Source organism: Solanum dulcamara, chromosome 7 (assembly GCF_947179165.1).
Source record: "Solanum dulcamara chromosome 7, daSolDulc1.2, whole genome shotgun sequence".
Classification (NCBI taxonomy): Eukaryota; Viridiplantae; Streptophyta; class Magnoliopsida; order Solanales; family Solanaceae; genus Solanum; species Solanum dulcamara.
The window spans coordinates 43154578-43226666 of record NC_077243.1 but is presented as its reverse complement, the minus strand read 5'-3'; the positions used below and the strand labels follow the sequence as shown (position 1 = coordinate 43226666).

General features: G+C 36.4%; 1 protein-coding gene across 2 annotated transcripts; it reads right to left on the bottom strand.

The window, feature by feature from the left end:
• Positions 1 to 25536: 25536 nt before the first annotated feature.
• On the bottom strand, positions 25537 to 62696 carry LOC129894076 (ABC transporter B family member 26, chloroplastic). Of its 2 annotated transcripts, XR_008767613.1 has the most exons (19): positions 62100 to 62696; positions 61877 to 62004; positions 61733 to 61775; positions 61385 to 61429; positions 61166 to 61288; positions 60987 to 61090; positions 56526 to 56580; positions 56372 to 56442; positions 56132 to 56234; positions 37947 to 38157; positions 36635 to 36708; positions 33460 to 33516; positions 27717 to 27791; positions 27263 to 27337; positions 26903 to 27184; positions 26762 to 26826; positions 26631 to 26691; positions 26013 to 26169; positions 25537 to 25913 (listed from the first exon to the last, which is right to left on the bottom strand). XR_008767613.1 is itself a non-coding variant. In XM_055969585.1 (18 exons), exons 1-18 carry the CDS (start codon positions 62505 to 62507, stop codon positions 26089 to 26091), a joined length of 2061 nt encoding a protein of 686 aa, XP_055825560.1. In that variant the 5' UTR covers positions 62508 to 62696; the 3' UTR covers positions 25537 to 26088. The 2 variants fall into 2 exon arrangements, 1 of the variants encoding a protein (XP_055825560.1); XM_055969585.1 differs by having other exon boundaries at positions 25537 to 26169.
• Between the last annotated feature and the right edge of the window lie 9393 nt (positions 62697 to 72089).

The window sequence follows — 72089 nt, the reverse complement described above, 5'->3', positions numbered from 1 at the left end:
TGCAACCTCTTAGTCATGAATGTGGAGCTCTTCAAACCCATAATTAAGAACTTACACGGACATAATTTCCAAAGCTCTTGGTGCATTGTCACTCGGATAGGAAAAGTTGCTTCCAATGAGAGTTAAATTTTTTGGATGTGAAACTAAATCGATAAACCTTAAGAAAAACCCAAATTCCTTCTGATATGGGTGTGGTTGGATTATGGTAGAAGGTCACTCTTCAGCTCGCGTCCTAAGGATTTGATACTCCTCTTTAGACTATATCCCAGTTCGTTGCTAAGAAAAAGTTCACTGCATTCTTTTTGATGTCGTCTGCAACTGTGGTTTGTTTGAGAATTCCCCCTCTTAGATGCTCTCGACAAAGACTGAGACAAAACTTATTAGTATAAACTACAATTCAAATGTTGAGGCAGTGTCGTTACTGTGTCGGCATGTATTTGTCTCTTTGAATATTTGACGTTAACTTTCTTCAGTTTGATGTAAATCAAATAAAGCTTGTATTTCATATTTGCAATGTAATTCTATAATGTGCTCTTCCTATGATATCGAAGTAATAAATAGGTTGATGTAATATGTTGATAGTCCCCTTGATGTCGCCGTTGATGGTTCTCTTGATGTCATTCTTGTAATGAAAATAGTGATGACGACTCTGTCTCAATGAATAAAGTTAATGCTTCCTTGAGAAATTTAACCGATGTTGATTATCTCACAAGCCATGAAGATTTTTCGCAATGCATGAATTTTTCGCTATGCATGAATTTTTCTCTATGCATATTTTTTTACTGTGCATGAATTTTTTGCCATGCATGATTTTTTCTCTATGCATGAATTTTTTCTATGCATAAATTTTTATCTATGCATGAATTTTCGCTATGCATGAATTTTTCTCTATACATGAATATTTTGCTATGCATGAATTTTTCGCGATGCATGAAGATACAAATGATGCCTCTCCAATACCGAATGAAGATAATATTTCACTAAGCAACGAAAATGATCTTCTAGGTGGCGGTATCATCTCATTTGATAATACAATATGAATGGCCCTTAGGGTAAGAATATTATCATGTCTAATAATATGGTGCAGATAAATGTCCTTCATGTATCTTAATTGTTGAAAAAACAATAATATTTTTTTGAGGTTTTCATTTGTTCCATCTCTGAATACAATCTTGTATTCATTATGAACCTTTCCTTGCTAATAATTTGGTTGAAATAATGTTGCTCGTATTCCTAATTTCTTTGTATAAGAAGGACAAAAATATTTCTGCTTCCACAGAAAAATTGTTTACTTAAAATGAGCTAATCTATGTTGATCCTTCAATTGTCTGCTCCTTATATAGCTATTTTGATTAATTTCTCTAATCCCCTGCTTCTTTGATAGATAAGACACAATATTTTTATGTAAAATAATTGAAACAGAAAAAAGTTTTTAAGTAAAGTAGGCTTTCAAAAGTAATATTTAGAAAAAGTCACTACCAAGTTTCATGTCAGGTCAAGCTTAGAGAACGTCATTGGAGTTTGACATTTTGCAGTCTATCTGATAACTCGTTTGAAAGGTTTGCAGATTCCTTGAAGCTTGAAAATTTTGAAACTGTCTTCCCATAATCTGTGATAGTCAAGAAGTTTTATGATTGATCCTAAGGTCTGACAATATTGGCGATTCTCGAAGTTGACTTTGAATGTCTAATGATGCTAGGAATCATTTGAAGTTGGCTTCAAATTTATGATAATGTTGGGAATTATTTGAAGTTGATCTCGAACCTTTGATTATACTTGATGCAATTTTTAAGGTCGTCCTCAAAAGTTTTTGTCCCAGCTAAAGTATATTGGTGAATCTCAAATTATGACAGAAGATTTGCAAAAATTTTGAGATCCTTCTCAAAAAAACTTATCCCAGTTGCGATTTTCGATGTACCTTCAATCTTGACTTGCTGGAGAAAAATCTTCCTTTTGTGAATTTCTGAGTTCCTTCCAAACTTCTTCCCTAGTTTCTATTGTAAAGGGAAATATAAATCTTATGGGAGGTATGATCGAGCCATTGTGGTACCTATATATTCCGTTTAGGAAGGAATCAGGTCAAACGTAGTTTCTCTCTCGAGATGTAAATAAGAAATAGGAAATTTTTATAAGGATATGACTGAGGCCGACATAGGCCACCTATGTATCTCATTCTTGAAAATTTAGGTCAAACATAGTTCAAATACAAAAGGAATATTGAAAATAGATAAATGGGTGGCCGAAGCCGACATAGACCACCTACGTATCTCATTCTTGAGAATTCAGGTCAGACGTAGTTCATTACAAAGGGGGGTATTAAAAACAAACACGCATAAAAACAATTACAAGTGAATGATGCAATTATAGGAAAAGTAAAAGAAAACTCCAAATTTTCAAACGTACTATTTCTTGAGCATCTGATTTGATTGGTTTTGGCCATTCTTGGCCATCCATTTCTTATAATATTAGGGAACCTCCAGATAATACTTTGCGAACTATGTACGGTCCTTGCTAATTTGGTGTGAACTTTCCTTTATACTCATCTTGATGTGGAAAAATATGTTTGAGAATCAATTGACCAACTTCAAACATTCTTGGTCTCACTCATTTGTTGAAAGTATGAATCATCCTTTGTTGGTATAGTTGACCATGGAAAACAATGGCCATTCTCTTTGCATCAATCAAGGCAAAATGCTCAATTTGATGGCGAACCCAATCGACATTACTCAATTTAGCTTCTTGAATGATTCTTAACGAAGGTATTTCAACCTCGACAGGTATCACTATTTCCAATCCATTATACTAACAAGTATGGCGTTGCTCCAATTGATGTTCTGACAGTCGTATGATAACCCAACAAAGCATATGGTAGCATTTCATTCCAACCTCAGTGATTGTGAATTATTTTTCTTAAGATCTTTTTGATGTTCTTATTGGCTGCTTCTACGGCTCCATACACTTATGGACAATAACTAGTTGAGTTCCGATGAGTGATCTTGAATTGCTCACATATCTCTTTTATCAAATGATTATTGAGATTTTCTCCATTATTGGTAATGATGAATTTTGATATTCCAAACCTGCATATCAAATTATTACAGACGAAATCGGCTACTACCTTCTTCATTATAGATTTATACGAGGTTGCTTCCACCCATATGGTGAAGTAATCGATGGTGACTAATATAAATCTATGTCCATTGGAGGTAGCTGGCTCTATTGGACCAATGACATCCATACCCCAAGCTATAAATAGACAAGGAGAACTCATAGCATTGAGTTCGTGGGGAGGTAGTCAAATCAAATCACCATGCACTTGATATTTATGGCATTTTTGCACATACTTACAACAATCATGCTCCATAGTCATCCAAAAATAGCTAGCTCGAAGGATCTTCTTTGCCAAGGTAAGCCCATTCATATGAGTTCCACAAACTCTAGCGTGAATCAGTTTGAGAAGCTTCGTAACTTCAATGGCATCGACACATCTGAGAAGTCCCATATCTGGAGTCCTCCTATAAAGAATTTCCCCATTTTGAAAGAAATTGTTATCCATTCGACGTATTGCCTTCTTCTAATTGAATGTCGCATTTTCTGGATAAGTTTCGATTTCTAGATACTTCTTTATGTCAAAATACCAAGGCATTCCATATGGTTCCGCTACGACATAAAAATACTGAGAGGGTTGTTCTTTCAAATATATCTCCAAAGGGTCAATATAACTTGTATTCGGATATTTGATCATTGAGGAGATAGTAGCAAGAGTGTCAGCAATTCATTCTGCAACCTTGGAATATGCCTAAATTCGATCTTACAAAATCTTTTGCAAAACCTTTGTACCAACTGCACGTATTGTGTAATCTTTGAGTTCTTTATGACCTATTCAGCCTGAACCTGATGTATCAGCAAATCTGAATCTCCAATTACTAGCAACTCTTGAATGTCCTTATCAATACCCATATTTAGACCCATAATGCATGCTTCATACTCAGCCATATTATTTGTGCAACGAAATTGGAGTTTGGCCTCCATAGGATAATGTTGGCCAGATTATGATACTAGGACTTCTCCAATTCCATTTCCTTCATAATTTACTGCCCCATCAAAGAATACCCTCCAACCAGGGTATGCTTCAGAGATACCTTCTTCTACAAATAATACCTCTTCATTGGGGAAATAAGTTTTGAATGGTTCATACTATTCATCTACTAGATTCTCTGCGATATGATTGACTAAGGCTTGTGCTTTTGTCACCTTTTGGGTCACATACACAATATCAAACTCACTTAATAAAAATTCCATTTCGCCAACTTCCCGATCGGCATCGCTTTCTAAAATATATACTTCAATGGATCCATCTTGGAGATGAGATATGTAGTGTATGAAGACAAATAATGTTCAACTTTTGATCAATCCAAGTTAAAGCACAACACATTTTCTCCAAAAAAAATATAGCAGGACTCGTATGGAGTGAACTTCTTGCTCAAGTAGTAGATTGTTCGTTCCTTCCTTCCAGTCTCATCATGTTGAGCTATCACGCATCCAAATGCATTATCCGAGATAGAGAAATATAGCAACAATGGACTTCCTTCCCTTGGAGGAACTAACACTGGTGGATTAGACAAGTAACTTTTGATAGAATTAAAAGCGGTCTGACACTCTTTAGTCTATTTTGTCAGTGCATGTTTTTTCAGCAACATAAAGATAGGCTCAAAAATCATTGTGGACTGAGCTATGAATCGGCTAATGTAGTTCAATATTCCAAAGAATCTCATCGCATCTTTCTTGGTGTTTGGTGGAGGTAATACTTGAATTACCTTGATTTTAGTAGGATCAAGCTCGATACCCCTTTTACTAACTACAATCCCTAATAACTTACCGGCTAGTACTCCAAAAGCACATTTGGCTGGATATAATTTCAAGTTGTATTTGCGCAGACGATTGAAGAACTTTTTTAAGTGAGTCAGCTGATCAAAATACTCGAGGGATTTGATAATGACATCATCCATATACACTTCAACTTTCTTGAGAATCATATCATAAAAAATAGTCATCATGGCTCTCATATAAGTGGCATCAGTATTTTTGAGACCAAATGGCATCACTTGATAATGATACACACCCCACGGTGTTATGAAAGCTGTCTTTTCTGCATTTTCTTCATCCATTAAAATCAGGTGATAACCCATGTAGAAATTCATGAAAGATTGCACCTCATGCTTGGCATAATTATCAATGAGAAATGGATATTTTGCAATGAGAAGTTATCTTTAGGGCTAGCTTTTTCAGATCTCTATAATCAACACAAATTTTGATCTTGCCATCTTTTTTAGGCACCAGAACAATGTTGGCTAACCAAGTCGAATATTGTATCACTTCTACAACTCTAGATTGAATTTGCTTGGTAACCTCTTCTTTGATCCTCAAACTCAAATCTGGCTTAAAATTTCCAGTCTTTTGTTTTACTGGACTGCAATCCAAATTGATTGATAATTTATGACAAAATATGTCTATACTTAGCCCATACACATCATCATAATACCAAGCAAATATATAGATGTACTCTCTAAGTAAACTGATAAGTTCCTTCCTCTGAGCTTCTATTAAATGGATGTTAATTCTGGTTTCCTTGATACACTCATCATCCCCTAGATTCACAGCCTCAGTTTTTTTCTAGATTTGGATTATATTGATCATCAAATATTTTCAATTCCTCAGCAAGGTATTCGGGTTTCATAGTCTCTTTATCATAATCCTCAAACTCATCATCATCTATATTATTTTGTTCATTCAGCTTGTCACATGGCATGGTGTTGGTAGGTTTTAAATTATATTTACTGAAATCATAAACAAACATAGTTAGATAGTAAGAAATTTAAACAGATAAGAAAAAAATAAGTAAATATTCATAATAAATGAGGCTTTCATTTAAATCGAAAGAAATGCAAACTTTGGCCATGACCATGGGTCAATTTGCCTTTTTTAAAATATCAGGAGGGAACTGAAAGCATAACAAGATGAAAATAACATAAAGGGTAGGTCTCGGGCCTCCTCTAGACTATCACCGATTTAAAACCATGTAGAAGATATGTCTTTGTCTACCAAGACAAGCGAGGAACAAGGAGCGGTACAGATGTCCAATTTGATAATTGCTCCTTCAGCTCAGCATCACGGATGCCCAAGTCCCTATTTGTTCCTTAAAGATTGCATCAACTTCCTCAAAAGAGTCCCAGATTCCTTCCCCAAGACTACCATTATTGACATGTTCTCACACTGAAAACAACAAATACAAAGTGAGGTATCGACTTGGCTAACACCCAATCAACACTCCTGCTTGTCACCTCTGCCTAATCGTAATCTATGGGGATATATTCTAAACCATACTTCAATCTACTGTCAAGAATCTGGATAGGCTCGATGATTCCTTGGAAATAATTCCCAATCTGAAACCTGGCTCAAAACCACTTTGGAGAATGATAGTGGCTATTATTTTATAAATATAAGGCATAGGGGGCTGTGGGGCCAAATCATCACCAATGGCATTTACCAACTCCACCGTGTAGAAGTCACAACCTTTAGAGACCTCATCAATAATTGTCGTGTGCCCCTTGAAATGGCTTCCTTCCCATGAATGACCAATTCCTGGTCCCTCCAAATGAATTTTCATCAATTAGTCGAGGGTAGAAGGCACAGCCCCATCCATGTGGATCCACAGACTTCCCAAGAGTGGATTGTAACAAGTGTTGATGTCCATTACCTAAAACTCAACATTTAACTCAGTAAGGCCCACTTGAATCCCTAGATTCACTACTCCTAACGTGTCTCTTTGTCCACCCTTAAAAGCGCTCACATTGACTTGGTTTTGGTGAACCTTTCCCAAGTCAAAGTTTAATTTCTTGAGCATTAAAAGAGGGAAAATATTAAGGTCGGACCCATCATCAATCAAGACATGATTTATAATCTTATCTTGACTTTTAACGATGATATGGAGAGATTTATTGTGCATTGTTCCTTTAAAAGGAAACTCTTCGTCATAGAAACTAATGTAGTATCCTTAGATTACTTGACTAACCATTATTGCCAAATTATAATGATTCGCACCCACGAGTACATAGGTGTCATCCAAAGCTTTTATGAGGTCTTGCTTGTGTAGTTGTGCACTCATCAGTAAGGCCTACACAGATATTTGAGCCAGTGTTTTCTCCAGGTGCTTTACAATTTCATAATCCTTTAGTTGCATTTTTCTCCATAATTCTTCCGCATCAGCTTCGCTGATTGGCCTCTTTAGTTGATCTTTCTTGTGCCTCCCTAGGACCAATTCTTCCAGTGTATAACATCTACCACATTGATTCATACCCTGAGTGGCAGCTGTTTGGATCACAAACTTCTCTTGAGTAGGAATTTCAATTGGCACCAAGGAAATAGTCTTCGCAAGTGTCATAATCACAAACCCTTTTTTCTCTTTTATGCATAATGAAGCCACAGCTTTTTCGAGGTCATTTAGACCAAATGGGACTATCGCCTTTGTCGTACCCCACTCTTCCTCTGTATCTATCATGTTGATATTGACACATTCATGGTTTGGAAGAGGATTACTATAGACATTGGGTACGCCGATATGAAGAGTGACCACTTCCTGGTCAATCAAGTCCTGGATTTTATGCTTCAGATTGATACAATCCTTAGTGACATTCCCAAAACTATTGGAATGATATGCATATCTTTGATTAGGTTTGTAAAATTTAGAACTCGTGTCAACAGGTTTAGACACGATGGGATGAATCATGCTCGCATCTGTCAATCTTTCAAATAGCTTGGTTCGACTTTAAATAAGAGGAGTTGGCGGGTTTCTTTTCAAAATTTAGTTGAGGAAGGTCATAATTATTTTGTGGAGGTGGTGGTACTTAGTTGTAATTTGGACAATTTTGGTAGGGAACTTGATACCTTGGATATGAACTGGTTGGATAATTTGGTTCTAGAGCTTGGTTGTTCGGAGGGGTATTTTGGTAATATGGAGGTAGGCCTTGATAAACTGGTGGACGAGCTTGGTAATTTTCCTGGATGTTTGCACAGTTAGGGGTGGCATTTTGGTAGTGAGTAGACGGGGTTTGATAATATGGAGGTGGAGTTTGGTAAACAGGAGGAGGGATAGTTTGGTGATTTGGGAAAGGGATATTTTGGTGATATAGGGGTGGGGTTTAATAGCCAGCCTGGACATAACAAGTTGGGTATGAATTGTGCAAAGGTCGGAAATGACCTTTGTACGGTGAGGTCTTTCTAGAGGACTTTTTTCCCTCGGATGTGTAAGAAATAGAAGACACGCCTTCTCTCTTCTTCTTCAATAATCTTGAAGATCCAGGTGAGGCAGACACACGGATAATCTTTTTGATCTTAAGTCCATCTTCGATAGTCTCACCCATTTTGACTATCTCGATATAGTTTGCTACAACAAGAAATATCATTTTTTCATAATAATCTTTCTCCTGGATGTGTTTAAATACTACAATAATCTCTTGCTCAGACATAGGAGGACGAACTTGAGTGGCCTCTTTTATCCATCTATATGCATATTCACAATAGTTCTTAGTAGATTTCTTCTTAATCTTCTCTAGAGAGTAATGATCAGGAATGATGTCTACATTGTAGGTGAATCGCTTGATAAAATCTCTAGCCAACGCATTCCAGTAAGTCCATTGCTTCATTTCTTGAGACGTAAACCATTCCAGTGCCTCTCCATTCAAACTTTGGCTAAAAAGTTGTATTAACAGAGCTTCATTCCCTCCAACTTCTATGAGCTGGTCACAATAGGTCCGCACATACGTTAAAGGATTCCCTGTCCCTCTAAAAATATTGAATTTTGGCACTTCAAACTCTTTTGGGAGGTCCAGATTTAGATGGATGCACATATCCTCGTAATTCAACCCAGCCATCTCAAGAATACAGTGCAGCTCTTTCATGGGTTTTCTAATCTCTTCTTTCAAATTCTGTTTGGCTGCCTCTTCCTTTGTCCTCCACTCCCTCTCATATTCCTCATAGTTATCAACTTTGAAACATTTGGCATATGTCTCATTTAGGATTAGGATTTGGAATGTCTTTTGAGGTAAAGGAGGCACAACAGAGGGATTCTGGCTATTTTGAGGGGCTTGGTAATTTTGGAGAAATGTCTAAGGGTTAGTATGTTGGTTTTGGTAATGGGGAAGGTTTGAGTATTGTTAACATTTTATCTTCATGAGGGAGGAAAAGCTTGCGAGTTGGCATTTTGAGGAGAATGGAAGGTTAAAGGGTTGGTATTTTGAGGGTAAGGTAGCGCTTGGTATGAAGCAGAGTCATAATAGGGATTTAATGCAGTTAGATCAACAATGGAGGGATTTTAAATGGGATTTGAGGATGGGTTTTGAACTTGTTCCATACTTGAACTTGGAGGAGGGAAATAGAATGGAGGCCTTCCCTCACTAGGAGAATTGACAGCAAAAACTGGATTTGGTAAATCGTGCTTTCTCTGCATTTCAACCTTTAAATCTGGGATCTACTGCATTAGTTGCTTAATCAACTCATTGTGTTTAACGGCAGAGGGCTGAACGACGACAACCTCATTTAGACCAACCTCATCATTTTTTTCACCCATTGCTATTTTTATATTTTAAGAACTCTAAGCTGGGAAGGAATCTTTGGGATCTTATAATCTTGTGAAATAAGGATACCTGGATAGTTTATCAAAAAAATAAATTCTAAATACTTGTAAAATGAAAACAACTCAAAAACAAATATGTTAGTCTTTGTTCATGACAACTAATGCAAAATATTACACAGAGAGAAAATAAACACATAAGAGTCGCTTTGCTTGAGGAAAAGGTAACCTACAGGTATTGAGAAGTGGCCAAATAGACAGGAATTTTCCTATTGATTTTGGAGTTTAGTGTATTCAGGAATGCCGACTTGTGTTGAGTCAAGGTCTTCTAGCATCGTCCACTTTTATGATGTCCAATTTCGTAAAATTCTCTGTTCCTTTTTATAATCGAGGGGAAAAAAGCTTCTTAATGATAGTGTTCAGGCCTTGAAGGATTCCTACGTATCTCTCGAAGGATAAATTAGGCCCTACGTAGTTCTACTTTGTACAAAGGTTTGATTCTTCATTCATACTTCATTACAAGGAAAATGGGAAATAAGAAAACTTCTAGGAACATAAACAGTGCTTCTCTTGAGGCTTCTTTTTTAAACTTCTTAATTTCTTCTTTGTTCTCGACTTCAAAGACGATGAGGAGGGAACTCAAGATGAATTTTTCCCTCATCGATCAAATCCTCTAACTTGCAATGAAACTTGTGACATATCTTAATGTCATGACCTTTAGCATTGTGATAGAGACAGATTTTATTCTGTTAGCACCAAACTTCGAGGCCTTCCCGTTCTTTGTTTTCAGCAGAAACCAAGATTATGATAGATGCTCAGATATGATTCTACGAAAGATGTGAAGTCATAGAGACAAATTAAGATATCTTCTGTAATTGGCCTATCAGGTTCTACTAGGTCACAAATAAGAATAGTGTGGGGCCCATATATATGACTGATAGTCTTGCTATTGATCATTCCATGAATTATAGTCCTCAACTTCATGCACTCATCAGTAGTGTGACCTCTCTGATATTGATGATAAGCACACATATTATGCACGTTATCACGGTTAAACTTGGAACTTGTTTCTCTTATTGGCTGTAAAATCTTCATGACTCGCAGAATGTGATAAATAGAACTACAAGAAAAGAATTTGGAAACCCAATCATGATACCGATAAATAGCCTCAACGGTTATCTTATCTTCTTTCAGAGACGCGTCTTCTTCCTCTTCATATTTCCCAATCAATGAAATAAATGGAATATTATTTTCTCCTATGGTTTCTTCATCGGATTTCTATTCCAAACTTAGAGTGGATTACTTTTCAATCAACTCATTCATCATTTCAAGACTCTTGTTTCTTAGAGTAAAATCCATTATCTTATCCCCCTTGCTATTTCTTTTCCAGTTGCATCAATCTTTGCTTCAACCTCTTCAGTCTTAGCTATCACGATCTTTGTGTCTTGGTCTAGTATAGAGGAGCGTTCTTCAAGCATCTTGAGCATTCTATCGGCCGTAGTAATTTTCTCTTTCATGGCTTCAAACTCTGCCTCAACCTTGGAGGTCTTATCTAGTAAGGATTCTGTGGCTTGATCCGCTTCCTTGGCTTTCTTTTCAACTTCGAATATCTCATGAGTAACTTAGTACAACCTCATCCTCAATGTTTCCTCAGTTTTTTCAATCTGAACATTCTGTTTCTTTCCATCTTGATGACAAGTTCAACATTTCTTGATAAGAGAGAAAGGTTTTAGGAGTTTGTAATGGTGTTTGAATTTATCTGGGAGACTCAAGACTCAAAGAGTATTTGGATGGATTTTTGATAGTGACTTGACTTTTGTATTTATGGGGACTTTTAGAAAATTTTCGAAGAGGGGTGGGCTAAAATATCCTTATTCAAAGCAACATATTCACATAAAATAGTTATTTATCACATAAACAATTATATCGCATCCTAAACAAGTGGATTGCCCTTTTATGCCAAGGATAGGCCTAGCGGATTTGAAAGATGTATGTGTGACATTTAACAATTCCATTACCCCAATATAATTTCGCATAAATAATAAGGAGTTCCTTCCAAGAGGAAAACAAGTAAAATACAACCCAGGGGGTTTAGGGTATAAGAAAAATACATAAAGCAAAAGGTCCATGCAGGGGTCATTTCAAGAAAGTGCATGAAAATAAATTACATAAAAGCAAACTCATACAGGAGCGAATAATTGAAAATACATAAAATCAGGCCCACGTAGGGGCGAAACTGTTGAGGTGCTCTCGACGGTCCTTCATCTCCTTAGCTCTTCTTGATCTGTCCCATGGCGTGGCAAAGCGTGTCCTGGGCTATCAACCAATAACCATCATAACTGCGCCCTTTTTCTTCCAAAGTTTGATTTGGTGCTCTCCTTCCGCTCTTCCATCCAATTATCAAAATCTCTCAAACTACCTCTCAAGTTTTCTATTTCTTGGGTTAGACCTTCTATAGTATGTTTGTCCTCCTCTTTCTTTTGGATAAAAGCCTTTTGCATCTCCCGCACTTCACTCTTGACTTATTCCAATTATATCCTTGCTTCTGATTCTTTATCTTCAAGGCTACGATAAATGTTTGGAATTGAAAAATAAAGACCTTGTACGTCATTATTTAGCCACTTCTTGTATCCTTCCACATATCCGACGTTGAATTGATCTTCGGCAAGAGTATTTTCAACTAGTTTTGGGGGATTATTCCATTATTTTAATATACCCCTGCATTTGGGACTTTGTCGTCCCCATGGTCGAACACATAAATATTGGGATGCCATGTTGGAGGTATGACTTTCTTTCTCCCAAACTTCTTCCTCATAACCCGGATAAGTGCATATGGCGAATACCTTGGATGCCCAGAAGCGGAAAAAATAGATGTTTATGGCCTTATATCACGATTTCCCTTGAAATGAACCTACTAAATATCCATTGTATGTCACCTTCTCTTAAACCCAGAGAAAATTCGAGCCCATTCTGCCTTAGTTTTTCTCCTATCGAGATCCCCCAATATAGCCCATGGTTAAGACTCAAGAAAGGGTATTTATTATCTAGGATTGTGAGCTCTTGAGTTCCTTGTACCTTGAGTAAACGACTCATTATCCACCATCCATTGGAGGAGCATATTACATCCTTAAAAACAATGGCACCCATTCCTGCATCTTCCCAAGGTGCGGTACATGTCGGCTAAGATAGTGGGTGCAAGCGTGTAGTAATTTACCACTCCTTAACTAGTAAGTCTATGGAAGGTGGTATGACCAAACATGATAATTTGAGTGCTGATAGTAAGGCTCGGACCCTGAGAAAACATCATGGTTCTTGACAGTGCAATGGAAAATGGTAGAAGTCGTATTTCATCCCATTCGTTATGACTGGAAATCCTGATTAAAGGTTATGTAGAAATCGGTATACCCAAATCAATCGTATAGATCCTTGAAAGCAATACTTGATCCATGAACCCAATAGGCTCGATCATGTTTCAACTTGAGGTACCCTATAATATCTTTAGCGGTCGACTTATAGGGAATCAAAATATTCTCTTATTTTATGACTCATCTTTTTTATCATGTACTGACAGTATCTATAGCATCTCAAATTTCTTCAGTTGTCGGGGTGGTTTCTACTATCCCAGAATGGAATATCATTTTTTCATTATCCCAATATCCGTTGAGGGTTTTGATCAATTCGGGCCAAGCGTGCATTTCCAAGAGTGATGGCAATAGCCTCATATACCTAGCCTCATATACCAATGAAGTATCTCTGTATGGCCTCTTTTGAGATTGTTCCACAATATTTTAAGACACAGGGACGCTTTTATGACCATGTCGAATTTGAGAGAATGAGCCATACCTACAAAACAAAGTACCGTTAGCATCCCTGCCCCTATGGGTAACAATTGGGTTACCACACATACATCTTTCAAATATCACATAAGAATGATATGTCTTTAGGTCATGGACCTTAGACATGATTTTGCGGTTTACTAATGGACCTCCACCATGGGTTGCTCTCGTATTGTTATTGAGAAACAAGGATGGGTCGCTTCACCTATGCATAGACTACGATCAATTGAAAAAGGTGACCATTAAGAACAACTATCCAATCCCTAGGATAGATGATTTGCTTAACCAATTACAAGGGGAAAGTCATTTCTCAAAGGTTGATCTCCGGTCCGGCTACCAATCAATTAAGGGTAAGGGAGTATGACATTTCCTTTCAAACAAGATATGGCTACTTTGAATTTTTGGTTATGTAATTTGGATTGACAAATGCAATGGTGGTGTTTATGGATCTAATAAATAGGGTATTCAAATCCTATCTTGATACGTTTGTGTTTGTCTTCATTAAGAACATAAGAGTCATTTAAGAATTGTGCTTCAAACCTTGATGGATAGACAATCATTTGCCAAGTTTAGTAAGTGCGAATTTTGGTTGAAAAAAGTGGCTTTCTTTAGTTACATAGTGTTCGGAGAGGGAATCAAGGTTGATACTAAGAGGATGGAGGCGGTAAGAAATTGGCTTAGACCATTGTCTCCTTCAAACATTAGGAACTTTTTGGGTCTAGCCGGAGATTATAGAAGGTTCGTCGAAGGGTTCTCTTTCATTTTATCTCCTTTGACGAAATTAACCCAAAAGAAGGTAAAGTTCCTATAGAAAGATGAGTGTGAAAAGAGTTTCCAAACTTTAAAAGATCGACTTACCTCCACTCCTATTTTGACTCTATCAAAAAGATTAGAGGGGTTTGTTGTCTATTACGATGCTTTAAGGATTAGTTTGGGTTGTGTCTTGATGTAAAATGGCCAGGGTATAGCCTATGCTTCTAGGCAATTAAAGGTACACGAGTGTAACTACCCTACCCATGATCTTGAGTTAGCGGCCGTTGTGTTTTCTCTAAGTATTTAGAGGAATTACCTCTATGAGGTACATGTAGATGTATTTATCGATCACGAAAGTCTCCAATATGTATTCACCCAAAAGGACATCAACCTAAGGCAAAGGAGATATCTTGAACTCCTCAAAGATTATGACATGAGTGTGCATTATCATTCGAGTAAGGCCAATGTTGTTGTCGATGTGCTTAGTAGGGTGTACATGGGGAGTGTAGCTCATGTTGATGAAGGTAAGAGGGAGTTGGTAAGGGATGTTCACCGGTTGGCTAGATTGTGAATGAAATTGAGTGGTTTCGATGATGGTGGCGTGCTGGTTCAAAATGGGTCTGAATCATCTTTGGTGGTTGATGTTAAGTCAAAACAAGACCATGATCCACCACTGGTGGAGTTAAAGAAATTGGTGAAAGATAAGAAAGTAGAAATCTTTTCACAAGGGGGAGATGAGGTACTTCGTTACCAAGGTTGATCATGTGTTTCGGATATGGATGGCCTAACGGATTTGATATTGAAGGAGGCTCATGATTCTTCAATTCTATTCATCTGGGCTCGACCAAAATATACATAGATTTAAAAGAGATGTATTGGTGGAGTGGCACGAAAAGGGACATAGCAAGGTTCGTGGTCGAATACCCAAATTGTCCACAAGTCAAAGCCGAGCACCAAAGGCTAGGTGGCCTATCACAAGATATTAAAATTCCTAAATGGAAGTGGGAAGATGTGATCATAGACTTTGTAGTAGGATTTCCTCATACTCGAAAACATCATGACTCAATTTAGGTGGTTGTTGATAAGATGACGAAGTTGGCTCACTTTTTATCGATCAAGGCTTCTTATAGTATTGAGGATTATGCTAAGTAGTACATTTTGGAACTGTTAAGATTGTATGGTGTGTCGTTGTCAATTATTTTGGAATGTGGTACCCAATTCACTTCTCACTTTTGTAGGTCATTTCAAAAGGGATTTGGCACTAAGGAGAAGCTGAGTACCGCATTCCATCCTCAAACCGATGGACAATCTGAACAGACAATCCAAACTCTAGAGGATATGTTAACGGCTTGTGTGTTGGAGTTCAAAGGAAGTTGGAATGACCATCTACCACTTATTTAGTTCGTATACAACAATAGCTACCACTCAAGCATCGATATGACACAATTTGAGGCTTTGTATGGGAGGCAATGTAGGTCTCTGGTAGTTTGGTTCAAAGTGGCTGAGATGATTTTGTTAGGTCACAACTTGGTACTTGATGATTTGGAGAAGGTGAGGGTCATTAGAGAAAGGTTGAAAACGGCTGAAATTTGCCAAAAGTCTTATTCCAATACTAAGAGAATGGACCTTGAGTTTAGTGTTGATGATTGGATATACTTGAAGGTTTCACTCATGAAGGGTGTAGTTCGATTTGGTAAAAAGGGGAAGTTGAGCCCTAGGTATCTGGGGCCTAATAGAATCTTGAGATGTGTTGACAAAATTGCTTATGAGTTGGAGTTTCCATTGGAGATGGCTATGGTTCATCACGTAGTCCATGTATCTATGTTAAGAAAATGTGTAGGTGATCCAAGTTCCATTTTTCCTTTGGAAGTAGTGAATGTTGCAGAAAATTTGACCTACGAATAGGTCCCAATTCAAATTCTGGATCAGCAAGTAAAGATATTGAGTAACAAAGAAGTTACATCCGTTAAATTCCTTTCGAGGAATCATAAGATTAACGTTCTACATGGGAGGTGGAAGCGTATATGATGAAGCATACCCTCATCTCTTTCATTCTACTCAAGCCTAAGGTACTAAGTTGCTCATGCTCAAATTGTTTAAAATACCTACGTTTTAATTTTCCCTAAGTCTTTCGTATGCATGCATGTTTATGAAGTTCATTTTCAAGTCATGTTTTATGTTATGAAAATATCTTGATTTATGCATGTTATGTGTCATTGCATTCAAGTTTGATTGCTAGTCCTTGTTCCGTGACCTTCCTATACGAGTTGAATCTCATTCAAGGATGAGTGTTCCCAAGGTGGAGATATTGTAAGACCTCGTAAGTTGAAAAGTCAAAATGAAAGAAATATTTAAAGAAAATAGAATGGATCAGAGTCTACAACTCAGCCTACGAGTCATAGAAACCCCTACGAGTCGTGGGAGTGATGCTGATGATTGGAAATATGGTTAAGGCAGGAGGTAAGTCTATAAGTCAGTTGATGACTCGTAGAAGAAATTACGACTCATAGAAATGAGTCGTAGTTGCAGATCATGAGCTCTACATAGGGCATACCTCAGTATCTAATCTATGACTCAATAGGACGGGTCGTAGAAGAGATGACGACTCATAAAAGCAAGTCGTAAGAAAAGTTCAGAGGTCATTTCTCAAGATTTTCTCTGACCTTGCAGGACGAATCATTTCTACGACTCATCGACACCTCTATGACTCATAAGGACCCATTCGTAGGATCTGTCTGGCTCAGTTTAAACAGGGGTATTTTAGTCCTTTTCTATATTTTATCATGAAGTGTGGTCATTCTGGGACAAAATCCCCCCTATCTAATGACCCTAAGCTTTCCCAAACCCCTCATTCTCACAATAACTTCAATTCATAAATATCCTTCCCTCCCAAACGCTCTTGTCAAGGCTTTCTTCATCACCAAGCAGATTGTAGGGTTCCTCAAGATCAAGTTCCCCTTTCAATCTCAAGTCAAAATCTATCAAGGTATGTGGGTCTTTATCCATGGGTTCTTCCACCCATGGATCCCAAAACCCTTTCAACTAAATCTTTGATTATAAGAATTTCTCATAGGTTGTTCTAAATTTCTATTTAATAGCATGAGTCATGATTTAGCTAATCATTATAAGACTATTTGATGCAAAATGAGTTCAAATGCATGGATTGATGGTTTGAAAGTATTTTCTCTACTTAGCTCCTTAAAAGTTCATGAAATTCATGGCGGGTTGTTTAAAGCATGATTTTTATTTGATGAATTTCTTATTGTTTATACATGATTTCAATTACATACATGTTAGAAAGTTGAATTGACTTAAACCCACCTAGTTTTGCTCTATTTTCATTAAAGCAAGATTTGAAGGTTATGGACTTCAATTAAATATTTATGAAAGTTAATGATTATGATTAGGGGGTCTTTTGAATGAATGAACAAATGTTGGTGAGGGGCTTTCTCACTAACGTTAATGGATTCTTTTTGAAATAAGGACAATTATTGCGTACTATCACTAAAGGTTTTAAGGAGCTATTATACTGAATGATGATGTGATGTCTCAAAATATATGTATATTTATATTACTATGATATACTACTCCATGGGATTTGACTTAGCATCGAATGAGGCTTGAGGTGGGGTTCGATAAGGGAATCCTAGTAGCAACCTCTTGTTTCATTAATTGTGTGCCAACATAGAAGCCCTTGTAGGCTAGGCTAGTGGATCCATAAATGGACATCAAATGTTTAAAAGATGAATGTTGATGGAGTTCTACCTTGGCAAGTAGTCTCCCCTTCTAATTTAGGGGTTATGTTGGATTTCATATTATAGCTTACCTGGTCTCAATGTCGGTTATAGTCATCTTTCCACAAATAAATGTTTCAAATGCTATTTACTTGATTACTCATTCATACACTTATCGATGTACTTCACTTCATAATCATCTTAGTGTTTTCCATTATATTACATGCCTACATACTTAGTACATTCAAAGTACTAACGTATACTCTTTTTCCTACATGATATCACCATGTAGGGACCAGCATTCCTCCTCGTTCTCCTCCACATGGCTAGTCAAGATTGTTTGAAGGCTACTATTTTGTGAGTTCCCATGTTTTGAGAATAATATCTCTTTCTTTCTAGTTTATGTTATGTTGAGACCTTTAGACTTCTAGCATGGTACTTCATTTCTATTTTGATTGAGAGTGAGCTAGGGACATGTCTTAGCCCAGGCCAAGTCTAAGACTAGAGGTATTATTGGATAAATGTAAGACAAATCTTGACTATTGATGTTTTTACGATGTTTTCCATAGTCCAACTTTCCCCTTTTATTTCCGCTCGATATTTATTTGTTATTACCTATGAAAGTCTCAATGAATGCTAATAGTTTTGGATGAGGTATCTCCGGGTTCCTCATTTGTTGTGTCACGTCTAGGACCTAGGCTTGGGTCGTGACAAAAACATAATAGGATCTTATAAGACGTAGCATATACATATGTGGGATATTAACTTAGCTGATATTTAAGACCTTGTCATCTATAACATGGAATCCGATGTATCTCTCACACCGAGAAAAGAGAGGCTACTTGCCAAAGTAGAATCCGTATAAACATAAACATGAGTTATATGTGAATCCACTAAAGACACCTAGGGGGTACATGGTTTAGAACTAGGGGTTGCCACTAGGGCTCCCTCGTGGATCCCCACCACAAAATTCACTCGGTGTTAAGTCAATCCCAATGCAATACATGAAAACATAATTATTAGGAAGGCAAATAAACTATAATCCACATTTATAAAATAACATAATAAGAATAGCTCCATGAAAACCACGATCATAACATAACATGTGGACACTTACCTTTCTAAGCATCAAAATCATATTTTGTTTCATATTGTGAGAAAACCTTTCATAATTCATGGTTACTTGCTTGAAACATACTTGAAAACATAGCTCATAACTTTCATAATCATTCATAAATACTTGATCATAAATTCATAGTTTAAAACTTGAAATTCGTAGCATAATGCATAGGTCCTTGCAACACTTATTGAAAATATGTAATTGAAATCAAATCATGCACGAATAGATCATTAAAGTTAAATAAAAGCATAATTGTTTTGACCCAATGCAAATTGATCAAAACCCTAGAACCTTTGAATTGAAATTGAAAAAAAAAGGGAGAAATCTTTGGGACTCCATGGATGGAATAGGATCCATGGATGAATTCCCACATACCTTGATAATAAAATCCCAAAAGCAAGCTCTAAGCAAATGGAGAATTGACTTGATTTTGAAACCCTTACTCATTCTTAAGGGAGAAGACTTGAGAGAAAACCTTAAACTCTTTAGGTGAATTTGAAAGAATGAGAGGGAATGGGAGAATTTTGAAGGAATTGGGTACTTATAGGCTTAGTAAAACACCCAAAATGACATAGCTTAGGCATGGATAGAATAGGGAAATATCCAAAATGCCCTTCATTAAAAACTATCGAAGTGGACCTATGACTGTGACCTACGAGTCGTAGCTCCTTCGATAAGTCGTAGGAATGAGTTCGTAGAATCAGACCTTCAAAATATGATATTATAAGTATGGCCTACGACCAAAGTTTATGGGTCATAGGTCTTCTCGTAGAACATAGGTACACAAAAAAGTTGATATTGGAATTGTACATTGACTCTACGACTTGGGTTTGTGGATCACCGAATGAGATACAGGTCATTGAAACGGTTTTTCAAACACCCCAACAGTTAGCCAAAATTCCAAATCTCAGGACCCACGCTTCTAATCAAGTCTACAGGTCGTAGAACCCGTTCATCCTGCCAACTTTCCGAAAACCCAAAAGCCAAGACTCTGGTCTCTTTCTATGGGTAAACCCTACGGATAATAAAAACTTCTACTATCCGTAGGACCTCCTCGTAGGTTGTCCTTTTACGACTGCCTTCCTATGACTCGTAGATCAGCTCGTAGAAGCCTGCACCATATAAATATTTTCTGTAACTTTTCTTTGTTTGGCTTTCCAACTTTCGAGGTATTATATCTATCTTATTCAAATAAACTCTAATACCTTCCATAGATATAATGTGGCCTACGAACACCACAAATGCAAGTTAAAATTCACACTTTGAAAACTTAGCATATAACTCTCAGTCCTTACGAGTCTGGAGAATAATTTTGAGATGATTGGCATGCTCTTCCTCATTTTTGGAGTAGATCAAAATGTCGTTGATGAACACAATAACAAACATGTTCAGATATTGCTTAAACACTAGGCTCAGGTACATAAATGTTGAAGTAGTGTTAGTCAAACCAAAGGACATAATAAGGAACTCACAATGACCATAACGGGATCTGAAAGTTGTCCTCAGGATGTCACTTTCTCTCACTTTCAACTGATGATAGCCAAATTTGAGCTCTATCTTAGAGAAACAAGTGGCACCCTGAAGTTGGCCGAAAATGTCATCAATTCTGGGAAGAGGGTATTTATTCTGTATGGTGACCTTGCTCAACTGACGGTAGTCAATACACTTTCTAAAGGAACCATCTTTATTTTGCACGAATAGGGTGGGAGCACCCTATGGTGAGACACTCAGCTTGATGAATCCTTTATCTAAGAGATCTTTCAACTCAGTTGGGGCCATTATATATGGCAGAATAGAGATAAGATGATTATCAGGAAGGACATCTATCCCAAAGTCTATCTCTCTGTCGGGAGGGACTCTAGGTAGATCATCGAAAAAGACTTCAAGAAACTCATTCAAAACTTGAACTGACTAAAGGAATGGTGTCTTAACACTAGAGTCTCTAACTCGGAAAATATTATATATACATCCCTTGGCAACTAACTTTCTGTCCTTAAGGTACAAGACAAAACGACCCTTAGGCACTACTGGACTACTTTTCCACTCTAAGAATGGCTCATTAGGAAACTGGATCTTGACTATTCAGGTTCTACAATCAATTGAGGCATAACATACGTGAAGCTAATCGTGCCTAGAATAACATAAAAATCCACCATGTATAACTCGACTAAGTTAGCTATGATGTCTTTATGATAGACTGAGATGGTACAATCTCGATAGACTATCTTACGAAGAATAGACTACCAACTGGTGTAGATACACTGAAAGGTTCTAGAAGGCGTTTGAGATCAATCCCGAACTTAATGGATATATAAGGAGTCACAAAAGAAAAGTTTGCACCATGATCAAGTAAGGCATAAACATCAAGGGAAAATACATTAAGAATACCAGTGACGACGTCTAGCAAGTTATCCCGATCTTGGAGACTAGCCATAGCCTACAGGCGGTTTGAACCTCCACCTATTCTAAAAGTAGACCCCCTTTGGCAACCTTGTCGGATGGTGCTGCTGAAGAAGAATGGGCCTTACTTCCCTAATTACCTTTCTTCCACATCGGACATTCTCTAGAAAAGTGACACAATTTGGCACACTTATAACAACCATCAGTGCCAGCATGGCACTATCCCGAATGGGACTTACCACATTTATCACAAGATGAGAAACTCCTTTTGCCACGTTTCTTGTGAATGAGAAACCCTAAGCTCTAAAATTTTGAGACCTTTGATCATTTGTGCTCCTCAATATGGGCCCAGTGGCCGATGATGGTGCATGTCCAGATTACCTTTGCTGAAAAGATGGTCGATTTCCATTTCCAACCCTATATTTGTGGGACTCATGGTTTGATTCCTTAGCTCTCTTATTGTGAAACTCCTCCGTACCTTTCACCTTATCCTCCTCAACATGCTAGACATGAATCATTAGCATGGCTATATCCATACCCTTAATCAGCATAGCTGTCTTACCCTTCTTATTTGACAAACGAGAGAGTCCTAATATGTACAAGCTTATTCGGCTCCTTATATCAGCTACCATTTCTAGAGCATAGAAGGACAAGTAGGTGAACTTGAGACTGTACTCCTGCACACATTGAATCTTACTTCTAGTTAAAGAGCTCTCTTATTTTTCCTTCCCTTAACTCTTAGGGAAAGAAATGTCCTAAGAAGGCATTTTAAAACACAATCCAGCTTAAGATGGTGCATCATCTCCCTTAGTCTTCTTCCACTAGTCAAACCATAACCTCGCCACACCTTTGAGCTGATACGCAGCCAACTCAACACACTCTACATCAACAACATGCATAACCTAAAACACCTTTTAAAGCTCAACCACAATGTTCGTTGGATCCTCATTGAATCCAAACCCGATAAACTCTGGTGGATTCATTCTTAAAAACTCACAAATCCTTGAAATGTCTGGAGCATCCTGTCAGCCTTCCCCCATCGGTCAACCTATGATGCCATAGTCTGAGACAACACCTCGATGGCATTGTGAAACTCTGCATTAGTAACTTCAGCATGAGGTGGCTTCTCAACAGGTACAGCTGGACCCCTTGGTCTAATAGGAAGTTGCAGCTCTTGCTGGTTTTCATCCTGCATAGTCAGACGTCCTCCGTTCCTATTTTGCATCAGGCACCCGACCGCTTTTCTTGGAGGCATGATTTGTAACACGTGAACGTATGAATTAGGATAAGCTTTTATAGAGTTAAACTCTATCGCACGAACTAGAGTATGAAAGAAGTGATACAATTCCTAATGTCCTGATGCCTCCTCATTATAGATGTGGTGTGCTTCACACTAATAAGGAGGACTCTACTAGTCATGGCTTCATAGACATCTTAGACTCTTGAAGCTTGTTCTCTGATATCAAGTTTGTTTTGCCTCAAGATGTACCCTGGATGTAGACGACACTCAAAAACTATTATTTATCCCAAACGAACTCTTGGCCTGGCTAACTATGGAACAAGCAACTCAATATGACACACAAAAGCTTCAATAGATGAGCATTTAGACCTTTAAAGATAAGTTAAAACAATTGTCTAAAAATAATCCATATAAATATTGGAAAGTGTTTCAAAACATCTGAAAAGATAACATTAAATTGACCCTCTAACTGTGTCCATGAAGCCTCTACTAACTGATGATCGGTGCTGGAACAAGACCTCCGGCTACCTCAAAATCCTAATGACTACTAGTACACAAAATAATCATAATAACCGAAAAAATTCCCCCAGAGAAAGGAGGTCTTACCAAAGCTGATGAATGAGTGATCTCAATGATGCGCCTATTGATGATACTGAATACTTGTATCTGCATCATGCAAAGATGCAGCATCGAATGATGTCAATACATGAAAAGTATGATATGTAATATAGCTAAGTGAAACAAATAACTGAACTTAAAGGTTAAACATAACTCAACTAAACTGAAACATAAACATGAAGTTAAACCATTTAAACTCTACAATGAAATATGCAATAGAAACAAAACATTAAAATAAGATAACTTTTTTGAGAAGTTTCTCTAAGCGACAACCATCACTATGAGCCTCAAGATGATACAATGTCCGGCCCACATTGTCAGAGCCATCCTATACCTTGCCTAGATATAGGACAATAACTTTAACTTACGGATCCATCTAATAGGCCTTCAAAGAGGCAATGAGGAGTCGTTCGTATTATGGTACGATCTTATCTTACGTTGGCCACGTTGTTTATGAGGCTTCAAGTTATAAGAACTTTTACCCAAATTGGTGCTCAATACTAATCCCAAAAATAAGAAATATCAAATGCTCATATATCATCTATGTTGAGTTAATACTCAAAAGCCCTCTTTAGGGAAACAGATCTTAACTTTACTTTTCTATACTATATTGAGATGCTTTTCGAAAACCATTTATGCTCTTTTCAAAATAGTACCTCTTTCTTCACTGCAAAATGATACAACTAGAACCATTTGTACTCTTTAAAAATCCTTTTTAATGAGATTTTAAAAGTGTTCGTGAAGTCACTTTAATATCCAAAATCAATGCATGAAAATAATTGCACAAAAAGTTTTAAATCAAATTATCAACAATTAAGGTTCATGCGATCAAAGCATGAACAATGATTCCAAGAAATCCATAGCATATAATATCATAATTTCGATAAATAAGATAACTCAGAATTTAATATGTGAAACATAACTCAACTCGAAATTCATGGAACATTTTGATGGAATTCTAGACTTATATTTTTACCGACTGAATTTTAGATTTAGGGCGTGAGGACGAACTTAGTCCAACACTACGAGAAGCCTTACATTCCTGGAAGAACAATGTTCTTGACAAAACTTGAAGAACTTGATGAATGCTCTTGAAACCCTAGCTTTTCTCATCTTGAAACCTCGCTCTAAGTCTTAAGATTGATTATGAGAAGGGTCGAATGATACCGATATGGGACTTAATTTGGTCCCAAAATGTCCAGGATTTTAGTTGGGGAGGGGGGGTAAGGACGGAAATATCCTTCATTAAAAGTTGACAGGGTCGTCTACGGGTACCTCCTACGGCCCGTAGAAGCTTCTACAGGCCATAGGAGCCCTCTCGTAGAAGTTCACTTGAAGTATTGGAGCTCACTGGAATTTCAGAAGTTGGGTCTACGGGACCTTCTACGGTCTGTAGACCCTTCTATGGGTCATGCAAGGGAGTCGTAGAAAGCATACAGAGAGTCTCCTGAGGTTTGGGTCTACGAACCCTTGTACGAGTCGTAGATCCTTATACAAGTCATAGACCTTGATTGTGGAAAGGCACTGAGGTGAGTCTTCAGGACTTTGGTCTACAGAACCTTATACGGCCAGTAGACCACTTCTACGGGTTGTAGAAGCCCTTTGTCCTACACACTGAGTTCTAAGTCTCTAATCTTTTCATACGGGCACTATCTAAGGTCCGTAGGAACCCCTACGGGCCGTAGAAGCCATCCGTAGAAAACATGGAAGAAAACTTAAATGTTTTCTTAGTTTGGGAGTGCTCTACGAGCCCCACCTACGACACGTAGTTCCTTCTATGATCCATAGATGTTGGTCGTAGTTCACAGACTTCAAAGAATTTCTAACGTTTTCCTGGGCTTTTTCGGACTGATCTAAGTTAGGATTTTTGGAGTTTTACAGATAGTGTCACATGTACACAAATGTTACGTCAGCGTCAATTTTATCCTTGTCAGTCAGGTGTCTTGTGCCAACAACTCTTTCATGCATATACCGTTGTTTCAGTTAAACGCATGATTGTAAGACACGTTTTCCTTCTTTTATGGCATGTCAGTTGTTAATCAATATATGATACAATATATGTAAGGTTTGTGTGTTCATATAGGGTTGTCGTCCTCACCAAGGGTTGGAGCGTGACATTATTTCAAAAACGTTAAATTGGAATTTTGATTTGGAAAAGGTAGAATTTGCCTTCCATGGTTAGTTCTTATTCTGAAATGTGCAACATATATTAAATTGTTTCTTTTAATTTCACCAATAAACCATGTTCAAGTTTAATTAAAAATATCTAAGACAATCATACAATAAACAAATATGCTTCTCTATCATGAGAAGAGCTTGTGTTTCCTTTCAATTTCAGCTCTAGTAGATAGAACCAGAATGACATGCTTTTGAGTCATTTACATGGATCAACAGTATCTGCTCTTTGTCGTAAAATTCTCTGCTACCCTTTGTACAAGTTATACATCACTCACACCCCTTGAGTCAGTTATACATTAAGCAACATCAAAACTCAAATTGATTATAGCGTTGGCCGGTGATGCAGCAAAAGCTTTGAAGCTAACCTGCTCCCTTGAGAAAATTTGAGATGGTTGAACTGCAAGATCTGCAACTAATCTCATATTACCCTCTTCATTGAGAAGGTTATATCAAATCCAGTGTATAGACACTGCTAAATTTCCTGTGAAATTAAAGAGATACCAACCCATCTGTGGTGTCCATCAGGAAATTAGTAGGCCAAAGAATCAACCAGAACCTTTATGTCAGTCAACTGCATGAGTTCATGCCACAGTATCAGCCTGTCTTCTGCTTAATCGAGCATACAAGCCATCCTTGAGGAGAAGCTCTTTGTGGCTACCCATCTGAATGTAGCAAAAGTAACATCAGAGGTTGATCATCCAAGTCAGAGATTACTAGAGTGATCAAAGCAAGAACACATACTATATGACCGAAACTTAAATTGAGCAGTAGACAACTATATTTTTTATAAGATTAAGGTAGATATGAATAAGAATGTGAACCTCCAGGTTGCAAGATTCCACACTTCAGTTTCTACTTGTTAGATCCTAAATGGACAACTATAGACTAATAGACCTTTGTTTACAAGTACACAAACTTTGGTGTCATAACAAAATCCCAGAGTAGACCACTCCCATGATGGTAAATGCAGTAGTCTTATTTGAGGCTTAATGTGATGCTGCTATGTTAGAATGCCACAGGTTGAATCAGAGAGCATAGAACGATCATAACAAGAAAGGAGACTAAATGACGCTGTTATTATTAGCTGCTGTCCTTATATAAGTTTAAAAGCCATAATATCTACCTCAACAACTTTTCCGCTTTCCATCACAACTATTCTGTCAGCAGCTTGTATTGTCGAAAGCCTGTAGATAGAAATTTATCAATATTACAAGCTAGTACTTGGTTCTGTTGAAAAGAACAAAGGCAACTCACCGGTGTGCAATTACTATGACAGTTCTCTTTGAGTTCAGTTCTTTTCTGACAGCACGAAGCACACCCTATGGAGATTGAAAATGCATATTTAGTGGGCAATTCAACAGTCTCTATCAGTTAAATGACTTTTAGAAGATCTACCTTAATGTTGTGTTCACTCTCTGCATCTAGAGCACTAGTGGCTTCATCAAGTACTAAAATATCTGGATTCCTAAGAATGGCCCTAGCAATAGCGATTCGCTGTTTCTGGCCTCCACTGAGCAAATCATTATCAACAATTGTGTGGTAGCCATTGGGTAGAGATGAAATGAAGTCATGGGCAGCAGCCTCCTTGGCAGCCCATTCCACATCTTGTTGATTGACATCTCTACTACAGCCATATCTTATGTTTGAGCTAATATCCATGCGGAAAAGTCTAGGTTCCTGTACAAAATATCTTAGTAACATGATATTATGAAGACATACAAAACTCAAATTAGGATAATAATATATGAGGCTAACCTGTCCCACATATCCAATTCTTTCCCTCAACCACTTGATGTTCAAATCTCTAATCGGGTAGCCATCAATACATATCTTCAAATCCAAGACAAGTTGTTAGGAAAAGAAGTTCATTTTATTTGAGAAAGTAAGGTGGAACAAAAGGTCACTGCTTTTCTCAAAGGCTTCTTAATAGTATGATTTAAGCTTCTGCAAATTCCTCAAGAAGGGTCTATTTTGTATTGTTGTAAGAAGGGAAGCTCAATGCAAGAAGCATCCCGAGTTCACAAAGGGTAAGGGTAAGGATGTAATATAGGCTGCCTACCCTGACACAAGCATCAATGGCATTCCACTACTCGAATCCGTGACCTATAGGCCACACAGAGAGAACTTTACCATTAGGCCAAAGCTCCCTTCTGCTTTATATTGTCATAATTCAACAATATATTATTATATCAAACATGACAAGAATTACCTGCCCACTTATTGGCTCATACAGCCGGAGGAGAAGGTTCACCAGAGTGCTTTTTCCACTACCACTTAGGCCAACCTAAACAACAGATGACATTCACTTCTCAGTCATTGTTTCAAATTAATGAGTAGAGAAATAAATATACACAAATCTATACCCATAAAAAATAGTTGGAGAATATCCACAAATCTATTTTATTTCTAACTGCGCACATATATTTGGGTATATTCTAATCCTATCCTTTACTTGTTTATATTTGCTTCCGCGTATTCGATTGTGATCATATGGAGAAACACACTTTAGAGAGTAAGGGGTTTTAGGATAAGTAAAGTAGTACCAAGTACATGCAGTGCAAGTTTAGACATCACGGGAAGAGCGAAATTGAGGTGAGACAAGACGAGATTGCGGTGCCAAAATGGAATGAATTTAGATATCTAGACTTGTTTTAGAAGAATGGAATGATAGATGAAGATGTTACCGTAGAATAAAAACAAGATGTTTCAAATGGAGAAGTGCTCCTATAGTTTCATGTATTAGAATGATGTCAACCAAGGTGAAAGGCAAGTTTAACAAAACAATTATAAGACCGAAAATGTATCCTAAATTACCACTTTCAATAAATCCATGAGATGAGTGTTGTAGAGATGTGAATGCTAAGATCGATGTGCAGTCATATAGGATTAGATAAAATTAAAATGATCACATTCGTCGGAATGTGCAAGTAGCAAGGATTGACGATAAAACGAGAGAAGGTCGCTTAAGATTGTTTGGTTATATCTTGTGTTGGCCTATAGATGCACTGGTCTATAAGTGTGAAACTATGGTAAGTTAAGGTGTTAAAAAGAGATGAAGTAGACCTAAAATTACATGGAAGCAAGTAGACTTACAAGGCCTACAATTTCTTGGAATCAATGGAGACTTAGTTAAAGATAAGGCACAATGGAAGAAAAAATTTGTAGGAGTGATATCTACTAGTTGGAAAATAGGTTTTAAAGCATGTTTGACGAAGCTTTCGAAATTTGTTTATTTTGAAAAGTGTTTTGTTAAAAGTGTTTTTCAAAAAAAGTAGTTTGGAGAGTAGCAGTTTATGTTTGTGTAACACCCCGGAAATGTTTTTGCAAAGACTCGAACATTTCTTCACGTGTGTGTAGACTCGAACCGAAGGCCTTGTAATTTTATATATGAGTTAGGATCAATTTCTAAGTATTTGAAGTGTGTTAGATGTGTTTAGGGGTCATAAGGGATCTCTAACACCAAACCGAGTCCAAAGAATTCCAATCGATTAAGTTTTCAGATGAGTTAGTATAAGGGTCAACTTCAAACGAGCATATCTCCTAGATTATAATGAACTGGGTGGCCCATCACCTATCAAATTAAAGGTCTTTGAGTCTTCTTTCCAACGCCACCAAGATTGCATTTTTTGGAGTTTGGAGTCAAAAGTTATGACCATTTTACCGCAGACTATCACTGCAGAAATTTCAGGCAACTAGCCTCAGTAGTTTGGGTGCTGGCGCGACGTGCCAGCTATCGCGCCAGCAGGGTTTTTAACCTGTTTTCCAGATTTTCTTTGATGAAGATCATTCCGGACTTTTCCCCACCCATCCCAAATATAACCCTAGCCATTTTGGGACAAAAAAATCAGTTCTTCATCACACCAAGGAGGGTTTTCTCCTCATTTTAGGCATGGAAGACTTGGAGAGAAGAAATTAGAGAAGAAGAAGAGGAGTTAGATTTCAAGTCATTCCTTCAAGTCTTGATTTCCTTCAATTTTCAGGTATGTAAGGCTAACCTAAAATATGGATTGAGTTCTTCCATATGCCCCATAGATGTGTCGGATGAAGAGTGTGGAAGGCTTGAACCTTCTATGAAGATTTTCTTGAATTTTTCCTAAACTATAAAATATTTTTATATACTATTAATTGATTGATGATTTTCATGACTTGAGTTATTAAATAGTTATCTTTCATATTATTGACTACAAATGGATCTTTGTATATAAATTAATATGTATTGATGGTGTTCTTGAGTTGAGTTTTGTTGAGAGTATGGATTCATGTATTCATTCACATGAACCTAAGATGAGATTTCTTTTGTCATAATTGTCATGAGGTTGAGATTGATGGTTTTGTGTGTATGTATTGGTTGGAATGAAAAGAATGAATTGGGGTAGTTATAAATGTGAAAGGCATAAAAAGGAACGAAACCTTGGTAGAGCTAGAATGTCCATTTGTCTCTATAAATTGAACATAGAACTAAATAAGAATTTTGGAGTAGATGTTTGACAATGATGTGATGATGATATTTGATGATGATGTGAATGATGATGTTTGATGAATGAGGTGAATGTTGTTTATTTAACTAAGGAAAAATGATTGATGAAGAGGTTATGTTGATGATGATGTTCTGAGATGAAATGGATTGGAGTCTAATGTGACTACATGATGTGTGATTTGCATAATTTGATTTGATTGGAGTCATATGAGTATAAATGATTGTTTGAGAAGGAGTTTTAAATAAATGATTTGTGAACATTTTGCATTAACTATTTAATTGAGTACTTTGAGTTTAAAAAATGATTATTTTCATCTTTGATTTAAAAGAGTCTAAGCATGAGTTGAGTTTGAGAAGTCTTTTAATTATTCTTGAACATTAGTATTTTGAGTATAAACGAGTTGAGCATTTTTACATAAAAATGTCTATTTTGAGTTTGAGTTGAGGAGTTGAAATTTTGTTTTAAAGACATCTAATATTTTCAGCATTCATTGAGTTGAGATGGTATCAAACATTCAAAGAGAAGACTTTGATGATTGAGATGAGTTGATTTGAAAGAAGGTCCAATGAGGCCAGATTTGATTGAGTTTTGAAAAAGTCCAATGAGACTAAATGAGTATTTTGAGTATTTCACTCACTTGATAGATATGAGCATATTGAGTCTTGGAAGGAGTATCGAGCACCAAATTGGATAAGAGTATAGTCCATACTCGAACCAATAAACTACGTCGCCAAACGTAGGAGAGGATTGGAACGTTAAAGTTGGATGTTTCCTAAATTACTATCCTGAAATGATAGGACTTGATTGATTGATGGATCCATGATTGGATGATTCGTTCATACCCTGGCAAGGAATGAACGGACGTGGCAACAACGTCGGCTTGTTGTACTATCACTCGCTCATATGGTGATAGTTGTCGGTTAGAGAAACTCCCAATTAAATGGATTGTGCTTGATATGATTGGTTTGATTGTGATTGTAGATGATTGGGTTGAATTGTAAAAACATTGCATAATTTAATTTGCATATCTATTGAATTGAGTCCTTTGACTTTATGATGGAGTTGATTGCATATGATTGGATTGGATTGAATCGAAATATACATGATTGGATTGGATTGGATGATATGTGATTGGATTGTGTATGATTGGATCGGATTAGGTGATATGTGATTGGATTGAATAGAATGGTATGGGATTGGATTGTGTATGATTGGATTAGATCGGATTGTATATGATTGGATTGAGCCGATTGTATATGATCGGATTGGATCGGATGATACATGATTGGAAAGGATCGAATTGTAAATGATTTGATTGAACTGTATTGTACATGATTGGATTGGATTGTATGGTATATGATTGGTCTTTGTCTAAAAATGTATTCTTACTTTAGACTTATGACACTTTGATTGAGTCTCTCTTATCTTTCTGATTAGAGATATTTGAACCAACGTTATTCTTCCTTGAGGTATGTTTCATTCTGCCATATTACATACTCGTACATTTCATGTACTGACGTCCATTCGAACCTGCATCGTTTCATGATGCAGAGACAGGTTTAAGAGATCGTCAATAGGAGCCCCATTGAGGATCTATACACACTCAGCGTATTGGTGATTCCTTTCCTACATTCGGAGGACACCGCTTATGTTATTTTTGTGCCGAGTTAGCCCTTTTCATTTTGATTTGAGGTAGCCATGAACATGTCATTGGCACCAATTGGATAGTAGTGATAGAGGCTTCATAGACTAGATAGTGATGGGTCGATTGAGTATTTTCTTTCCTTGAATTATTCTTGTCAAACTATTTCTAATGACAAAGATTGGAGTTTGATTTGTTGGTCCATGGCCTTTCTTTCTTGAGTTAGATCGTTGATTTGGATTGCCCACTAAATTATTTCTTTATTTTAAACTTTCCACTGATTGATTGATATGAACGGATGTGTGATTGGACCAAGTGGTTCACTTGGGGACCAGCAATGGTCTTCGAGTGACGGCCACGCCTAGGGTACCCTCCCGGGGCGTGACAGTTTGGCTACTCAATTGGAAAAGTACTTTTGCCAATAATAGAGCAGTAATTTGTGCTTAGCCCATGTTCCAAAGGTGCTTATGGGAAACTACTTTCTATAGTTTCTGCGACTACTCAAAAGCACTTATTCTTTTCTTAAGAACTTAGCCAAACACCTCAACTTTTTGAAATAAGTTGTTTTTGAAAACAAAATACTTTTGACTTCCCAGAAACTTGGCTATTTGTTTTGTTAGTTCGTTGAATTTGAACCTATTTTTTTCTGAGTATTTTGACCATATCATAGATTTATATGTCAGTAAAAATATGGAGATGATTATGATTATGATTTGGAGAGTAGCAGTTTATGTTTGGCTACTCAATTGGAAAAGTACTTTTGCCAATATTAGAGCAGTAATTTGTGCTTAGCCCATGTTCTAAAAGTGCTTATGGGAAACTACTTTCTATAGCTTCTATGACAACTCAAAAGCACTTATTCTTTTCTTAAGAACTTAGCCAAACGCCTCAACTTTTTGAAATACGTTGTTTTTGAAAAAAAAACACTTTTGACTTCCCAGAAGCTTGGTCAAACAGGCTATTTGTTTTGTTAGTACTTTGATTTTGAACTTGTTTCTTTTCTGAGTATTTTGACTTTATCATAGATTTATATTTCAGTAAAAATATGGAGATGATGATAATTATGATGATGATAATTATGATGATGATTATGATGATGATGATTATTATTTTGACTTCCCAGAAGCTTGGTCAAACAGGCTATTTGTTTTGTTAGTACGTTGATTTTGAACCTATTTCTTTTCTGAGTATTTTGACTTTATCATAGATTTATATGTTGGTAAAAATATGAAGACATCATCATCATCATCATCATTATTGTTATTATATTCAATTTAGTTTTACTTTTTACTTTTATTTGGTATGATGATGACATGAGTCGAATTTAAATGGAAAAAAAAAACATGATCAGTGAGGATTTATATAACCGACCCCAACTTGTTTGAGATTAAGGCATAATTGTTCATGTTATTGTTGTTGTTGATGTAGGATAAGCAAATTCTTAGGATGCATGCTTGGACTCGTCCCATATAAGTGATTTGAACTAGTAACCTCAAAGTCACTCTACACCCGCAACCATTTTGTGTCACACCCTTATGGCCATAATAGAGAAAATACATGCTTCTTGAGAAATTGTAAAGGAGCAATTTAATCATGAGGATCACATAAGGAAGCAATTCCATAAGTTCAAAGGAAAGGGGAAAGTGATAATACCTCCGTCCCATTTTAAGCGAATGTGTTAAGAGGGGACACAAAGTTTAAGAAAGAAAGACTTTTGAAACTTGTAGCCTTAAGCATATCATGTCATTTGATCTTAGAAGTTGCATGCATAAATATGGAATCTAGTAGCTAGAATAAATTTCAGATTGGCAGCCAAGAATTAAAGAACTCACAAGTGCTACTACTTCACCGGGATGGACCATGAAGTTAATATGTTGAAGTACTGGCACCTGTTCAGTAGGCAAAGTGTAAGCTTTTCTAATTGTAGCCTCGAAATTCTGTTTTCTGGAATAACTAAGAAGTATATACATGAATTCAACGAGAAAATGAAACGATAAAGAAGTTGTTCACAATCAAAAAATCAACAGTTTCATACCCCAAATCTTCAAATGATCACAGTATAGTCTGAGACAAGGAAATTGCGCATACAATCATTCTTAGACAGGGGGAAGTGGCAACATAACTCTCATATTTATGTGCTGAAATTATATAAGTTTATGTGTGCATGCATGATGACAACCTATATAAGAACTGCTGGATGCAAAATCAACTTCAATAGGCTACAAAAGACTCTTTACAAGAAAGAAATGAATAAAGGAATGGGAAGTCTAATTTTTTTCAGAAAAAAAACTTGCAATTTATGTGTAGACATACATTTCCAATACCAGTAAGCATGAAGTGACCAACAGTGTAAACTTTACATAGCATCACTAATCTCTGAGAAAAGATGATGATGCCACTTCCTTTGGGGTAAATTGGTTTTGTGGTCCTTAACATATTTGTTTTTAGTTTTATGTCTTTTTTACAAGAGATCTTTAGTTTTACACATAAAAGATCTGAGAAAGGTCATTTTCTCCCATTCAAATTTGTAAATGGCCATAGGAGACCTGTTGGTTTTTTAAAAAAGTAATTAAGGAAATAACAGAGAAAAATATTGCAATGTTTTCAAAGGGAATCATTGTATTAATGATTCAGACACATACATTTAAAGCTTTAATTTCCAACTAAAACACAGAAAAATATGCTACTAACTTATCTGCAAATTTCAAATAACAAAGAAAGAGGAAACTAACTCCTAACTTCAAGCAACATAGCACACTAATAAAAGTAACTTAAAATCCTAAATGCTAGCTGCTGATAAACTGAATATCTGCAAAAGAACTCTTTTAGAGATAATGCAGCTAGTTGTTTTATTTCTGCAATTATCTTGAGGCATATTTTCAATACTCCTCCTTGGATCCTGAATTATAGATTGTAGTCTTCATTGGAATTGACCTTGTTAATAAATTTGTCAATTTATCTTCGTCTAATAGCTAGCCTGATCCAAGTCTCCAAGTTGCAGCTCTTGATTGTCAAAAAATTCTGGCGTGTGTTCATCTTCTTTATGATAAGGCAGAACCCATCGGTGGCTCCTAAAGTTGGCGTCAACTTTCACTTAGATACCTCAACTAGGCTTTGTTCATTTTATACACCCCATGTCATTCCCTGCTGTGTCATTTTGACACTTTTTTCACAATCTTCTGTTGACCCTACGCGCTTGTTGACCAAACGTGTCCTCGTGGATTAAAGGTCCAATTAGGTCATGCCATTTTATTTTAAAGAGAAAAAATTAAGGGTCAAATAAATTAAATGGTTTTGACCAATTAAAATAAGATTTCCCCTCCAACCCCTCATCCCCCTCCCCCGTCATCTTCTCCATCAAATTAAACTTCTCACTACAACATAGTCATCTTCTTTCTCAAATTTCTCCTTTTTCATTCACATAGTTATCTTCTCCGGCATATTCCTCCATTTTCATGGTCTTTTTCGCAAAACCCACTCGATTTCATCGTCTTCTTCACTGCACATTTCTCCCATTTCTTCATTTCGTTTGGTGTTTAGATATGTAAATATGAAATTTGAGAAGTAATAATGCAGATTCTTTTTTTTCTTTTTTTTATACTTAATTTTATTCTCCATTTCTTTAAAAAAAATTAAAAAAAGAGGAGTTAAGATTGTTGTTCCTACCTTTCTTCTTACAATTTCTCTCTAAACTAGTGAGGTCAAATATGTATAACGTATTGTGCTCAACAATTTTAACATTATGTTTTCCCACGCAAATAATAGAAAAAGTCTGAAAATTGGAATGAAGCCCAGAAATTCTTGAGAGAGAAAATGTAAGAAGAGTACTGGCTGAAAATGAGGAAGAAGAAGAGAAAAAATAAAATAAAATAGGCTAAATAAGCCTCCCATGCACCATTAATGAGTGCATCACACTCACTTTGCCACATCAGCAAAAAGTGTCAAAATGAAACAGCGGGGAGTGGCATGAGGTATCTAAAGTGAACAAAGTCTAGTTAAGGTGTTTAAGTGAAAGTTGACGTCAACTTTAGGAGGCCACCGATGGGTTCAGCCTTCTGATAAAAGAGAAGTTATTACCTCTCATTTCAACTCGTAAAATCTCATGCTTAGTGGAATCAAAGATACTGTCTCCAAATAACAATTTAAATCCTTTTTCCATTAGCTGGCCAACACTCAACATATTTTTATCAATATCAGGCACGTAAAGGACATCTGAAATTATTTTTGTGGCTGAACTTAGTTGATTGCAACAGTCCCTTGTCCTTTTGAAGGAATATAGCCTCCATTCCGAATCCTAACTTTCTTGTTTTCATAGACATGAACTCTTTAAATGACTTATGTTATATGTCATGTGGTTTGTACAATCACTGTCAATCATTAAATAATTAGACTTCTTGGTTGAAAAACATGTTGCCACAAATAAGTGGTCATCTTTTTCTAGGTCTCAAAAAAATGACTCTAGGTACCAATTGTTGGTTTTAAAGGAATTAGGGAAAAAAAACAGAGAAAAATACTGATAGAAAAATATTGCAATGTTGCCAAAGGGAATTATTTCATTAATAACTCAAAGACATACATTTATAGCTTTAATTTCTAACTAAAACATAGAAACTATGCTACTAACTTATCTGCAAATTTCAAATACCAAAGATAGAGGAAACTAACTCCTAAATTCAAGCCACATATGACTTTAATAAAAAATATAATTTAAAATACTAAAAGTTAGTTATTGATAAATTGAATTTCTGCAAAGAAATCTTTTAGAGATAAATGATAATGCAGTTAGCTGTTTATTCTGCAATATCGTGAGACATATTTTCAACAAGACCATTTCTCTCTTACTAGAGGCAAAGACAGACCACATGAATATTTTAATCTTTTATCAGATAAAAAGCTCTACAAATAAACAGATGCAAATAAGAAGAGATTTCAAGTGTTGAGTGTATTTGAGTCTCATCAACAGGAATAGTTGTTATACATGCTGTGAGATCAAAAAGATAAGTATACCTTAACTCTTGAAGGATAGTAGAAACTAACATTCACAAATTCAATGCGTCCTGCTAATCCTTCCATCTTGGCTCCTACAACAATCCACAAAGCAGGATGAAAATATGCAGCATTTGGGAAACATTCGTTTCAGAGTATGTGTCGCACGAATGGAGCTATTTCAGTTGATATAAGTTTTCATGCTGCACTTGCAAGGAAATTTACACCTCCGATCAAAAGGTCTTTATTTTAGGTAGGTTAAACTGTCAGCAATAATGTTTGGATGAAACTTTGCATCAAAGAGAAACTAACGTCCTTTATGAGCAGAAGCAAAGTGATTGTACACTCTATCCATCTGTAGTTGAGATCACACATTTTTTATGAACTCCTAAACAATCTGTACCTCTATACACAAACCACTGCCTCCCCCTTCACCCCCATAATATACAAACCATCTTGTACCATTTAAATTTCAGATGAACACAGCAAATAATTGAGCCATCTTTGAAAAACATCTTCCATAAAAGTCATGTCTCAAAAAGCTGGACAATTTCATAAAGCTACTCAAAGAAACTTAAGCATACAGAGAGAATTTACGGTATTTGTTAGGATTTATTCCTCAAAAGTATTCCATTTGCAGCATTGGAGAACAATTTCCTAAAACTGAAATACTAATGCATAAAATCATTCTTTCAACATGAATGGACCCTTTGGAGAAAGCCAAAGGATGAACGCACTCCTACATTGGTGAGTCTATATTGTGCCTAGTTTCAGTTTGCATATACTTCGGGCATTAGAAGATTCAGGTTGCCTGAGGGATATGCAGTGTGTTAAAAGTACCGTTAAAACCAATTAATAGCTAAATTTTTTAACTGAGAAAATATAGCCAACAGATTATAAGCAACCAAAGGAGTAAAAGGGAAAGCTTAACAAATGAAGAACAAGCATTGAAAATTCCAATCCAAATGTGCAGAAGTGACTTGTTTTACAATAATCGTACTTAAAAAAATCAATTTCAAACTGCAGATCGTAGTTTGTCTATTGAACCATCTCAAGATAATGTCTCTTTCACAGAATGCAATCAGTTATTACTTTCTTTTTAATGCTATATCAACTGAATGTTCTATTCTCATCACACTTTATATGTTTAAACATACGGGATTCCAAACTCTAAACAACTAAATACAAAAAATTTATACATTTATTTCTTCCAGCCATTAAAGAATGAAGTTTTAAACTCTTATTGGGTGAATGTCCTGTCCCACCAAGATACTCAATATAAATACAGGAATAGGTAAGTGAAACAAGAAGCTAGTTTGCAAAATGATTTTACCTTTGTCAATGAATTTACCACTAGGACCGAGATCCATTAATTGAAAAACCTTCTCACTTGCCCCAATAGATTGCATCAATGACGAAAAATTGTCCCCTACCCACCATGTAGAATAAATCAACCATTCACTGTATAATACGAATTTTGTAAGTTGTTCTGCTGTAATATGACCAGCCAAGATAGATATTCCTCCAACCAGCACAGCAATAACCTAAAAATTTCAAAGCATGAAATTGGAGTTCACTTTAAACAATTAACTGGAAAACCTCCTTTCGTGTTTCAAACAAGTAGAATCTTCAGATGATGATAATGAGTAAGTCTCCAATTGAAAATTAGAAGCATCTATCATCTCTTTCTATCGTTTATCAAGAACCATTCAAATGAAATGGTTGTGTATGCTTTCATTAGATGACTCTGTAAATTCCAGAAGTTTCTCAACGGAAGATCTGCTAGTCTGGAAGTGCTAAAGGATTTATGGATGTATTTTCATGGATTACTTAAGATGCTGTTAGCAGTAACAAAATATGTCATTTTCGAGGTTGCACAGACAAGAATATGAGTGTCATACACAGGGTTGCATTTGGCAATTGACAATATGTGACAACCCAACTCCTCATTTTTGGTGAAAACACTCAATTATGTGATTTGAGACGTTGTTGAAGGCATATTGACCATTAAGGACATGTTTGGGTGGTTTTTGTTGGGTCGCGAGGGACTTGGATGGGGTTTGGTAGCAAAAACCAGATCTGGACTGTGTAGGATTTTATTTTTCCTTAGCATAGAAGGAATTTCGCATCACGGGAGCACCATCGCGCTGAATGGAGGTCCAGGTAGGCCAGTGCTATCGCACGCAGGCTGCGCATTCCGCACAAGGCATGCAAGGCGCAATCGCACAGAGTAATTTGTCCCACGTCCAGTGCTATCACGCATATTGAGCCTGATCGTGCTAATACCTGTGTCGGGTATAAAAATGAGCAAAAATGAGATTTTAAGCTTACCTCATCATTGTTGGATTTTTCGGAGCTCGGGGTAGCTTGAAAGTTGAATCAAAGAAGGATTTCATCTACAAAAGCTTGGGTAAGTGATCTAAACTCCTCCTTTGTAAGATATTGATTACCCGCCTGATTTTATATTTAAATCGTGAGACTTTGAGGTAGAAATTGGGGATTTTTTTCCTTGGTTGAAGAGCATAAAAACTATACATTTGAGGGCCAATTGACATCAGAGATAAAAATTAATGGAAGATTTGGACTCATAGGGTTATGGGTAATCAGAAAATGTAATCAACATTGAATTTTGACCACGGAGCTCAGGTTTGACTTTTTACTTCACTTTGACTTCGACTTCATCCAAAATTGCAATATGGGTATCACCAGACTTGTTTAACCTGTAGAGTATTCTTTTGAACAGATCGACCTCGTGTGATCAATTTGGGGAGTGGAAAGACAGTTTGAAAGGGCTAGAGTTGCTTCAGACAGAGGTAAGTTAAGGCTTTGACCTTAATGAGAAATGTTTTCCCAAATTGACTTGTTTGCTATATGTTGTGTATATGGAGATAGCGTATATGCAAAGTGACGAGCACATATGTGGATAACGTGGTTGCATGTTGTGATGTTGGGGGTATTATGAAATACCTTGTCTTGTTTCTATGCTTTACTTGTTGTATGACTATTTGAGCATCTTTTCATGCTAGATATAATGTTATGAGGCATCATTTCCATGCTAGAGTAACATTATGAGCTATGCGCATACAAATTACATGTTTAGTTGTTGGCATACACTGTACAAATGGTTATAATTAGCATATTGGATTTAACATAGATCTGGTTGAGGAATGTGAGTTTTCTAAGCGACTTATGACACGTGAGTTGTTCGTGTAGAGTTTGATATGGATTCGTCCCTCTAGAGTGACTGTACTTTTCTGTGCAACCAGGCAGTGTGCGTGCAAATGTGGTGAGAGCACCAGCTATAGATAAAAGTGGACTCTTTATCATGTTCATTTGATTCTGACTCGTGTCTCGTGTTGCATGCGTATCATATTATATGTTAGACGTGCATACTGATCCATGCATCTTATTACATGCTGATTGGGTTGTTTATCTATCTAGATCTTATCTTATTTGAACCAGTTGAGTAAGTATTTCGAGCCAATCCTCATCACTACTTTGTTGGGGAGGGTCGATAAAACTTAGTGGGAACACGTTGCTTATTGTACTTGTAACATCCCTCAAAAATGCCCACAAAATACCTTAAGAATGCCTTGGAAATAGGCCGCTCATGTAACGCATTATCCTTAATCTTTTTGGAAAATCCGAGTTCGGAATATCAATCAGGGGGTCAAAACCTGCGGGAAAATGGTCTCGGTGGATTTTTAGGACCCGTAGATCGGAAGAAGGATTTTCGAAGAAACCACAAAACAGTGTGGTCCGCGACAGGACCGCGTCGCGGACCTGGGAAGCAGTTCCGGCCGATGTAGTTTCTTTTAAGGGCGTTTTAGACTTTTTCCAAATTATTAGTTAATGAACCTAGACGTTTTTAGGACCTAATTCAACTTTATAAATTAACCTTAACCTCTAATTCTATTCATTCTTCTACAATTCATCTATCAAATATTTCTCTCTCCACAAAAAGACTCTCAAGGGTTTCCATTGAAGACTTCAAGCAAATTTACTCAATTTCTCCATCAAAATTCTCAAGTTCTTCCAAATTAATTAGTGTTCTCACTCAAGTTATGTGGGTAATGATTCATGGATCCTTTCATCCATGAAGCCCAATCAATTTCTCAAGGTTTTCTATCAAATTAAAGTATTGTATTTTGTGGGTTTTGTGATTTCTATTCCAATTGCATGAATTTTGATTTAAGGTATGATCATGAGTCTATTTTGATATAAATTGATGGTTATTGAATTAAATTGAAGAGTTTTTCCATAAATTCTCCTATTTTGATTTCTAGGGCTCATGATGTAAATTATGAGTATTTTGATTTATACTTCTAAAGGATATTATCTATATGAATTATGTATGGGCTGATATAAAGTTTATGATCATGCATATCTTCAGGTTAATTTCATGATTTTCAAGTCAATTGATCATGCATTCATGTCATACCCTAATTTCAAGTTCAAGCTATGGTCATGAATTTTCAAAGTATGAATTATGACTATGTATTTCCATTATGATCATGAATTATAAGTATGTCTCAAATTATGGAATTTCATGCAAGTTATGAAGTAAGGTGACTTAGGACCCTATGTGATGACCTAAGGCCTAACAATATGAGTTATGCAAAAATAATTTTAATGATGAAAGGACAATTCTCACATTACAAGTATGTTATGAAAATGAGCTACTCTATGATTTCAAGCCTATGATCATGACTATGATATATGATATTATGATCTTATGTTATGTATGTATTCCGTGGGATCTAACTTAGCACCGAGTGGACTTGAGGTGGGGGCCCTACCAAAAGCCTTAGTAGCAGCCTCATGTCCCATAAACTGCGTGCCACCGTAGGTTGCCTTTATGGCCTAGCTAGTGGATCCACAAATAGCACATGTTCATGATTAGGAGTCTACCTTGGCAAAGTAGCCTCTCCCTTCTCGATGTGGGGATCATCAGATTCCATGTTATAGCTCGCATGGTCTTATTGCCGATTATGGTTCCTATCCCACATATGTATGATCTCTTAAGTATGTTATGACTTGAATTTATGTTTTTAAATGCTATGGTCAATATGATTTTCTCATGACTTTACGTATTCCAACTTATCATGTGTTTTACTTGACCTTTGCATTCCATGATTTACGTTGCATGTCACGCCCTCATACTTAGTACATTCCAACGTACTAATGCATACTTTTTGCCTACATTGTCTCATAATGTAGGGGTTGAGGTTGAAGATCCTTATCGTCCACGTAACTATTAGGCGTTCCTATTCGAAGGTGTTGTGGTAAGTCCTCATTGACCGGGGACTAGTTTCAAGTTGGTTACTGTTTGTTTTCCTTTCAAAAGATTTTTGTTTACGTTGTATATTGAGGGTGAGCTAGGGACATGTCTTAGCACCCGCCCATACTCATGTTTAAAGGCATCTAGTTGGACGTATGTTTGAGTCTATGTTGATATAAGACATTTTCAGATTTCTATTCATGGTTTTAGACTCTCTTATGATGTTTCTGCTTTTGTATTTTACCTTATGTATGCTTATGATATGTACAAGAGGTTTGGTTGGAGCCCATCGGGGTTTCGATCGCCATGTAACGACTAGGCCCTAGGTCAGGTCGTGATAGTAAAAGAGCAGCCCGGTGCACTTAAGCTTTCGCTATGCGCAGGGTCCAAGGAAGGGCAGCCAGGGTCGTGACAGTACTCATGCTATATTTGCATGTACAAGTGGAGGGTGTGGCCACCCTTAGGAGCTGATAAGAGACTGTAGTAGTAAGTTGTTGCTTCACAGGCTTTGAAGTGCAATGCAGATGAACAGGTGATCTGGGGTGAATTTAGGCATGCAATCACTGTGTTTTACCCATGATCTAGCTAAGTTTTGAGTATAATTTTATGAATATCCATGTGTTTATTGTATATTTGTTATGATGAGCTAATAGATATGATTAGGTTGATTTCAGGCCAAAAACAAGGAAATACCCAAGAGATGGATCGGAACGCAAAGCAAAATGCCCCAGACTAAAACAGCCAAAAATACTGAAATAATGAAGTCCATGGCGCGAGGGTGCCTGCCGCACAATGGACCTTGCACCGCACCCGTCTAATAACCGAGATTTAGACATTAAAAATTTCTTGCGATGAACTTGTAACGCATGGATAAGGAAGCACGAGTCTGAGATGGACCCTGCGGAGCGCCCCACCGGCCACCAGATGGGCCCCGCACCGCGATCCCCTGTTTGTCGGACTGATGTTAACCATGTCAAAGCAAAGTTCAACCGGGATTAGGACTCCTACCCTACTATTATAAATATGTCATGATGATGATGTTTGTAGGGTTACAAATTATTCTTATGGATTACTATTAGTCATAGAAGTTAGGGATTCTTAATAGCATAAAGTTTTCAACATTTTTAGCTTTAGGGTTAATTACTGTTTTTTTAGAAGATTATTGTGGAACGAACAAGATATTCTTGCAAAAGCTACAATAATCAAAGGTTTTATTTACTTTCTTTTATATATATGTTTGTTAGTTGTTTAAATTTCTTTAGTTGTTATTTGCAACTAATTACGAGTAGCTAAACTCATAACTAGGTTATGGAACTTAGAATAGGGATGATGATAATAGATTATGCACATTAAAATCTTCTCATGAAGGGGTGATCATTATGTATTAAGGTTCTTTCGTAAAGTTTGCTTTTAATGGTTGCAAACATTAAGAACTCGCATGTATTCTGTCTTTCTTGACAAAAGAGGTTAAGATTAAGGGGGGAAATCATTAACAAGAATTTGAAGCAACCAACCTCAATATAATAACTTGAGCTAAAGATAGGATAGCTAACCTAAGGCATGTAACGAATGAGCAAATTAATTCGACACCCAAGTGCCAGTGTGGATTAAGGTGGTATTTTCTTAATTGGATCGAGAGGCTTTAAGATATTTATAGATTTGTCAGTTTTGCAGAATGAACACGCCTGAATGAATTGATAGTACATTATTTGTTTGAATGTCGATATCTAAGAACTTTAATAGTTCATCTTGAATTCTTGTTTACAAACTCAATAGTTAGTTAATAATTCCCTATTCTTGAACTTTGACAGGAAATTATAAGGATTTCTCACCATGCTCTCTGTGGGATTCGACCCTAACCTTGTTGGGTTACTATATTTTGACATCAACCGCTTTAATCTTAATTGAGGGTGTAGTTTGGGCGACATCAAAATTCTAACGTTGTTACCAAAAAGTGAAGTTAAGAGATTTATAGTTTGTAGAAATTCAATAAGTAGCTATTATTTTGCAAATTACACTAGTTTTTTTTGTCCATCATAAGTTTTTCCAAAGTTTATGCCTCATACTAAGAGTCAAGGATCTCCCTTGGTTCCATTTGATCCAAAAATTGAAAACACATACATGCATCTGCAGCAGAATTTCGCAATGGATGGCGAAATTATCAAAAAGCAGTAGTTGAGGCTGCTGCACATGTGGGTCACGTAGGGGCCATTCGACCTCCATCGCTGAGGGGAAACGCAACTTTCAACATCACCAACGTGATGTTGCACTTACTGGGCATGAAAGGATTGTTCGGTGGTCTACCTCTTGAAGACCCGATCAAACATCTTAAACTTTGTTGGGGTGTGTCTAGCATACAACATCTCGAGTATTTCTCAAGAAGGTATAGCTTAAGGTTGTTCCCATTCTCTCTGTCTAGCGAAGCAACTACATGGTTAGGAGAGTTGCCAAAAGCATCCATTTCTACCTGGGTAGATCTCACAGAAGCATTCTTGGAGAGGTTCTTTCCTCCAAGCAAACATATCCAACTTAGGGATGAGATTAGGAATTTCAGACAAGTGTCAGGTGAAGCACTCTACCAGGCTTGGCTTGAATTTAAACAGAAGGTACTTCAATGTCCGAATCATAAGCTACCAAATGAGGTTTTGCTAGAAAGTTTCTACAGATCACTAGATGCAGTCAACAAGTCTGTGGCAACAACATTGCAGAGGGTTCACTGAGGGACCATACTTATGATGAGGCCAGTGCTATGCTTGGCCAGATGACTAAGACGAACAGGGCTTGGCACACCAGAGAGGTCGAGGTGGTTAGTAGTGTGTCAACAAGAAAGTTGTCAAAAGAAGAAATACTTAGAGAAGAGGCCAAAGAGAAAAGATGGCACAGTTGATGGCACAGATGGAGATATTGACAAGCATGTAATGGGCTCCTCAACCCAGAAGGTATATGTTGTGGTTTCTAATGATCAAGGGTACACGAATGAGGAAGCTTTCCAGACTTACGAAGAAAAGGCTTGCTCTATGAACAATCACTCGGGAGATTCCCATCCGAATTACCAAGGTTCCAATCAGGGATCTTCGCGGCAAGGTCAAGGGAATCAAGGTTGGAACAAGGAGCAGAATGTAGGTTGGAGAGATAGTAACCACAGCAATTGGGACCAAGGCTTCCACTACAGAAGCGCAAATCTATGTCCCACACCTAGGTGATCACCAAAATGCAGATCAACCATCCATAAGTGACTCCATGAGCTCTAAAATGTAAGAGATGATGTCCTGCGTGCATAAGAAAGTAGAATCCATAGAAAGCAATATGCAGCAACTACATAGTGATATTGCTACTATGGGACAAGTGGCAAATTCTCATGCTACGTCCAACAAACATATTGAAACTCAACTGAGTTGGATGTCATCCGAATAAACCAAAGGCAGAAGGGCACTCTCCCCAGTGATACAATAGCTAATCCAAAAGTAGAGGGAGGTAATGTGAGTCAATGCATGGCTGTCACAGCGCAGAGCAGTCAGTTATATCAAGATTATGTGGTGATGATTGAAGAACCACAAGAAGAAGCTATGATCGCACAAGATCCGGTTATGAGTGAAGAGCAGGTATTCGGTGATGAAGAGACTGGAATGCCTTATGCAACTATGCCTACTCCTGAGAGTACTCCACCAACTCCTCAAAAGTTGAAAAAGACCGAAGAGCAGGCCAGTTTTAATAGATTTTTCAAGATTTTCAAACAACTACATGTCAACATACCGGTAGATGAATTAAGAGACATGCCAAAATATGCAAAGTATTTACAAGATATAATGGCATGCAAGAGAGGCATTGGAAATAGTAAACAATAGCACTTACTGATGAGTGCAATTCAAGAGTGATGAGCAAGCTTCCTGAAAAGTTTGATGATCCACGGAGTTTCACCCCTCCCGAAGAAATTGGTGAAAAGAATGTTGGACACATTATGTGATCTGACGCAAAATTTAATGCCCTTAACTTTGTTCAAAGGCACTTGGCTTGGGAGAACAACTCCCAACCGACGTCACCTTATTATTAGCAGATAGATCTCAACTAGCACCAGATGCAGTAATTGAGGATGTGCTCATAAGAGTGGGAAAGTTCGTTATCCCCTCCGACTTTATAATTCTAGACTTTGAAGCAGATGCTAGGATGTCAGTCATTCTAAAGTGTCCCTTCTTAGCCACTGGAGGAGCACTGATTGATGTAAAGGCCGGAAAGATGACAATGAGGGTCTATGATGAAGAGATGACCTTCACAGTTTACAAAGCGTCTTCCACACCATCACGCTTTGAAGATCATATGATGGATAACTGCAATATCATCTGATTCTGAACAACCCGAGATACCATTACTCCCATTGTAGGATTTGACTAATAGAGATCTCAAGAGTGAAGGGCTATTTTGTAACCCTTGGGAGAGCGATCCTCTACAACACTTGAGAAATTTTATGAGAATTTGTGTTGAACATAAGATTACACTAATTTCTAATGAAACTGTAAGTTTTGGTACCAAAATTGTACACTCTTATTCATCCATAGAGATACAAATTTATAGTAGAGAAAAATAAACTAACTGGCAATCATTTGATCTAATATCCTAATTTAATAGCATATAAGATATGATTTTATCAGATCAAATCCTACCAAATCATGCCTGATCACACTTAGATATTTACAAATCAACACTTACCCTCAAGCTGGCATGTAAATATTTGGCATGCCTAACTTGCTTACAAGAATTTCAAACTTTGGTTTAAACAAGCCTTTTGTGAAAATATCCGCAATTTGCTGATTAGTTGGGACGAAAGGCATGCACACATTTCCTTTTTCAATCTTTTCTTTTATGACTTCAACATGCTTTGTTTTGTCATGTTGAACTAGATTGTGAGCAATACTTATGGCGGCTTTGTTGTCACAGTACAACTTCATTGCTAACACAAATGGTTTTTTCAAATCTTCTATCATCTTCTTGAGCCAAATTGTTTCACAGATCCCATGGGCTATAGATCGGTATTCAGCTTCAGCACTACTACTGGCTATGACATCCTTCTTTTTACTCCTCCAAGTCACGATATTTCCCCAGATAAAAGTACAATATCTTAATGTAGACCTCCTATCAATAGTAGAACCTACCCAATCTGCATCTGTAAAGCTTTCAATACCCCTATGTTGACCTTTTTGGAAAAACAATCATTTCCCTAGTGAACTTCTCAGATATCTTAGGATCCTGTAGACCGCTTCTTAATTCTCTTCCTTCGGAGAGTGCATAAATTGACTTACTAAGCGTACAACAAAAGCAAGTAATCTCTGATATTGACTTTGGTCAACTGAATTTCCTTCTTTGTTTCTGAATTTTATATTCGAATCAATAGGTGTTTCCGCAGGACGCCGACAACTCATCCCTGCCTCTTTTAGAAGATCTACTAAATACTTCCTTTGTGACACCATAATGACTTCTTTTGATCTTGCTACTTCCAAGCCAAGAAAATATTTCAACTGGCCCAAATCTTTGATCTCGAGCTTTGAGGCCAACTGTTTTTTTAAATTCTTCATTTTGGGTAAGTCATCTCCTGCAAGTATGATATCATTGACATACACCATTAGGAAAGTTGTCTTTCCCTCAAGAGAGTGTTGAATGAACATGGTATGATTTGGTTTCCCTTTAGTATACCCTTGTTTTTTTACAAACTGAGTAAACCTCTCAAACCAAGCTCTTGGAGATTTTTTGAGCCCGTAGAGAAATTTCTTTAGCTTGCACACTCTAGTTCCATACTCGTCAAAGCCCGAAGGAGGATCCATGTAGACTTCTTCGAGTTTTCGGTTCAAGAATGCATTCTTCAGGTCTAGTTGTTGAAGAGGCCAATCAAGATTGGCAACAATGGTCAGAAGAACCCTGATTGAATTCAACTTGGCAACTAGAGCGAATGTCTCAAGATAGTCAATCCCATAGGTCTGAGTGAACCATTTTGCTACCAAACATGCCTTATACCTCTCTAGAGACCCATTTGATTTAAATTTGATGGTGAACACCCACTTAAAGCCCACTATTTTCTTTCCACATGGTAGTTCCACCATTTCCCAGGTTTCATTTCTCTCAAGAGCATTCATCTCCTCTAGAATTGCATATATCCACTTGAAAACATTTAAAGCATCATGCACATTTCTCGGTATCTCCATTCCAGATAATTGAGAAAGAAAAGCTATATAGAAAGGGGACAAGTTTCTCTATGGCACAAAATTTGACATGGGATGGTTTGTGACTTTTCTTACCCGTTCACGTTTGGCAATTGGAAGATCAAGGTCTAAAGTAACAAAAGGAAAATAAGAATTAGGTTCTAGAGAATTACCTTGTATATCAGTAAGATCTTGTGGAGTGGACATTTGGTTCTGATGAGAGTCCTTAGTCTCTTTTTCTTGATTCTAGTTTCTTCTCATGTAAACCTGTAATTCCTTTGTTTGTTCCCTATCCTTGTCATTAATAATATCATGAAAAAGCTCTATTGTCTCAGTATCCTTACTTTCATTATTTAAGTTGGGATCTCTTACCTTATCTAGGTTGTTATTACTAAAAGTACTATTTCCCATATCTATCATAAAACCTAGATCCTTTTGTTTCTCACATGTGAGGTCACGAGAATCCTTACTATCCATTAAATCTTCACTATGTTTCTCCCCCCGAAGATGAGTTCCAAAAAATAATTGAGATTCAAAAAATGACATCCATTGTGACAATAACCTTCCTAGTATTTGGGTCATAACACTTTTATCCCTTTTGACTAGGAGAATCGCCAACAAAAAAACATTTTTTAGCACGTGGATCAAGTGTACTCTATTATGATCATGAACATGAACAAATACACTACACCCGAAGACACTCAAAGATTAGTGGTCAATCTAGAAGTAGGGAAGTATGTTTTGAACATACTGATGGGGGTTTTGAAATATAGAACACGGGAAGGCATCTTATTGATAAGATAGGTGGATGTCAAAAGAGCTTTTCCACAAAGAAATTTAGGGACCCTACTTGTGAATATTAAGGCTCTAGTTACCTACATAAGATGCCTATTTTTCTCTCAGCCACTCCATTTTGTTGGGGTGTATCAAGACATGAACTTTGCTGCACTATTCCCTTGGAAATGAAAAAATTTCCTAGCTGGTTATTAAAATACTCTCCCATTATCACTCCGAAATATTTGAGTCTTCTCATGAAATTGTGTCTCGACCATAACATAAAAAGCCTCAAACATATGTTTTACCTCACTTGTCTTTCAATTATGTTTTACCTCACTTGTCTTTCAATAGGTACATCCAAATTAGTTTAGTGTGATCATCTATGAAACTCACAATCCACCTTTTTCCATTTACAGTTGCTACCCTAGAAGGTCCCCAAACATCTCGATGGATTAACTTAAAGGGTTTTGTGGCATGGTATTTTTGGGAAGAAAAAGATGAACGTCTTTGTTTAACTATTTCACAAAATTCACACTGGAAAGAGGATGTACTTTTATTCATAAATAACTAAGGTAACAAGAGTTTCAAATAACGAAAACTAGGATGACCAAGTCTATAGTGCCATAACATGGCTTTATTATCAACTTGAACAGAGTTCAAACAAGCTGAACTAAAATTTACTGAACAATCCCTGTTTTCAAGAAAATAGAGACCTCCAGACTCTCTAGCATGCCAATCATCCTCTCCGAGACCTAGTCCTAAAATACACATGAAATAGAGAGTCAAAGATAGCACCACAATTGAGGTTTTGAGTCAATTTGTTGATATTTTACTAGTTTCTTTCCTTATTTACATTATCATCTTTCCTTATTTACATTGTCTATAATAGCTATTTAATCCCATCAACTTGAGGGAATAATCAATCAATTCAATTCCCAATATCTCTTCTTCTTCTAATTTCTCAGATATCAACTAGTTAGGGAAGTTTGAGTACGTAACAAAATAGACTACTAGAACCATGCTAGCAAATTAAGTGTGAGTTGACCCTCAAAACTTTAAAACTTAATTTTGCTAGACTTCTAAATTGAAATCTGACAAGTCTTCTGGTGTAAATTGACAAGTATCATGCCTTCACGCCAAGACACAGGGAAGGCTAAGGTTGGGTCCTCAAGTAGGAACCCCAAACGGTCCCACCATGGACAATCTTCACAAACTGACCTGGCACACTCGTGAGACTTGCTGGAAAATCCATGGAAAACCGCCTAATTGGAACAAAAGAAGGGCAGATAACCATGGCAGCCAAGCCTTTCAGTGTACCAGTGGAGAACCGGGGCAGAAATCTTCTCCAGAAAAGCCACCATTCACCAAGGAACAATTAGAGCTACAAAACAAACTTCTCCAATCTCAACTCCAATCCAGTAAATCTGATCCTTCTACTCCCACTTGTTCTTTTTTCCAAACAGGTAATGTGCCATCTGTTTTTTTTAAGTACAGATCCAACAGGTATAAGCTCTTGGATCATAGATTCAGGGGCTAGTGATCACATGACATGGAATTCCCATTTTTTCTCGACTTATACTCCATCAGCAGGAAATAAAGAGGTCAAAGTTGTTGATGGTTCCTTCTCAGCAATTGTTGGAAAAGGGACAGTCAAACTAACCCCTTTTTTGACTCCTTTTGATGTCCTTCATGTTCCAAAATTGTCTCATTTTAGTTCATCAGCAAATTGACTCAAAACCTTAATTGTCATGCTATCTTTAACTCTATCTCATGTATATTTCAGGACAAGGTCTCGGGGAGGATGATTGGCAATGCTAGAGAGTCTGAAGGTCTCTATTTTCTTGAAGATGGTGGCAATTCAGGTAAATTTTAGTTCAGCTTGTTTGAACTCTGTTCTAGTTAATAATAAAGTCATGTTATGGCACTATTGACTTGGTCATCCTAGTTTTCATTATTTGAAACTCTTGTTACCTTAGTTGTTCAGGAATAAAAGTATATCCTCTTTTTAGTGTGAATTTTTTGAAATGGCTAAACACAAACATTCACCTTTTTTGTCCCAAAAATACCATGCCACGAAACCTTTTAAGTTAATCCATAGTGATGTTTGGGGACCTTCTAGGGTAGCAATTTTAAATGGGAAAAGGTGGTTTGTGAGTTTCATAGATGATCACACTAGACTAACTTGGGTGTAACTATTGAAAGACAAAGGGAAGTAAAACATATGTTTGAGGCTTTTTATGTTATGGTTGAGCCACAATTTCACGAGAAGTTTCAAATATTTCGAAGTGATAACGAGAGAGTTTTTTAATGACTAGCTAGGCAATTTTTTCACTTCCAAGGAATAGTGCACCAAAGATCATGTCCTAAACACCCCAGCAAAGTGGAGTAGCTGAGAGAAAAAATAGGCATCTTATGGAAGTAACTAAGCCTTAATATTCACAAGTGGAGTCCCTAAATTTCTTCGAGGAGAATCTCTTTTGATATCCACCTATCTTATTAATAGGATGCCTTCCCGTGTTCTAGGTTTTAAAACACCTTTCAGTATGTTGAAGACATACTTCCCTACTTCTAGATTGACCGCTAATCTATCTTCGAGAGTCTTTGGGTGTAGTGTATTTATTCATGTCCTTGATCATAATAGGAGCAAACTTGATCCACATGTTAAAAAATGTGTTTTGGTTGGCTATGCCCCTAATCAAAAGGGATACAAGTGTTATGATCCAAATACTAGGAAGATTACTGTCGTAATGGATGTCCCCTTTTTTAAACCTCAATTGTTTATAGGAACTCATCTTCAGGGGGAGCGACATAGTGAAGATTCGAGGGATAATAGGATCTTCTTGACCTCACATGTGAGAAACAAAAGGATTCAGGTTTTATGATAGATATAGGAAATAGTACTTTTGGTAATAAGAACCTAGATAAGGTAAGAGATCCCAACTTAAATAATGAAAAGGGAAAAGGTGTTGATAGACCCTTCAACTTTGTCATTTAGAGTTGATATACCCCGTTATGAAAGTGGCTCACATATATCCCTACCGTTACACAAATGGCTCACATATACCCCCACCGTTACAAAAGTTGCTCACATACACCCCATACCGTTACAAAAATAGCTCACATATACCCTTTTCATCTTATGGAAGTGAAAAATATAATTTTTTAATTTTTAATTTTTTTAAAAATCATGTATGGGGTATATATATTTTTGAGAAAGTAAAAAAATACAACAACAACAACAACAACAACCCAGTGCAATCCCACATCGTAGGGTCTGGGGAGGGTAAAGTGTACGCAGACCTGACTCCTACCAATGTAGGACGGCTGTTTCCGAAAGACCCTCGGCTCATTAGAAGCATAAAAAAGGTCAGACAAGATGAGAAAGTAAAAAAATAACAAAAAATATATATACCCATACATTTGATCTTTTTAGCAAAGTTTAGGGGTATAGATAATCTTTTTCACACATGAATTATTTTTTTTGACTTCTTTGATTATCATTATTTGAGTTTTTAATTCTTTGGTGTAAATATAAGAGAAATAAAAAAATAAAAAATAAAAAAGTGTTATGGAAAAAAGAGTAAAAAAATAAGAAGAAAATCTAAAACTATTTTTTCAGCTATATTGTAATTTAAAACTAATTTGATCTTTTTAGCAAAGTTTAGGGGTATAGATAATCTTTTTCACACATGAATTATTTTTTGACTTCTTTGATTATCATTATTTGAGTTTTTAATTCTTTGGTGTAAATATAAGAGAAATAAAAAAAAGTGTTATGGAAAAAAGAGTAAAAAATAAGAAGAAAATCTAAAACTATTTTTTCAGCTATATTGTAATTTAAAACTAATTTTTTTACTGCTATATTGTAATTTAATTTTTGTATCTATAAAAAAAATTGGGGCATGTATATTAAATTTTACAATAAAAGTAGTGAGAAAAATAAATTTGACCATCAAATAATAAATTCAAATTAGCCGTTGAATCCAAAAAGTCAAAAAAATAAATTATGTGTGCAGAAGAATCAAATATACCCCTATATGCATTATGTTTTTAATAAAACAAGCTTAAAAAATTAATTTAAAATTAATTTTTTTCACTTCCGTTAGAAGAAAAGAGTATATGTGAGTCATTTGTGTAACAATAGGGTATATATGAGCCACTTTTATAACGAGGCATATATCAACTCTAAATGACAAAGTTGAGGGGTATATCAGACCCTTTCCCTAATCAAAATAAGGAAACTGAGACAATAGAGCTTTTTCATGATACAATTAATGACAAGAACAGGGAACGAACAATGAAATTACAAGTTTACATGAGAAGAAACTAGAACCAAGAAAAAGAGATCAAGAACTCTCATCAGAACCAAATGTCCGCCCCGCAAGATCTCACTGATATACAAGGTAATTCTCCAAACCTAATTCTGATTTACCCCTTGTTAGTTTAGACCTTGATCTTCCAATTGACAAACGTAAAGGAGTAAGAAAAGTCACCAACCATCCCATGTCAAATTTTGTGTCATATAGAAACTTGTCCCCTACATATATATATATAGCTTTTCTTTCTCAATTATCTGGAATGGAGATACCGAGAAATGTGCAGGATGATTTAAATGTTCCCGAGTGGAAGGAGGCAATTCTAGAGGAGATGAACGCTCCTAAGAGAAATGAAACTTGGGAAATGGTGGAACTACCATGTGGAAAGAAAACAATGGGCTGCAAGTGGGTGTTCACCATCAAATTTAAATCAGATGGGTCCTACAGGAACGTTTGGTAGCAAAAAGGTTCACTCAGACCTATGGGATTAACTATCCTGAGAAATTCGCTCCAGTTGCAAAGTTGAATTCACTAAGGGTGCTTCTGACCATTGCTGCCAGCCTTGATTGGCCCCTCCAACAACTAGAAGTGAAGAATGCATTCTTGAACGGATAACTCGAAGAAGTCTACATGGATCCACCTCAGGGTTTTGATGAAAGGTATGGAACTCGAGTATGCAAGCTAAAGAAATTTCTCTACGGGCTCAAACAATCTCCAAGAGCTTGGTTTGAGAGGTTTACTCAGTTTGTGAAAATACAAGGGTACACTCAAGAACAAGTAGATCATACCATGTTCATTCGACATTCTCTTGAGGGAAAGAAAACTATCCTGATAGTGTATGTCGATGATATCATACTTACAGGAGATGACGTGTCTAAAATGAATAATTTAAAAATATAGTTGGCTTCGGGAGTTTGAGATCAAAGATTTGGGCCAGTTGAAATATTTTCTTGGCATGGAAGTAGCAAGACCAAAAGAAGGCATTATGATGTCACAAAGGAAGTATGTACTAGATCTTCTAAAAGAGATAGGGATAAGTGGTTGTCGTACAGCTGAAACACCTATTGATCCGAATATAAAATTGGGAAACAAAGAAGGAAATTCAGTTGACCAAATTAATATCAGAGACTGGTGGGGAAGTTGTCCTACTTGTCACATACTCAACCTGATATACCTTTTGTTGTAAGCTTGGTCAGTCAATTTATGCACTCTCTAAAGGAAGAGCACCAAGAAGCAGTCTACAGGATCCTAAGATATCTGAAAAGTTCACCGGGGAAAGGACTATTTTTCAAAAAGGGTCAACATAGGGGCATTGAAAGCTTTACAAATGCAGAATGGCAGGTTCTACTACTGACAGGAGGTTAACATCTGGATATTGTACATTTATCTAGGGAAATCTCGTGACTTGGAGAAGTAAAAAATAGAATGGCATAGCCCGTCGCAGTGCTGAAGCTAAATACCGATCTATGGCCCATGGATCTGTGAAATGATTTGGCTCAAGAAGATGATGGAAGAATTGGCTATCATTCATGTTGACCATGCTCGCCATTATCTTCTGTAATTCTCCTTGGATTTGCAAGAATTTGTCCTCCATTTCTTCAGTTGATCGATCTTGATTCTTACTTCTTGTCATAATCATGCCAAGGATCGCTGGATACCAATTGATGCACGATTGACTCGTGAAGAAAGTTAATCCAGGAGGTTACTCAAGGAAGATGAAAACTAGCTCATGAAAATCGAGAGTTTAGTTTGAGAGAGATATTAGAAGAAGGAAGAAGAGATGTTTATTTCATCAGATGCCTTACAATTACTATTACAATCGTACTTATACTTACATGAATGGATACAGCTAATCAAAAGAATGAGTCTAACAGACTCTTAACAGAAATCCTAACTAACTTTCCAGTGAATAATAACTCCTACTAACTTCTGGAAAGGTAACTAACTAACACATCCTGTACTCAACTTGAGGAACCTGTTCCCTACTCTTAATCCGCGCATCATGGCAGTGGCCACTGTGTACTCATATGGATCAAGCAACTACTGAATGAATTAAAATTTGAAGATTAAAAGAAATGGAACTTGTGTTTGATAATGAGGCTTCACTTCACATTGCATCAAATCTAGTGTTTCACGAGAGGACCAAATACATAGAGATTGATTGTTATTTTGTCAGAGAAAAGGTACTCTCAGGAGACATTGTCACAAAACTTGTGGGGTCAAATGATCAGCTTGCAGATATATTCACCAAATCATTTGTCAGTCTCAAAACAAGTTATATATGTAGCAAGCTTAATACATATGATTTTTATGCACCAGCTTGGAGGGGGGAGGGAGTGTTAGAATCCATGAATATTCTAGAGGAAGTGTAAATATAGGAGTACAACACTAATATACCTCGTGTGATCCCACAAGTGGTGTCTGGGGAGGATAGAGTGTACACAGACCTTACACCTATATAATTAGGTAGAGAGGTTGTTTCTCATAGACCCTCAGCTCAATAAAAACATATCAAACAGGTTTGAAAAATACAAGGTGAGAGGCTCGGATGGAAATACTAAGAAAAGACAAATATTGACAAAAATAGTAAGACAACCAAACAAAAGAACAACCGTAGTGATAAAATTGAAGAATAAGATAATAATAAAATAATAATGATAATACAGTGTAAATATAATAGATTGCTTGATTTACTCTTATTGTAATTATGTAGTGATTTTCAATCCTTTTTAGAGCATGTAACAGAGATATTTAAACCCAATAGCATGAGGGAATAATCAAGCCATGTTCTCTTCTATTTCTCTTCCTTCTCACAGTTTTCAGAACTTAGCACCCTGATATTTGAAATGTTTTCATGCCAAAAAAAGTTCTTCATTTAGTAATTCAATGAAAAAAGATGGAAGGTACGAAGGGTGAAGAAAGATACTCCAGTGCTAAACAATGGAAAGAGTTTTACCTGAGTTGAGTGATAGAGTGTGTTGAAGCTAAAGTTCCAATATCCATAAGCAGCACTTTGACGCAAGGTTATATCAGCTAATTTGCCCATCCACCGTGCATACCTGTTCTAGAAAATGGTTATTGTCGAGTTTTTGTTAATACTGAGAAACTGCATGTAATTGTATATTGCATGTGTTCATATGTTTACTCCTGACAGTAAAAACAAAACATAAAAGGAAAAGATCCCTTCTTCTAGTACCTTCGCAGTTCTTGTTCCTCAGTTCCATATACTCGTACAGTCCTCATGAGAGAGAATGTCTCTTGGGCAACCTACGTCCCATCAAAGGATAGAATTGACTATTAAACTTATAGCATACAGGGAGAAAATGGACCAATCAACTTCTTAATATTACTTCATTTGCACAAGCAGTGTACTCCTGAATTAATTTAGCTGCTTTCTTCTGGTATCTATGAAAAGAAACAGGCACAAAGTGAGAGGGTTAGAAGAAGTAGAAATCACAAATTGCACTAATTCTCAAGTGCAAGTTTTTTTCACCTACTTGAACAAAGTATTCTAGTACACTCATTCGCTACTAAGAGAAGGTAGCATAATTTAGAAGTTACGCTAAATAAAAATGTGATTTAAAGAAGAGAAATCAATTCTACAACTAGAATTCACATGATTGTGGATGGTAAGTAGTCCATGTTCACCAAAGACCAACTTGGCCCTTTCTTTTTGTAATGACCTCCAAGGTCATTTCCATGCTTTTACGTGTTTTTACCGTTTAACCCCTCCCCATAGCTTATTCATAGCCCTTGTGTGAGATTGCTCTCTTAGGTGGTTGGGTGAGCTTGGTGCGAGTTTTTCCCTTTTTAGAGGTTTAAAGTGAAAAGAGTTGACTTTAGTCAACATCCGGAGATTCGGCCATCATATGGAAATTCCGATGGTTCCATCAGCTCCGAAAGGTCCATTTTGGACTAGGAGAAAGATTTGTTCGGGTTTTGGAGTCTTCGTTTTTAGTTTGTGTGATTTTGGTGTTTTAGCTTTAAGTTTTGGCCAAGTTTGACTTCGGTCAATATTTTGGATAAACGCGCTCAGATGAAAATTCCGTCAGAGCGGTTAACTCCAAAACACCGAGTTTGGTCTAGAATGACCTTCGATTCAATTCCCAAGGTGCTCGGAATGAGTTTTTGGCCTTTTGGGCATTTTATGTGTTTTCCTTGAAAATGTTGACTTTGGTCAACATTTCAACGAGACAACCTCCGTTGGTCATTTTCTTGATTCAGTTGAGTCCGAAATGCCGTTTTCAGTAGGGTAGCATGGTTTGTTTGTGCCGACAGAGTTTCAACTGAATTCCGAGCCCCGACGGGGACTTCTCCATCTTGGAGAAGAAGTTGATGTTCAGCTGCTAGTGCAGCTGAAATTCCTTCTCCGCGATCGTAGGCCATTGGCCGCGTTAGCGTAGGTCTAGCAGACTGTGCTCTGTATTCGCGGGAGGACCTCCGCGATCGCGAAGAATAATAGGTTTGTTCTCCGCATTGGCGTGAGGAGCTCTGCGTATGCGGAGTTCACTGGGTCAGTGCTCCGCGTTCGCAGAGCTAGCATCCACATTCGTGAAGGCTAAAATGCCTAGCACCAGTGAGCTTTTAAGACCCGATTTCAGCTTGCACTTCACCATTTCCAACTTGCATAAAACTCGATTTTGAGAGCGTTTCTTGATCAATTTTGGTAATTCTTGTTGTATTGCATTGGAAACTCTTGCGGGGATGTTCCAGAACCCTTTCTCATCTTAAAAATCTTGTAAGTCTTGCGTATATTCGTCAATTTCTTCCATTTTTAATCCTCTTAGGGCTTGAACTTGGTGGGGCTGATTTGGGCCCTTCTGGTGTTTGGATTGTGCCCATTTTTGGGGCACACGTTCCTCGATATTTAAGACCTCGTGAAGGAGTTGGTTTCTTAATTTCGTGTGTGGGTCCCAATGTCGAAATTTTGACCCTTTTTGATTCCGAGTTTAATTATAGTAATATGGGTATTGTTAGCTTTGTTTTGATGTTTCCTTCAATAATTTTGATAGAGTGGCATTGTTCGGAGGCGGCCCTGAAATGAAAAGCTCCAGTTTAGCGGTTTGTGTTTCGGCCTTGAGGTACGCTACGGCTTCTTTCCTTTAGACTTGGCTCGGTTAGAATTTGTACATCTTTAGAAGGGAACACTTAAAAGATAGTTTTTAATATGCTTAGGGAGCAAATGTATGCAAATCCTTCCAAGTGCATGTTTTGTTTGGATAAGGTGATTTTTCTTGGCTTTGTGGTTAGTTTTAAAGGCATTGTAGTTGATGAAGATAAAATCAAGGCAACTAAAGATTGGCCTACACCTAAGTGTATAGCTAAAGTTAGAAAATTTATGGACTTGCTAGCTTTAAAAGAGATCTATTAGAGACTTTAGTACAATTATTGCACCTTTAGTTGAAGTCATTAAGAAGGCAAAGGCTTTTAATTGGGGTTAAAGAACAACATCATGCATTTAATGTTTTGAAAGATAATTGTGTTCCGCTCCTTTGTTATAGTTACCTGATTTTAATAAATCCTTTGAGATCGAATTTGATGTAGTGGAAGAGGTATAAAGCTTGTTTTAATGTAAGATTCTAAGCTTATTGCTTTTTCTACACTCTACTCTCGTCAAACCCCACTTTGTGAGATTACACTAGGTATGTTGTTGTTGTTGAATGATCATGAGATGCAGGCCTTGGTAAGGGCTTTGGCTACTTGACAATATTACTTGTGATTGCGTGAATTTGTAATAAGAAGTGAGCATAAGTCTTTAAGATACTTGAAAAGCCAAGGTAAGTTAAGCAGAAAACATGCCAAGTGGGTTTAATTTATTGAGACGTTTCCTTATGTCATTTTGTACAAACAAGGATAGGAAAACGTGGCGGCTGATGCATCATTCCGAAGGTACGTTCTTGTCTTTGCTTTGCTTCCAAGTAAATGGGATTTTATCAAATTAAAGATTTATGCGTTGATGATTCAGATTTTGGAGCTGCTTATGATACATGTTTAAAGGGGCCTTTAGAGAAGTTTAGTTTGAAAGTTGGGTTTCTTTTTAAAGAAAATAACTTGTGTACCCTTCTGCTCATTAGTTGAAGTTTTTGTAAGGGATGTACATTGTGGTGGACTTATGGGACACTTTGGAGTACCAAGGACTTAAGATATACTTATTGAAAAATTCTTTTGGCCAGGTTTGCGAAAGGATGTGGAAAAATTTTGTGCACAACATTTAGAAAGTAAACAAGCTAAATCTAACGTTTTATCACATCGACTTTATACACCTTTGCCTGTTCCTATTTCACCTTATATATATATATATATACAGATTTTTTCATAGGGTTTCCCTGAACCAGTTATGGTAAAGATAGCATTTCTGTCGTGGTTCTCTAAAATGGCTCATTTCATTCCATTCTTGAAAATTAATGACGCTTCTCATATTGTTGATCTATTTGTTAAAGAAGTTGTGAAATTACATGGTATAACTAGAACTATTGTTAGTGACATGGATGCTAAATTTTTGAGCCACTTTTGGCATATTCTATAAGGGAGATTAGGAACTTATGCTAAATTTTTGAGCCACTTTTGGCATGTTCTATGGGGGAGATTAGGAACTTAATTATTGTTTTCTATTTCTTGTGTGGATGGTCAAAGTGTGGCAGTAAATTGAAATTTATGAAACATGTTGAGGGTTGTTTTTAAAGGAATACTAACTTCTTGGGAAGATTCTTGCATATAGTAGAGTTTGCTATAATAAAACTATTCATTTTTCTTTTGATTTAGAGCCCGTTTGGATGGGTTTTAAGTTGGTCAAAACCAACTTAAAGCCCCTTTTTAGCTTTTGGACGTGTTTGCCTAATGCTAACTTTAAGCCATAAAGTTCTTAAAGTCAGTCAAAAATGAAAAGTTAGGATTCCTAACTTTTTTTTTCTAAGTGCTTAAAGTCATTTTCTTTGACCATGGAAATTACTTTTATATCTCTTATATTTTAACTAAATTCTCAAACTACCCTTTTTATTCTTCTAATCCTAAAATTCACATCATTTTCCTCATTTAAGCACTTTTATCCAAACACTCAACTGCTTATTTATAAAAATAACTTTTAGCACCTCAAACTTCTAAAAGCACTTTATACATAAAAGTTACTTTTTTTAAGCCCATCCAAACGGGCTCTTATTTCCTTTTGAAGTTGTTTTTGGTTTGAACCCACTTACTCCCCCTTGATTTATTGCCATTTTCTACTAATGAGATTGCTAGTCTTGAAAGGAAGAAGAAAGCCGAGGTGATAGAGAAAATCCATGAGCGAACTGCTTTGAGGAGAAACAAAGGGCAGAAATAAGTCGTATTTTAGATAACTAGGAGAAACAAAGGGCAGAAGCAGTTTGCTCAATTTTCCTTTTCCTAGTGGGGCGTGTAAAAGCCCTTATATCCAGTTTTAAAGTTTGACATATAACGGGCTCGCCCCTCTACCCTTCTCTACTTAAGTACAATACTTGGTTCACCAGCAAGGATTCTGCACTTACCACAGATCTTGTGTCGTAGTACCTTTACTATTGGACCAGGGGGCTGGACCTCAAAGACTACCTTGGCCCTAGTCACAGTTGTTTGATTTCCTGAAGAGTTAAGTTCATCTCTTAAGTCTAAATAAATCGGTCCTTACATTTACTCAAAAGAGTAGTGACCACAAGTCTTCAGTAAGAACAGTTTTTCTTGGAACTTCTCATTTATAATAGATTAAAACCATGCATGTTCTACTGATTGCCTAAGTCCATCTGGTAAATAAGATTCTAAATTATTATACATATATAAGTAAAAAACCAAGGAAAACTTACTGGCCATATAATAGCATTATCGTGAATAGTGCACAGCAGATAGTCAATGTGCACAATCCCAGTGGCCAGGACAAAATCAACAAATAAGCTAAAGCACCTGTTCCCTGAAAAAGATAAAAAGTAAATTACCAACTCAAAAATGAATATCTGAAAATATTATGCATCTTAGGAAATTTTACCTGGAGAACATTGCGGAAAATCAGATTTAGGTCATTTCCAATTACACGAGACACTTGTTGACAATCTGCCCCTAGCCTACTTGTCAAATCACCAACTGTTTCAGAATCAAAAAAGGATATATCCTACAAAAAAAAAGGTAAGCAGACATACATAAGGATCTACTTTTCACATAGAAATTTTATGTTTAAGCTAAATAACCAAATAGGATTTCCTGAAACCTGAAGAAGCAGAGTGGAATACAATTTTTCTCTCATTCGCTTGACCTGCAAATGAAGATGAAGTACAAGGTAATTAAACAAGCTATGTTTCTTGAAGACTTTAACCTTAAAAGAGATTATTAATTTATACCGAATTTATAGTGTCCTCTGTATAAATGGCTTTAGCACTGCCGTAGTGCTCTCAATACTAATGTTACCATTCTCAAGAAATAAAGATTATTAATTATACTGAACTTATAGTTCTTGACAGACTGTAATTTAAACCAGTATTACTATGATAACCCCGATAAAAAGAATTGAATACTTCTGTTGTTGTTTTTTCTTTGACTTGATACAAACAAGACTCACCAGGATCATATTTGCGAGGCCAAAAAGGCAACCTCGCACACCACTGTTTGCTCAAATTGGAGAAGGAGATGAAAAAATATGTTAGCAAGGAGATTGGAAAAAAGAACTACAAAAGCAAGGATGAGAAAAGAAAAAGATATTGACCTGCATATTCCCGAAATGATGCATAGCACAATCAAGATTCGCACATTCCGGTGGAACACTGGGATACTGCTACTTTGTGCCGAAAAGATGGATGCTGTCAGAAAATGTGGGATAGAAATTTCTGATAACTGATGTATCATAGCAAAGTGCAAATCAAAACCAGTTAGTTATTTAGAATTAGGAATTTTCACAATATAAGTAGAGGGGGACATGGAGAACATACAGCAGTAACAATAAGAGCAGTAAAAGCAGCAAAAATGAGGAAACGATCTTCAGCTATCAATTCCCACATTCTGTTAAGAGCACGTACAACAGTCACAGGCTTTGATGTTGCACCAACATCGACATCTTCTGACGAAAGCCTCCACCAATTTCCACCCGGAAGTACATTTTTGACAAATTCGATCCATTTCACCAGCTTATCCCTCGAATCAACTTTCGGATATTCTTCTACGGAGGAGTATCCAGCCGAGTACAGCCATCGAAATCTCTGCTTAGACAAACAGAATTGGGTTTTGGATTTTCGGTCCCTTTTCCAAAGAATAATGCTCTCTCGATTTGGCCTTTTCCCTACAGAATATACAATTCTTACTCTAGGTTGAAATTGCAAACTTGACAGAAGCAATGCCATAGTAGTAATATATAAAAACAACTGAATTTTAGTTTCAAGGGCCAATTTTTTTGGGAAGCTGGTGTCTCTCCGGTCTCATGTTCCTTCACAAAAAAGATTTTGCTTCTAAGGCTATGATCGACCCAAAACTATATGGGAAAAGAACACCTCTATGAAAAGAAGGAAACTATTTACGAGTGTCCAGGCCTTACTTTCATTTAATTGATATTTCACGTTTACTACTTACATTATCTAAATATATATACACTCTGATTAACAAGGAGGAACAAGTGATGCTTTAATAAAAATACTATTTAATTATCTTTTGATAGCATTAAAGTATATATATAACAAGCAGTGTTTCAATGAAAAGACTATTTAATTATTGTTTGAAATCATCAAAGTATATAGATATCATCAAACTATATAGATATCATCAGAGTATATATATACTTTGATGGTATCAATGATGAAGTAGCAGTAGTTCAGTGAATAAAACAAGGGGTAGTCGGATAAATAGTTTGGATAATTGATCTAATTTGGATAAATAGTTTGGATTGGGTCTAATTTGGATAATATTGTACTTAAATGGGTCCAAATTGTGACCCAATTGTAAAACTATTTGCCTAAATTGGACCTAACCCAAATTATTTACCATTAGGGTCTCTTTGGGAAGTCACCTAGTAATTGAAATTGGTGTAATTACTAGGGTAGTAATTATCAGCCTAGTAATTACAATGACCTGTTTGTTTGCCAAAATGTAATTACAGTGTAATTACAAGTGTACCGGTAGTAATTATCAGCCTAGTAATTACAATGACATGTTTGTTTGTCAGAATGTAATTACAGTATAATTACAAGTGTACTGTTTGATTGCACAATTGCAATCATAAGGTTATATTAAATTTTAAAAATAAAAGTTAATCATTTAAAATTTAAAAATTATATTAGACAAATAACGACCTTTATAAATGATATTAAATTAAATATTTAAGATATATTAATTAATAAACATATGCTCTTAACTAATATTATAAAAAATAATTTATTTATATTTTTTAAATTAGTATATTTTAATTAATTTAATCATAAAAACTAAGAGTATAAGATTTTTATGAACACCATGAAATGTATGTTTGACAAAAATGTTAATATTATAAATATAATGTCATAAAATTATTAAAATATTTGACAAAAAAATAATCTATCAAGTTTAACTAAAAAAATAAATGGTTTGCAATGTGAAATATCAAGTCAATACTACTAAAACAAATGAAATTGAAAATATGACATAAATTATAAATTCAAAAATAAAATTTAATATAATACTCTTATATCAAATTTTAACACGGTGTACATAAATATGATTTTTTTTTAAAAATGTAAGTATATAATCTTATTTAATAACGAATTCTACTTTAATTTAAAATTAGAATACTAACAAAATTATGCAAATAAAAAATAGAATAATAAATAAATAATATATGAAAAATTGCATGGAATCACATACCCATAATTCATAACATGAACCCTAAAGATCAATATACTTTCTATCAGCCCATACATAATTCATTAATATAATATCATTTGGAAGTATAATTGAAAATACCCATAATTCATAACATGAACCCTAAAAATCAATATAGGAAAATTCATGAAAAAACTCTTCAATTCAATGCAATAACCATCAATTTATATCAAAATAGACTCATAATCATAATTTGAATCATAATTCTTGCAATTGGAATAGAGATCATAAACCCATAAAATTCCATACTTGAATTTAATAAAAAACTTGAGAAATTGATTGGGGATACCCGCATACCTTGAGTGAGAAGACCAAGGAATTTGGAAGAATTTGAGAGTTTTGATAGAGAGCTTGAGTGAATTTCTTTGAAGTCTTCAATGGATTTCTTGAGAGCTCTTATATAGAGAGAAATATTTGAGTAGGTGAATTGCAGAAGAATGAATGCAATTAAGGGTTTAGGGTAGTTTATAGAGTAGAATTCGACCCGAAAAATGTTCAGGTTCATTAACTAACATTTAGAGAAAAGTCTAAAGTGCCCTTACTTAAAAATTAAATTTAGACAAAATTTCTTGCCCAGGTCTGTGACGCGGAGCTACTCTTGGATAGGTCAATATTTTAGCGAATGAGATTTTGGGCAAATTTTGACTCAGGGAAAAATTATCCTCCAAAGTTTGAATTGTTCTTTCGGCATATCCTTCGGTTTGAGAATGGAAAGCGGCACTTAGCTTGACTCTAGTACCAAGACCTTTTTGAAATGATTTCCAAGAATGTGAAGTGAATTGAGTACCTCTATCCGATATAATCGACAAAGGAGCACCTTGAAGTTTCACAAGTTCACGAATGTACAACTTAGCGTAGTCTTCGGCACCATAAGATGTCTTGACCGGTAGAAAATATAGCGATTTGGTCATTCGGTCCACAATGAGCCAAATAGAATCATGTTGCCTCTTAGTACGAGGCAAATTCGTTACAAAGTCCATATTCACATCTTCCCACTTTCAAGTAGAAATCTCAACGTCTTGAACTAATCCTCTCAATTTTTGATGCTTAACTTTAACTTGTTGACCATTAGGACACTTAGCCACAAACTTTGCTATGTCCTTCTTCATGCCATTCCTCCAATACACTTCTCTCAAATCACGATACATCTTGGTGGATCCCGGATGAATTGAAGAACGAGAACTATGGGCCTCATTCAATATCAACTCTCTTAATCCGTCAACATTAGGAACACACAAACGACCTTGGCAACGTAATACCCCATCTCCCCCTTGGGAGAAAGCCTCAATGGATTTTTCGACACCCAATTTCTTTGATTTAACCAACACCAGATCATTATCTTGTTTGGCCTTTACATCCGCTACAAGAGACGATTCCAAGACATTATGTACAAGAATACCTCCATCATTAGAGTCAACCAAACGCACACCTAAACATGCCAATCTATGGACCTATTTAACCAACTTCCTCTTACCTTCCTCAACACATGCAACACTATTAATAGACAACCGACTAAGAGCATCGTCTACAATGTTTGCCTTACCTAGATGGTACACTACACTCATGTCATAGTATTTGAGGAGTTTAAGTCACCTTCTTTGACTGAGGTTTAAGTCCCTTTGGATAAACACATATTGCAAGCTTTTGTGGTCGATAAACACATCAACATGCACCCTATAAAGATAATTGCGCTAAATTTTCAAAGCAAACACAACCGCCACAAGTTCAAGATCATGAAATCGATAGTTCCTTTCATGCACTTTAAGTTGCCTAGAGGCATAGGCTATAGCCTTACCATGTTGTATTAAGACGCAACCCGAACCAACACATGAGGCATCACAATAAACAACAAACCCATCTGAACCTTTGGGTAATATCAAAATAGGAGCCGACGCAAGATGATCCTTCAATGTTTGGAAACTTTTCTCACATTCATCCGACCATTGAAATTTCACCTTTTTTGGGTCAACTTAGTGAAAGGCAAGGCAATAGATGAAAACCCTTCAACAAACCTTCTATAGTATCCAGCTAAGCCCAAAAAGCTTCTAATGTCCGAGGGAGATAATGGTCTAGGCTAGTTTTTAACCGCCTCCATTTTCGTTGGATCTACTTTAATCCCATCACCAGACAGCACATGGCCAAGAAATATAACTTTCCATAGCCAAAACTCACACTTACTAAAATTGGCAAATAATTTCTTCTCTCTCAATGTTTAAAACACGATCCTCAGGTGACCCATATGATCTTCCTCATTTCGAGAATAAATCAAGATGTCATCAATGAACAACATAACAAATATGTCCAAGTATACTTAAAAATACGATTCATCAAATCCATGAATATAGTGGGAGCATTTGTCAAATCAAATGACATTACTACAAATTCAAAATGACCATATCTTTTCCAAAATGCCATTTTGGGAATATCACACTCCCTTACCCTCAATTGATGATAACCGGAATGGAGATCAATCTTGAAAAAGTAACTTGCTCTTTGTAATTGATCAAAAAAGTCATCTATCCTCGGAATTGGATATTTGTTCTTTATAGTAACCTTGTTCAATTGCCGGTAGTCTATACATATTTGGAGTGACCCATCTTTCTTCCTAACAAATAACACGGGATCACCCCATGGTGAAATACCTAGCCTTATAAAACCTTTATCCAACAAATCCTTCACTTGCTCTTTCAACTCCTTAAGTTCTGCCGAAGCCATACGGTAAGGGGGAATAGAAATAGGTTGGATATTGGAAAGGATATCTATGCCAAGGTCAATTTTCCATTTGGAAGGAATACTGGACAAATCTTCGAGAAACACATCGAAAAACTCATTAACTATAGAAACTGACTCAAGAGTAGGAGTTTCGGAGTCAACATCCCTAACTCACACGATATGATAAATGCACCCTTTGGAAATCATTTTCCAGACCTTAAGACATGAAATGAATTGATACTTGATCATGGAATCGTTACCCTTCTATTCAAGAATAGGCTCATTTGGAAAGTAAAACTCAACCACACGGATCGTACAACATATAGATGCATAGGCGACATATAAATAATCCATACCAAGAATGAAGTCAAAATCAGTCATGTCAAGTTTAATAAGATCAGATGAAATAACTTTATGCAAGACCGACACAGGACAATTTCTATAGGCTCTCTTGGCTAATACTGAATCACCAATAGGAGTATAAATGGAAAAGGCTCTAATAACACTTTGGGGCACACATCAAATCTCATAGCAAGGTAAGGAATAAAAAAAGAAAAGTTGGCACCCAGATCAATCAATGCATAAACATTAGAGTTAAAGACTCGTAACATACCCGTGACCACATCGGGAGTCTCATCCACATCTTGACCACTCTTAGGTTGAGCTTGGGCGCCTTGTTGCACTTGGCCTCTTTGAGGATGACCTACTTCACCCTTGTTGGCAATATAAGGGCACTCGAATTGCTTATGACCCATCTTGCCATATCCATAACAAGCACCCATCCCTATCAAGCACTTTTATTCATGATTCTTCCCACACTTTAGACATTTAGGAAAAGAAGGGCTATTAGCATTCACATCTCCTCCTCTTGAGCTTTAGGGTATGGTACCCTATCTTTAGCAAACTTCTTCCCCAAACGTTGGCCTTCTTAAGAGTGACCACTACTACCACCAGTCCTAGTATTGGAGAACCCATCTTCATGCCAGACGCTCTTAGAATCCCAAATCCTTATCTCCTTGAATTTTTCTCCTTCAATTTAATCGGCAAAAGTTATGAGCTGAGATTTGTCCATCTCCTTAACAAGCATAATGTATGACATTCCTTAGCAACTATGAATGGAAACGTTCGAAAACATAAATCATACCAGTACAACCGGACAACATCTATATAAAACCCACATATATGTCTACAGACCTCTAAGAGTATTAATAATAGCATATGACAGGACAGGGTCCTGCCGTACACCTAAATAAATAAATATATATATATATATATCAAGAGATTGGTACCAAAAGTCTATGCTCCAGAATAATGGAGCACTCCAAAACAACTAGGTGGAAATCCTAAGTTGGAGGATTCTCAAAATGATTATCTATATCCGTGGGCATGAAATACAGCCCCCCAAAGAGAGGGGGGTCAGTACAAAATATGTACCAAGTATATAAAGTATAAAATACCATAAAGAAGATCACATCTGAAATAAAGGTTCAGGAGGCAAGTATAAAAAACCAAGAAATCACTGTACTTGTATTTTATAAATAAGGTCATACATATCATGATCATATACCGTACTCAGCCCACTATGGGACTCGATAAATAAAGTTGTATACACGTATACCGTACCCAGCCTGTCATGGGACTCAGTGCCATAATCATATTATCATATCATCAGAACATCATATTATCATATCACGACCCGGCCCTCTAGTAAGGGACTCAGTGAATAATGTAGTGGAATCCATACATGATAACATACCCGACCTATCTTAGGACTCGGTGGATAATACAATAACAATATGCACGAATAGGGTATCATTAGCAACCATGTGTAATTTGATCATTATCGAAGACTTAATGGAATAAGCAAAATAACCCATCATTTGAAAACCAAGACAATAGTCATTCCAAGTACTCTTCTATTGTCGTTATGAATTATATCAATTATGGATTATACCAAAATATGAATTATACCACAACATGAGTTATACCAACTAGAATGGCTTGAAGCATACACATGAGTTAAGACATAATAATATAAGTTATGGAAATCAAGAACATTAGCCATCCTAGTATATCCAAGAATAAGGGTTTCTTTGAATTTACACATTCTTTGTCCGTTTATTTCATATGGATCATGCCAAAGAAAGAAAGGTTAGCTTTACATACCTTTAGCGTTCAATTGCACACAATGTGTATATGCTGCCCTATATTGTCTAAACCTATATTAAACCGTTAAGCACTACGGTTAATCTATGTAAAGGCATAAAACGTACTTTATCGTTAGTAGGTTATTTCTAAAAAATTGGACAGTACCTCCCCTATGCCGCTCACTTTTCCCCACTTCCAAACTAGCCATACAATCTCCAAGAAACATCAACAATCACACATTCAAATTCCATGTCAAGACAAGCCAAGGTAATATTCAAAAATACCCCGAACAACTCACATAATATTTGACTTTCGTTAATTATCTACATGACGACTACAGTGTTACTGAATTACTCTTAATAGGGTGTAGCCATCACACCTTATCAAACTAATTTATAACAGCCCAATAATTAAACATACAATGCATAATCATAACTACACTTAATCTTTCAATTCAACACAAGCAACCATACGTTACAACCAACCCTTAACTCAATTACAACTTCAACTTGACATATCGAATTCTTCCATTCTCATAATATAATCAACCACAATAATAGCTATAACATTAATTGAAATTCATCCACCATTCTTGGTTTAGAACAGCCCCCACACGACCTCAACAAAAATCTAATATTAACATATACAATTCCTTCACTCTTAACACATAATCCCTAATAATAATATCAACAACAACAATCATCCCAATCTAATTCAAGCAACTCCAATTCTATCCATTCCAACACCAATGCTAATCATGGAATTTTCTTACATCTAATTCCATTTAATACAAGTTAATCTCTTCATCATAACATTATTCTAGATTAAAGCAGCCCACATTTATAACATCTAACAACTATCCAAATCCACATATAACTATTACATCTAAAGTAGTCTTTAATGATCCATAGACTTAATGTTTTCATTGAAACATTGCTACAACAAACCAACCAACATACAAAACATCATATAACCTTAACTATAATAAATTTTCCAATCTAAAAAAGAACAAAAATAACATACCAAAACATCCGCTAATTAACCACATAAAGATGCTAAAAAAAATCTTATGAACACCTACAATACGCCAAGCAAATTGCCTCCAATTTTTATACGATATTTGATACAATCTTTTCATATAATTTGATGGCATATCACAGAAGCCCCATGATAGTAACATCACCCATTTAAATGCAAGAAAACCATGTTAATGTTACACCAAGTTCTTCCACAACCCATAAATGAAAGGAAAAGTATACAGGAAAGTGCAATAGGTGCAGTTCGAGTGGACATATGAGGTAAGTCCATTTTCATACTGCTAATTGTGGGTGCCCTGTGCGGCTGCGATATGAGATGATATGACTATATATGTGTTCTCTATGTGGCTAAGATGTTATACAATATGAATATATATATGTGTGCCCTGTGAGGCATTGTTGGTATTTTCTGCGTACAGGTGTTGAGATAGTAAGGAATACAGAGGAAACTCTGTCCAAATTTTTGTAGAAATAAAAAGAGAATGAGATACAGGGCTGTAGTATGTCTTGAAAGGTTGTGCTCACAACAATGATGAGATTTGACTAAATGAGTATGGTTGACCTCGAGAAATGAGTTAATTGCTGAATTAATGGCAATAAAAACTAGGAGGTCAATATGGGTATAATAGAACAAAGTTGGGAAGGACCTATAGACCAAAAAAGACGACTTAGAGAAGACTGATCGGTCGGGATAAAACAATATAGTAAGGCATCGCCTGAATTGATACATTGGGATAAACTATGACAAGTTATAGTTGAAAGATTTGCAGAACAATTGCTACATTACGAGGTTATTAGAAGGATATGTGGTATCCACTGGAATAAGGTTAGTATAATGACAGAGCTTGAAACATGGATCATCAAAGTATGACAGAGATTTGAACCAATTATGAGCACGGGCTAATTACTGGTTGGGATGAATGGAATGTGCTTTGAATGCACTGCTACATGACGGATATTACTCGAGTATCAACCATTAGATGAGATTTTATAGGATATATTCTGAATACTAAAGCACCCTATGGTTGTGCTAGGGTTTCCTATAAAGGCAACCTAACGTATGGATTATTTAACAGAAAATATAGATATGGTGCGGCACGTTAAATAGGTTGGAGTAGAATCATTCGCGTGTGAATAGATGAAAATAAACAGAGGATGACATGGATACACCCTAAAAGGGGAGAAGTGGACAAAAGAAGTACAAGCATAAGAGAAAATAAACTAATGCTATCGTATATAAATGGGAACACTTAAACTTCAAATGAGCCATAAGGGATGGACACAATTATACCCTCACTAATGCATCGGATTCCGTCAAACCTGATGCGCCAGAGTAGGACCATTTGGAGGAACTGCAACCCCTTGGTTTTGCCACAACTTAGGGTAGCATAGTAATAGCGGTCCGGAACTTTGTATTAGTAACATGGTTGGGTAGGGGACAATTTTCTTAAGGGATTGGAGGTAGTTGTTCCTCATTGGCATTGACCCCTCTTTGCATAAGTGCTCTTCTTGGAGGCATTTTTGAAAATCACAAAGGACAATCATTAGGGAAAATAAGTCTTAGAGAATACTCTATAGAATGAAATAGACCATGAAAGAAGTGAAAATTTTCTAAAATTCCTTATAGCCTCTTATTCATAGATGTGGCGCACTTCACAATCATGAATAAGACTTTACTTGACGCATCATGTCATACTTTCTAGGACATCTTAAACCTTGTGCTCTGATACCAAGTTTATCATGACCAACCTAGGGCTTAGTCGTAACACAGTAATTAGAATTCCATAGGACTCCAACCAAGCGTCTTGACATATCATTAAGCATGCATAAGGTAAAGTAAGTGTGGAAATAACATAAGAAGAGTCTAAAATATGATCATAAAAGAAGAGTAAGCTTGACTACATAGACTCTGTATCATAGGTTCGACAATGCCTCTACTACACAAGACAGGCGGGGGCTAAGACAGGTCCCTAGCTCACCCTCAAAATGAATATAACAATGTCTTTAAGAGAAATATCCAACTCATACTAGTCCTCGATAGATGAGGACTCACCAAAACACTTCGACATAAGGAAACTCTACTAGCCACGTGTGATAGGAGCGCGATCCTCAATCCCTGTATTATGAGATAATGTAGGCAACAATATGTGTTAGTACGTTTGAATGTACTAAGTATGT

What these genes read in the sequence shown, in the direction of transcription:
- LOC129894076 (XM_055969585.1), bottom strand. Translation starts at nt 62,507, where the DNA reads ATGGCATTGCTTCTGTCAAGTTTGCAATTTCAACCTAGAGTAAGAATT. An exon ending in TGGTAAATTCATTGACAAAG is followed by an intron (nt 36,709 to 37,946) that starts GTAAAATCATTT and finishes GGATTGTTGTAG; the next exon opens with GAGCCAAGATGGAAGGATTA. An exon ending in ATGAGCCAATAAGTGGGCAG is followed by an intron (nt 27,338 to 27,716) that starts GTAATTCTTGTC and finishes TTGGATTTGAAG; the next exon opens with ATATGTATTGATGGCTACCC.